The sequence below is a fragment of the Parasteatoda tepidariorum genome, chromosome 10, assembly GCF_982258835.1.
Source record: "Parasteatoda tepidariorum strain Cologne lab strain chromosome 10, Ptep-v5.0, whole genome shotgun sequence".
NCBI lineage: Eukaryota > Metazoa > Arthropoda > Arachnida > Araneae > Theridiidae > Parasteatoda > Parasteatoda tepidariorum.
In genome coordinates, this window is record NC_141764.1 from 8,740,990 (window position 1) to 8,813,078 (window position 72,089).

The 72,089-nt window shown below is 30.5% G+C and overlaps 3 protein-coding genes and 1 pseudogene across 4 annotated transcripts; all 4 read right to left on the bottom strand.

Moving 5' to 3' along the window:
• Positions 1–8,914: 8,914 nt before the first annotated feature.
• LOC147802132 (ATP-citrate synthase-like) lies at positions 8,915–19,106 on the bottom strand. Its single transcript, XM_087153576.1, has 2 exons — positions 18,941–19,106; positions 8,915–9,248 (listed from the first exon to the last, which is right to left on the bottom strand). Exons 1-2 carry the CDS (start codon positions 19,083–19,085, stop codon positions 9,217–9,219), a joined length of 177 nt encoding a protein of 58 aa, XP_087009702.1. The 5' UTR covers positions 19,086–19,106; the 3' UTR covers positions 8,915–9,216.
• Positions 19,107–20,340: 1,234 nt separating this feature from the next.
• Positions 20,341–33,710, bottom strand: LOC147802133 (uncharacterized). Its single transcript, XM_087153796.1, has 6 exons — positions 33,637–33,710; positions 31,693–31,928; positions 31,116–31,318; positions 24,404–24,516; positions 23,298–23,386; positions 20,341–20,411 (listed from the first exon to the last, which is right to left on the bottom strand). Exons 1-4 carry the CDS (start codon positions 33,708–33,710, stop codon positions 24,511–24,513), a joined length of 519 nt encoding a protein of 172 aa, XP_087009922.1. The 3' UTR covers positions 20,341–20,411; positions 23,298–23,386; positions 24,404–24,510.
• On the bottom strand, positions 33,586–41,295 carry LOC147802134 (uncharacterized; annotated as a pseudogene). The gene is made up of 6 exons (XR_015429916.1): positions 41,272–41,295; positions 39,984–40,102; positions 39,353–39,491; positions 37,471–38,459; positions 35,839–37,424; positions 33,586–33,736 (listed from the first exon to the last, which is right to left on the bottom strand). The product of XR_015429916.1 is annotated as an uncharacterized LOC147802134 (transcript).
• LOC147802135 (uncharacterized) lies at positions 39,984–44,356 on the bottom strand. Its single transcript, XM_087153577.1, has 3 exons — positions 44,057–44,356; positions 41,682–41,945; positions 39,984–40,114 (listed from the first exon to the last, which is right to left on the bottom strand). Exons 1-2 carry the CDS (start codon positions 44,142–44,144, stop codon positions 41,686–41,688), a joined length of 348 nt encoding a protein of 115 aa, XP_087009703.1. The 5' UTR covers positions 44,145–44,356; the 3' UTR covers positions 39,984–40,114; positions 41,682–41,685.
• Between the last annotated feature and the right edge of the window lie 27,733 nt (positions 44,357–72,089).

Below are 72,089 nucleotides of genomic sequence, written 5' to 3' on the forward strand. Positions count from 1 at the left end.
GCCCAGGGGCTTAGAGCTTTGGTAAAAAGGGTTTTAAAGCTTTGGTAAGGGGTGAACGTGACCCGAGTTCTTTGCAAATCTGAATGATTCTGGGAAATAGACTTTGTTGGCGTTTATAATCCTAACTTGAAAAAATGTCAGGTCAAGCAGTTATTAACGAAAAGCAAGCAGGCTTTGGTAGATATGCTGAACAAATTTGTCTGCTCACAACGAAAGACGTAAGACTGCCTTCAGAGAAAGCAAAGATAGTATTTGTGAGCTTAAAATAAGCATGAGTTTAGGCAAATGACTTGCTAAAAAGGCTGGCATTTCTTATATCTTACATACAAGTAGATTAGAAGTCTTTTTAAGCAACGTTTCATAAATGTTAAATATAGCCAGAATGTGTGCTGTGTCTAATCAAACTGGGTTTAACTCAAGACACGGGACTGAGTAAGAGTTTTTTTTTTAATATGATGAATTAATAGATACTAATCTCAAATATGCCCCAGTTATAAGCATCTTATTGCTTGCTGAGGACGAGTTATGGAGTGCTTTGTATTTCACCTTGACCCATGAAAAAAAAATACGAAAGTAAATTTTTGATAAGACCATGCAATACAATTGTTTTCCCTTGGAACAAAATACCTCATTAGGGAAATAAAAGATCTAAATACTGTTTACTTGGTCATTCATTTAGATCCAAAATTGCTGCTTTTGTTAGGATTATGTTTCACTTATTTTAAATAACAGATTCCCCCCCCCAAAAAAAAAGAAAAACATACAGACTATCAATGTTGGCTATTTGCTGACCATTATGTTCTCCGCCTCTCGTAAGGTAGAAAAGGGGATCCTGGAGTTACCTATTTGCATTCTCAATCGAGAGGGTAATTTTATCTCGGGGTTTACAGGTCACGTGCTCTTTGTCCCGTGCTTCACTTCAGACGAGAGGAAATCAGGTCTCCCTCTCTTTCAACCGGCTGGCAGGGCATGCTTTGCACCCAGCTTGAGACTACGTGCTTCATCATGAGATCGGCTCTAAATTTGTAATTTGGTTATTATATTAACAGAGGGCGTGTAATAATTTCCTGATAATGTCCAATTTTTTGTACAGATTTCCTTTCAAATTTATATAAACGTGTTAAAATTTTTTTTCTTCCAGAGACAGCACACACTTCTTTACAGAAAATTAAACTTAATCTAAATAAAACAATAATCACTGGGGTTCCTCGGGATTGTGACACCCGTGTTTACTCGCAAGTAAACCCCCTGAGGAATTATTTTGGTCATAATCACTTTCCAAGTATAAGACCGTGAATCCTGTTGGTAAGGTTATATGCCTGAATCAAGTATACAACCAGTAGAAATACCAAATATTTTGCTATTCAAAAAATAACATTACGAATTGTTAAAAATATAAATCCTTCATTTATCCATATCAAACATTTTAATCCCCAGAAAATGGGACAGACAAAAATCAGGATGAAAAAGGAAAATAAAGAAAAACAGCGATATTTTTTTTTGGGGGGGGGGATCAGCTATGTCTGAATAACTACGAACTTCATTATCTCCAAGAACAGCTTTTTGAATTGTAAGTGATAAAATACACCTGCCCAGGTTTGTGACAGGCGCCCGCCACAGGTTTGTGACAGGCACCCGGCACAGGTTTGTGACAGGCATCCGCCCAGGGGCTTAGAGCTTTGGTAAAAAGGGTTTTAAAGCTTTGGTAAGGGGTGAACGTGACCCGAGTTCTTTGCAAATCTGAATGATTCTGGGAAATAGACTTTGTTGGCGTTTATAATCCTAACTTGAAAAAATGTCAGGTCAAGCAGTTATTAACGAAAAGCAAGCAGGCTTTGGTAGATATGCTGAACAAATTTGTCTGCTCACAACGAAAGACGTAAGACTGCCTTCAGAGAAAGCAAAGATAGTATTTGTGAGCTTAAAATAAGCATGAGTTTAGGCAAATGACTTGCTAAAAAGGCTGGCATTTCTTATATCTTACATACAAGTAGATTAGAAGTCTTTTTAAGCAACGTTTCATAAATGTTAAATATAGCCAGAATGTGTGCTGTGTCTAATCAAACTGGGTTTAACTCAAGACACGGGACTGAGTAAGAGTTTTTTTTTTTAATATGATGAATTAATAGATACTAATCTCAAATATGCCCCAGTTATAAGCATCTTATTGCTTGCTGAGGACGAGTTATGGAGTGCTTTGTATTTCACCTTGACCCATGAAAAAAAAAATACGAAAGTAAATTTTTGATAAGACCATGCAATACAATTGTTTTCCCTTGGAACAAAATACCTCATTAGGGAAATAAAAGATCTAAATACTGTTTACTTGGTCATTCATTTAGATCCAAAATTGCTGCTTTTGTTAGGATTATGTTTCACTTATTTTAAATAACAGATTCCCCCCCCCCAAAAAAAAGAAAAACATACAGACTATCAATGTTGGCTATTTGCTGACCATTATGTTCTCCGCCTCTCGTAAGGTAGAAAAGGGGATCCTGGAGTTACCTATTTGCATTCTCAATCGAGAGGGTAATTTTATCTCGGGGTTTACAGGTCACGTGCTCTTTGTCCCGTGCTTCACTTCAGACGAGAGGAAATCAGGTCTCCCTCTCTTTCAACCGGCTGGCAGGGCATGCTTTGCACCCAGCTTGAGACTACGTGCTTCATCATGAGATCGGCTCTAAATTTGTAATTTGGTTATTATATTAACAGAGGGCGTGTAATAATTTCCTGATAATGTCCAATTTTTTGTACAGATTTCCTTTCAAATTTATATAAACGTGTTAAAAAAATTTTTTCTTCCAGAGACAGCACACACTTCTTTACAGAAAATTAAACTTAATCTAAATAAAACAATAATCACTGGGGTTCCTCGGGATTGTGACACCCGTGTTTACTCGCAAGTAAACCCCCTGAGGAATTATTTTGGTCATAATCACTTTCCAAGTATAAGACCGTGAATCCTGTTGGTAAGGTTATATGCCTGAATCAAGTATACAACCAGTAGAAATACCAAATATTTTGCTATTCAAAAAATAACATTACGAATTGTTAAAAATATAAATCCTTCATTTATCCATATCAAACATTTTAATCCCCAGAAAATGGGACAGACAAAAATCAGGATGAAAAAGGAAAATAAAGAAAAACAGCGATATTTTTTTTTTGGGGGGGGGATCAGCTATGTCTGAATAACTACGAACTTCATTATCTCCAAGAACAGCTTTTTGAATTGTAAGTGATAAAATACACCTGCCCAGGTTTGTGACAGGCGCCCGCCACAGGTTTGTGACAGGCACCCGGCACAGGTTTGTGACAGGCATCCGCCCAGGGGCTTAGAGCTTTGGTAAAAAGGGTTTTAAAGCTTTGGTAAGGGGTGAACGTGACCCGAGTTCTTTGCAAATCTGAATGATTCTGGGAAATAGACTTTGTTGGCGTTTATAATCCTAACTTGAAAAAATGTCAGGTCAAGCAGTTATTAACGAAAAGCAAGCAGGCTTTGGTAGATATGCTGAACAAATTGGTCTGCTCACAACGAAAGACGTAAGACTGCCTTCAGAGAAAGCAAAGATAGTATTTGTGAGCTTAAAATAAGCATGAGTTTAGGCAAATGACTTGCTAAAAAGGCTGGCATTTCTTATATCTTACATACAAGTAGATTAGAAGTCTTTTTAAGCAACGTTTCATAAATGTTAAATATAGCCAGAATGTGTGCTGTGTCTAATCAAACTGGGTTTAACTCAAGACACGGGACTGAGTAAGAGTTTTTTTTTTAATATGATGAATTAATAGATACTAATCTCAAATATGCCCCAGTTATAAGCATCTTATTGCTTGCTGAGGACGAGTTATGGAGTGCTTTGTATTTCACCTTGACCCATGAAAAAAAAAATACGAAAGTAAATTTTTGATAAGACCATGCAATACAATTGTTTTCCCTTGGAACAAAATACCTCATTAGGGAAATAAAAGATCTAAATACTGTTTACTTGGTCATTCATTTAGATCCAAAATTGCTGCTTTTGTTAGGATTATGTTTCACTTATTTTAAATAACAGATTCCCCCCCCCAAAAAAAAAGAAAAACATACAGACTATCAATGTTGGCTATTTGCTGACCATTATGTTCTCCGCCTCTCGTAAGGTAGAAAAGGGGATCCTGGAGTTACCTATTTGCATTCTCAATCGAGAGGGTAATTTTATCTCGGGGTTTACAGGTCACGTGCTCTTTGTCCCGTGCTTCACTTCAGACGAGAGGAAATCAGGTCTCCCTCTCTTTCAACCGGCTGGCAGGGCATGCTTTGCACCCAGCTTGAGACTACGTGCTTCATCATGAGATCGGCTCTAAATTTGTAATTTGGTTATTATATTAACACAGGGCGTGTAATAATTTCCTGATAATGTCCAATTTTTTGTACAGATTTCCTTTCAAATTTATATAAACGTGTTAAAAAATTTTTTCTTCCAGAGACAGCACACACTTCTTTACAGAAAATTAAACTTAATCTAAATAAAACAATAATCACTGGGGTTCCTCGGGATTGTGACACCCGTGTTTACTCGCAAGTAAACCCCCTGAGGAATTATTTTGGTCATAATCACTTTCCAAGTATAAGACCGTGAATCCTGTTGGTAAGGTTATATGCCTGAATCAAGTATACAACCAGTAGAAATACCAAATATTTTGCTATTCAAAAAATAACATTACGAATTGTTAAAAATATAAATCCTTCATTTATCCATATCAAACATTTTAATTCCCAGAAAATGGGACAGACAAAAATCAGGACGAAAAAGGAAAATAAAGAAAAACAGCGATATTTTTTTTTGGGGGGGGGAATCAGCTATGTCTGAATAACTACGAACTTCATTATCTCCAAGAACAGATTTTTAAATCCCAGGTAATGCTGACATTTTTTTCATTCGATTTTTTAAAGGAAAGATGACACACACACACATACACACACAAAAAAAAAAGATTGCTAAGTCGTTTTGCAGAATGGAAAATATGTTACGAAGCTTTGTATGACTGCAATAACAAATTAAAATAATATCAATAAAATTTCTCGGAAGGCAATGATTCTTACTGAAACATTATTTTCTTTTTACTTAAAGGTGCATAAAAGTTTTCAATGAGCTTTAAAACACCAAAATTTTAAAACATTTCTAATTTTAACTCACATATGAATTCATGTAAACAAAACCTAAACAATCTTATGGAAAAAAAATTCTCATGGAATCAGTATTATCTTCATAATGAACTTCTAAAGCTATTATTACATACAGGTGAAACTGAATACAATTTTACAGAACAGCGATTGTTCTCGTAATTGTAAATCATTTCAAACTAAATCTTAGTATATTTTTAATGTTTTTATCAACTTGCCCGTCTAATTTAAAAGTGAAAATAGTCATCTAACCCATTAATATCCCTGAACGATGTCCTAATATGGTCAGGACAAGTAAGCAGCTTCATTCGCCTTCAAACCCAGATACGTTTTTATCAAATTTTAATCCTTTTTTAAAAAATCTTTAGCTCTTATAACTAATCACAGATCCTGGAGAAGCACCTTCCATGAAGGGCATTAAATTAATGAGCTTTGACGTTAAGGAAATCGTAACTTTTTCAGAAGAATGCAAATACTAGGTTTTGTTTTGTTAGTTTCCATTCTAATTTTATTAACTGAACAACTCATAATATTTTGAGATCAATGTATGGAACAGTATTAAAAATAGTATCGATTTGTGCCCTCTATTTTATTTAATTTAAATTTGCTTCAAGACTTCTTCCTTAATCAAGTAATTTCAAAGTAGAGTTTCAATAATCTCAAAATGAAAACTGTAATATGCTCATTTTTGTACAAAAGTAATTTTATAGATAATCCTTGAATTCTCCTTTTAAAATATATATATTACTATATTGTTGGTTCAGATCAAACATTTTTATGACTAAAGCTACCGTAAATTAGTGGTTTTCAAGTTTATTTCTTTAAAATTATCAAAATAAATCATGTATTGTTTTAGGATATTTTGACAATTTTTAATCAAATATTAAAGTAGCTATATTTCCCTTGTCAATTTCCTCATTGCCATATTTTACTTTCATGATTTGTGTGACCTATACCAATTAGCACTATTTTGCTTCCAGCACTTTGCTTTCGCCAGTGAAGTAACTTTAGCCTAATAACTTAATATAAATAAAACAATAATCACTGGGGGACCTCGGGATTGTGACACCCGTGTTTACTCACAAGTAAACCCCCTGAGGAAATATTTAGCTAGTTCTGTCTGATAAGTAGTTAAAAAAATTTAAAATGCATTACGGTAAAAATATTATTTTACTTAAAACAATTGTAAAGTAAAAAGTAATACGTTTAAAATACTGGTCACCTAGTGTTCCTGAGAAAAAAACCAGGAAATTTTTTGAAACAGTAAACGCATACCAGACTTTTTTTAAAAGGGCTAACAACAGACTAAGAAAATAATAATTTACTCTACTTATGTATAATTAAAAAACGTTTAGTTGCAGTTTCCAGTATGATTTCATTAATGGAAGTCTAGGAAACAGCTCTTAATAATTTGAAATTAATATATAGAAATTTGTATTTTTCTGTTGCTATAAGAAAATGAGTATCAATTACTTCAGGGAAGGGCAAATTACGCCCCACGGCCAACTGTGGCCCACCAGAAGGTTCTATCCGGCCCGCGGATAGAATTTTAACTTGCCGAGTATAAACAATACATATACATCCATTATATTGTCTACTTTGTTTAAAGAGATTTTTTTTTCTTTTTTTTAAACTAAGTACTGATGACCTTTTACTTTCTTTATGTTTGTTTTACAAAACATAAATTGATGGAAACAGCTAGCACATACAGTTTCTATTGGTACTATGTATGTTGAAAGCAGATAGATTATATACATAAGCAGATAGCAGAAAGCGTAGATTGGCGCCAACGAACTTTTAATTTTGACCAACTGTTGAGCGCGCCTTCTTTGGCTCTTGCGCAAAAGATTTAAGCTAAAACTTAGATTCTTTACAGCGTGATCAGGATTTAGTTATCTCGTAGCTATTGCAGTGTCATCCGCGTAAAAAGAAATAAAATCGTTTCTAATATCATCAATGATGAAAAAGGTGATAGAGCATCGGCCACAAAATGCTTTCCTGTGGGACACGCGCCTTTTTAAAATTTCTAAAATATATTTTTCTTGAAATTAGAGAGTCAGACAAAAAGTTTTTTTTTAAAAAAAAAGAGACACCGGTGTCCCATCTGCGTCATAGCGTTAAAAGTGGCATATTTAAACATTATTAGAACGTATAGTGTAGCTGCCACGAAGAATCATAATTAGAAATACACGTTAACGTAAAAATATAAGTCTGTATATATCTCTGTTAATGTAATGGCCCAGGCGTCCTGGTGATTACCACTCGTTTCTGGGTTGGTCATTACTCTCAAGTTAACAATTGATTGATCCCTCGGCAGCTACCCAAAGGGGTTGCTCGCATACCGAGGCAACGATAAATTGCAGTAGTGTAAAAACTGTGCATGTGAATAAAATAATTAATTTGAAATTAGTTAAAATTTACACTTAAGAAACATATCATTATTTGTTTTGAGAGCTGATATAGCAAGGCTTGTGAGTGAAAAATTTCAATTAATTCTATGCAGTAGTTTTTGGTTGGTGCCCTTTTAAATATGGAGAGAAATAAGCAGCATTTTTGCCATATTTTACTTTCTTACTATAAAAAAGGTAAAAATTCTGTTCATGCCAGAAAGAAATTAACCGATATGTATGGAGAAGATGTGTTGACAGTACGCCAGTGCCAGAACTGGTTTGCAAAATTTCGATCCGGCAATTTTGATGTCGAGATGCACCTTATTCTAGAAGGCCGGTAGGAGCTAATAAGACACGATAAAGGCATTAGTTGATGCAAATCGGCGAATAACAACACATGGGATTGGTGAGAGGTTAAATTTAGCGAATTCAACTGTTTATGACCACTTGAAAGGCTCGATATAGGGATTCTTCATGTTCTCACAGAGAGAAATTTGTGTCGTAGCGTGGACGTCACCAATTCACTTCTCAAACGTCACGAAAATGATCTATTTTTGAAGAGCATCATTACTGGGGACGAAAAATGGCTTGTCCATAACAATGTCAAACACAAGAGATCATTGAGCAAAAAAGATGAATCGGCTCAAAGCATTTCGAAAACCAATATCCATCAAAAAAAGTGATGCTGTCTGTTTGGTGGGGTTTTAAAGGAATAGTTTTTTTTGGAGCTTTTACCGGATAACACAACAATTAATTTGGAAGTCTACTGTAGTCAGCTGGACAAACTGAAAGATGAACTTCAACAGAAAAGGCCAGAATTAGTCAGTAGAAAAAGTATAGTGTTCCACCAGGAAAATGCGAGATCTCATACAAGTTTGGTCACTCGCCAAAAGCTTTTACACCTAGAATGGGATGCACTGCCACACCAACCATATTCTCCAGATCTGACGTCTTCGGATTGTTATTTGTTCCGGTCACTTCAAAATTGTTTGGACTGTAAAACATTTACTTCAAATGAAGAGGTCAAAAATCACCTTCTTCTGATTGCAGTGTGGTCTATTTGATTCCTGTGCAATCCATTCCAGTGAATATCTTTGTGTTTAAAATAACTTCCACCAATAACAAAGTCGTTCATTTCACAAAAGGATACAAAAAGTTAGTTTTCGTTTCTTTCTCCTGTCGCTGCATTTCCTACACAGCATTTGTTTTCTGACAATCTCTTTCTAATTTTTGCATTATGATCTCCCATTAAGATTTTTACATCTTGCTTTGGTAACTTATTTACTACACATTGCAATTGCTCGTAAATTCGTTCTTTTTCTTCATCTTCACAATCCTTTGTCTGAGAACCAACTTGTCAGACTGATGATATGATATATTTGGAATAAAATCTTGCTCTGCTAATTCTATCACTTATTAGTTCCCATTCAATTAAGCTTTTCGCTGTTTCTTCTCTTAGTATGTATCCAATACCTTTTCCATGTCTTTCATCAGTACCAGAATAAAGGACTGCATTGCCGTTTCCTGTCTTGAATTTCTCAAATCCTTTCTATCCAAGATCCAAGAATATCTAGGTTATATCACTCCACTTCTAGGGCTGCCTTATTTCGTCTTTCCATACTGATACAAAGCTTTTACATTCTTGGTCCGACACAATGTTTAGTTCTCGGCATCATCAGTGAGCTCCTCCACTGCAATTTAAAATTGGTTTTAAAAATATTGCTTTCAAAATTCGAAAAAAAAATTCGCAAGATATGATCATTTAAATTAGTTTTATTTGTACTGAGCATGCGTGAAAAAGTTTTAAAATTATGCTTTCATTATTTTGTAGTGAATTGAATTTTGCAACTAATGGAAGAAATCTGATATAAATATTTTAAAAGCAGGATAAAGTTTCAAGCAATTTTCTAAGTAGATTTTGTACTTCCTAAAAGACAGCTCGAAAAATTCAGGACTTTTTACGAACAAATTTCACTGCCTCATAATAAATGGACAGCAATGACGAAATTTAATATAAGAAAAATCCCTTATCGTTTTAAACTTTCTTTAAAAAATTGCAAACACTACTATGAAAATTGCTTCAAACTTTCTACATTTTCGAAGTATTTAAATTAAACTCTATTTTTGTATTTATTTATTCATTCTTCTGGTTGTTCATTTTGACATCAAGTCAAGCAAGATTATATAAAACGAAGATTTTGAGTGAGGTGAATACTTTTTTACAATAGGTAATTGTAAAGTAAAGAAAAAGGGAAATGAATTTACACAAAAAACAGTTAATTGAATGAAAAAACAGTTAATTGAAATAATTTTTAAATAAAATTAATTTTCGAAAAAAAATTGCACTCAATTTTAAAAGAAAAATAAATCATTCAGCACATCAAATTTTAGCACTAAAGTTACGGACATTGAAAAGAACTGAAAGTTTTAACCAAATGATCGAAAAATTCTGCATTTTTTACAACAAATTTAATAGTTGATAATTCTCGAACTTTCTTTTATTGCTTAGCACTCCTTGCACATTTGAGTTTTCTTATTTTAATTTTTTTAGTTAATTTGCAGCAAATTTAAACTTAAAGTTAGATGGAACATCTGAAACAGAGGTGACAGTAGCTGTCACGATATTTCTAATATAAAAGATATTTGTAGTGAACTATTATTTCTGACACTTTATGTCATTAAACAGCACACTAGATAGCAAATGTAATAATTTTTCAGTTGTCACAGTTTTTAAAAATCGGGTATAGTTTTTAAAAACAGCTGAACATACTTAAATAATGCTATAATAATTTAAATAGTTTAGTATAGCTGAGATATCAAGGTTAAATATCCCATAGATTACGCTTTCAGTGGTCACCATTTTTTAAAAAACAAAAATAAGAAACAAAAATCCTTGAGGATGAAGAATAGTTCATTGTGTATTTCACGCGCGTGCTAAACGACATAGTTGACAGCAGTATTTATGGAAATTTCCAAATGTGAGTATGATAATTATCGAAAGTTGGTACTTTTGTTTATAAGAGATAAGTGTGAAGTTCAGTGTTATTTTCTATATATTTAGTGTTATATTTTTGCATTTGATATTTACTGCATTTTATTGATTGCAAAAAATAAATTTTCAACCATTTAAGTTTAAATATAATATTTGGGTATTGTGAGTTGATTGGTTTCATAAGAATTAAATTAACATGATAAATAGTTCATTGATTTTAAACAAATTAATATGTTGTATTCAATTATAATTTTACATTTTTAAAATTTATTTCATATTCAATGTGCCTCATTATCAATTTTATATAGATAACTGTTTTGTTATGAAGGCATTTTCATTCGGCAAAACCTAATTATTTGTCTGTATTTTTTATTGTATTTCATTTTAATGCGCACTGGAGCCCAAGCAATGGCTGACGGTAAAAATTTTAACCTATACATTCAAGCCTTTTCTGGAGATGAATCTATTGCTTGGTTTCTGGAGCAGATTTGCCAGATGAAAACATTGTTCGGCTGGTCGGAGGAGGTTGCTTTACTTTTTTTGAAAGGAAAACTACAGGGTGTTGCTCAAGATTTTGTGGCCAATAATCCTAAATTCATAAATGCTAATTTTGAGTTAACGTGTAAATTGCTCAAAGAATTTTTCCAAAACGATGCGAACCCTACTAGTAATCTGATAACACTTAATAGTATGTTTTTGCTGCCAGGTGAATCGATTCGAAGTTTCGCACATAGAATCGAGTCCCTGGTTGCAAAAACATTTACTTCAGTAAATGATAATAAGGTATTAAGCCAGATCAAAGCCCTCCAGCTGATCAATGGCCTACCCAATGAAATGAAAGAGTCATTGGCTTTAGAGGATTCCAGTGATTTTGAGTCTCTGGTAACCAAAGCCAATAAGCTAGCTATGGCAAAAGCCACCGTTCAAGTACTAAATTCACATACTACTACAAATAAATTAGATAATGATACTTTAAAGAGGCTAGAAAGCCAAATACAAACCTTAACATTAAAAGTACAGGAAATTTCCTGCCAATATTGCTCAAAGCCACATGCGTTGGCCAATTGTGAAGAGTTTAAATTATCACTAACCCGACCAAAAAAGGCTTCACATATGCCTAGACAGGAAAGTTTAAACTATTTAGATAACACCCATCAAAAATCACAGCAACCAATAATTTGTCATTATTGTAACAAAAGAAGTCACATTATGGCCCATTGTAGATTATATTTGGCAACTGTTCGTCCCACTAATTATCCACAATATGTGACCCCTCGTTTCCCTCATTACAATTATCCCAATAGATGTGATAGATTTCAAAATTCTAATTCACAAAGGTATAATGCAAGGCAATTTAACAATCAAGCGAGATATAATTCTGAACAAACTATGCCCAAATCTACCTACAAGAGTCATTTAAACTTAAGACGAGGCCATTAAAGGGTGGCATAATGTCCTCACTCACACGTACAAGTTCATCCAAGCAAATACTTAATCAATACTTAAATTCTAAGATGAATTCTGAACAATTTGATACGGTTAGAGATTATTTTAATAGTTTTAATGCAGAATCTAAATTAATTTATATCAATAATGTTTATACCAGTAAGAATTTACCCATAATAGATATTAAGTTCGGCAATCAATATTTTAAATATTTATTGGATTCAGGTTCAAGCATTTCACTCATGGCAAAAGATGTATACTCAGCAATAAAGAACTATAACAAAACTAAACTTCTTTCGAGCAATGTTCAAATTAGAACTGTAAATTCAGAGTTAAAATTTTTGTATTGCTCTGAGATTTCTTTTAAAATTGATAAGCAACATTTTAAAAACCCTTTTTATATTTCTGAATTTGCACATGGCAATTTTGATGCTATATTGGGCTATGACTTTATTTCCAAACATGATATTAAAATTTTACCCCATAAAAATGTTGCTGTTTTTCAAAATTTTAAAGTTAAATTAACTGAAAAATGTGATACACTTTGTAATTCAATTGTTGACTCTAAGGCAATTGTAAATAGGAAATTAGTAATTGAACCAAAACAATCAGCTCAAATAGCTTTAAAAATTAAAAATTTTAATGATAAAGACAAAACCTTCTTATTTGAACCCACTTTTAAAAATGCAAATATTGAAATATTTCCCTCTTTACATAATTGTGACAAATCTAAATTTATTACTGTTGTTAAAAATATTGGCGAACAAACTATCCATATAAACAAAGACACTAACTTAGGCAATATTTTCTTTAATCCTGAATTTGAAGAGAATTCTTCTCAGGAAATTATTCATAATTTAGAAGAAGATATGGAATTTTGTAATTTGATATCTGCTACACAAGAGATTTTGGATTTGAGGAAAATTGAATTAAATAAAGAGGATTTTGACCTTGCCCATTTACCATCTGATAGGCAAGAAAAATTATTGCAATTGTGTACTTCAAGATATGCTGCTTTTTCAAAATCCCTTAAAACTTTAGGGCGCTCAGATATTATTAAACCTCAAATTAAGTTTAAATCAAAAAATCCTATGAAGTGCCAACCATTTACAATTCCCTATGCCATACAAGATCAAGTAAGAACAGACTTAATGGAATTAGTTGAAGCAGGCATAATAGAACGAAATATTTTTTCTTGGTCTTGCCCTTTAATTGTAGTTAAGAAAAGATCTAATCCTAAAGACCCTAATGCACCTACTAAATTTAGTCTAGCCCTTGACCTGCGTTTAATAAATACTATAATAGATTCGGCAACTTATCCCTTACCCCGCATTTCTACTATAATTAATGAAGTATCACAATTCCAATTTTTTTCTACCATGGACATGCCCCATGCATATCAACAATTAAATATTTTAGAGAATCTTAAAGATATTCTCACATTTACCACACCTTTCGGAACTTTTGGTAGCAAAAGACTGGTTTATGGCTTAAAAACAGCTGCCAGTATATTTCAAGCTATGATAGACACTATCATAGATGAATTAAAGAATTTAGGAATCACTGGCATATTTTCATATCAGGATGATATAATTATAGGAGCTAATTCATTTGAAGATATGTCGAAAAAAATTCAAGCAGTGTTAGATATTTTTATTAAGTACAACTTAACTTTATCCCCTAGTAAATCTGAATTCTTTAAAAACTAATACTAATTATTTAGGATTTAATATTTCCCATAAAATTGTTAAACCTATTTCCACTAACATTGCAAAAATAATGAAATTTGAACCACCTAAAAATCATGACCAAGTTAAATCGTTTTTAGGAGTCTGTGGCTTCTACCGCCTCCTAATTCCCAAATATGCAGAGATAACTGATATTTTATGTAAACTCAGTGCTAGTAAATCAAAATTTGTATGGACGAAAGAACATCAAGATGCCTTTGAATCTCTTCAGCAAATATTTTTTTCCGAACCTTTTGTCAATTTCCCTCAATGGGATAAACCTTTCCTCTTGAACACTGATGCCAGTCAACAGGCAATTTCAGGTGTTCTTTTACAGGAATTTGATGGTGTCCTTCATCCCATCTCATATTATAGTAGAGCACTTTCTAAGGCGGAACAAAATTATCCGGCAATTAAATTAGAACTCTATGCCATTCATAAATCTGTAACATCTTTTAAGGAGTATCTTTACAACCGAAAATTTACAATTTTAACAGACTCCAAGCCCTTACTCCATTATAAGAAAATTACTTCAGCTGGAAATTTAATTACTCGTTGGCTACTAGAACTGTCCGAATATTCCTTTGAAATGAAATATATTCCTGGAAAAATTAATTTTCTTTCTGATTACTTTTCTTGAAGAGAAAATTCAAGTAATTGTGCTCCTGCCTTACAGTCCCAAAATAATGAGCTAATACTTCCTTTTGTTGATCAAGATATAGAATTGGAAGCTGTAAATATTATTCAAAAACAGGACCCTCAAAATGAAATATCTAACAACACCTTTTATGAAGAGCAAAGAAAAGATCCAAATATAAATGAAATTGTTGATCTGCTTGAGTCACCGTCTTTAATTAATGCACATAAAGTTAAAAATTTTATTATTGATCCTGATACTAAACTATTAATGTTTATTGCAAACAAAAAAAGATTAGTTAAGTTAATTGTTGTTCCAAAATCATTACAGAGTAAGGTATTAAAAATTAGTCATATCTCACATTTTGGCTTAAAGAAAACATATGAAATTGTTCAAAAAAATTTCTTTTGGAAAAATATGTATAATGATACAAGAAACTTTGTTTTATCTTGTGACTCATGCATACGCAGCAAATCCTACAACATTCCCAAAGCACCTTTACAGAATGTTCCCATCCCTAAAGTCACAGGAGAATTTATTTCAATTGATATAGTGGGCCCCATTAAAAATTGTGGTTATGCATTAACCGTTTTGGATAATTTTTCCAAATTTCTGACTTTATACCCTTTAAGAAATTTAACTACCGAGACTGTATCACAACATCTAATTGAATATATCTCGATACATGGTAGACCAGCCATGATTTTGACAGATTTAGGCACACAGTTTAATTCAGAGGTATTTCATTGCATCAATAAAACTTTAGGTATATTTTTGACCTATACTTCTTCTAAACACCCACAAGCTAATGGTGCCACCGAATCTTTGAATCGTGCCATTAAATCATTCATTTTGACTTTGCACGAAGCAGGTGTATCGTTTAAGAATTCATTACTTATTCATCAAAATTTGTACAATAATGCTGTTCATCCCAGCACTAGTTTTGAACTCGTATATTTACATTTTGGTGGATGCCCTCCCACTATGTTCGATACTTTTGATCCAAATGTAGAACCTCAACAACTTGACAAGGCTTCCTTTAGTCAAAATTTCATATCAGATTTAAGGATAACTTATGATATAGCATTTAATAAACTGAAAGAGCAGCAGATCTTACAAAAACAAATGCAAAAGGCTAAACTTCGAAACTTTAATGTAAACGATATTGTGTACATGAGATCGAATGATACTTTTAAACCGAAATTTTTGGGCCCTTATGTTATAGTAAAGAAGCAAAGTGATGTAAATTTTAAGATTAGACCTTTAGACACACCTTCTCATAAAGGTTTTTAATACATAATGATAGATTAAGACTTGCACCCCGCCAACTTTCTCATTTAGATCTTAATTATTCCAGGAGCCCACCAATTAATAATCCACTTCATGGATATAACCTTCGGTTATGATAAGATAAATATAATTTTAATAGATAATGCTGTCATATGAAATTCCATGTTTTGGTTAATTAGCTAAGTTAGTAAATAAATAAGTAATTAAGGGTTATTTTCGTGTGAAATATTGTTAGTTTCTATTGCTGGCAATAGTGAACAGGTGCGCAACTGTTCTTTACATAACTATATTTTAATTTGAAAATGATGTGTTTTTATATATATATATATATATATATATATATATATATATATATATATATATATTATGGGTGACAGCAATACTTTCTTGGGCGTGGCTGTGTGGACATTATCAAACTCTGTACAATATCAAACTCAATTAACGTTATATAACTATTTCATTTAACAGTATTGAATAGTAAGGAATTAAAATTAAATTTAACTTTTATTTTCAAAAAAAATAAATAAATAAAATTTATGGTAATAATTTCTTGTTTAAAATACGTACAATTACTAAGTACTGATGTATTCCACTGAGTCGATTTTTCTCAATTTAACAATTGGATATTTTTTAACAGGGTTTTCAAATGGCAAAGATATCAAAATTTTTCAATGTTGATATAATTGCATATTTATTTTTACTGTATATGATATGTTAAGGATATGTATACCATGATTTATTGAATTTATTTAATATGATTTGTTGATCATTTGTTGAAATGATCATACTTGTTTTTATAAGGAATGAAAATGTTTTACATGTACATAATTTACAGGGTCATTCTCATTTTTACGAGTGATATTTCTCTTAGAATTGGTAATTTTTACATACATGAAGAAAAATGTTTGTATTTTACAAACAAATTAAAATTTTAGGGTCTTAAGAGAAAATTGAATATCACAATTGAATTTTGATTATCACACTGAATACTCACACTTATTCACCTTTTTGGTTATATTTATTTATCCAAGTTTTTTTTCTCATTTATTTTAGCTACATAATTACAAACATTTAATAATGGTAGTCATAATTACTAATGCATAAGCATTTTATAGTTGACTTTCTTGTCATGAGTCTTAGGATTTCTTTATCGAAATTAACATTCGTCAAAAGAAAAAAGAAGAAAAAATTTTCTTTTGTGGAATTAACATTTTTCCCAGGTTTTTAGAGTTATTCCATAAAGTGACAAAAATGGTATTTGAATGACTATATGAATGACTATATGACTATATGACTATTGAATGACTATCTTTTGGAGATAGACCAGCATTCCCCGTGGATATATGACGTGTGTAGCCAGTGGCGTACGCGGAATTTTTTCAAGGGGGGTGTTCATAATTTTCTGAAACTACTAAAAGAAATTCGAGTATGTAATAAAGCACTATAATTTCCCTAATTTAGACAGCTAACAATTTTGACTTCTTATTCAGACAGCATTGTTTAGTTAAATTTTGATTTGATTTTTTAAGTTTAAGAACTAAGGTGTAATATTTTCTCGCATTTAATATCTTCTGAAAAAAGTCCAATGTCATATGGGTGGGAAGTAACACTTTGAGGGCAACTTTCACATTCATCAGATCGTTTTCTTCAACGGAAGTATCACATTTCTGTTCAATAGAAAAACTTACATTGGTACCAGATGCTGCCACCTCACTAATTTCAGGTCGTGATTTTTTCTCAAAATGATTAAAAATTGTTAAATTCTTGTGTTTTGGTATCCTAGCAACAGCAAATAGAAGAACAGCAAATATATACATATATTTATTTGCATAGATATATCCGCTATGCTACGATCTCAAAGTTTCCAGCTGGAATGAATAACTTCAACGAGCACAGTATCTCCAATGGTATTGTTACTGATTTCTTCACTAGTCGAAATAGTGGCGGCGACGGGTTCGGCGAGTGAATTAACTTTTTGTTAAGACAAAACGAAACAGATTTAGCGACGAGCTCCGAAAGACAAGCGGCAGAGATAACTCTTAGTCTGACAACTAACTCCACTGTACTCCGTCCCCCCTTTTATATAATTTTTCACCGCATCTCCAAAATTCTCGAATTGTCTCAAAGACGACAGAACGTCTAGGATTCCAGAATCATCGCGTAAAGACCTCGCGAATGCCTGCCAATCTCGAAAACTATCGTAAATGGAAGGACAGAAAGGAACCAGCCCGTAACAGTATCACGCGAATTTGGTTTCAAAAGTACAGCTCTCTTATAGTAAATGTTTGTTCAGTATTTTGAGAAATACCGTGAGAAAAAAAAAAGTAGGCATAAGGCAAATAAAAATATATAGTCTTAAAAAATAATGGCCCGCATAATTTCTACTGAAATTTTTATTTTTGCCATTTTGTCTGAGCTCAAGGGGGGTGTTTAAACCCCTAAACCCCTCCCTTTCGCACGCCCCTGTGTGTAGCAGCTTCCTTTTTGAGCTGCGTTTTTTTCCCCCTGTGTGCTCCACGCCGTTATAATTCATCTTAAGTTTATTCCTTTCTTAACTCCATAAATTTAACATATAGCAAGTCATCTATTTCGAGAATTTTACTATTTTCTAAAATATGATATTAAAATAAATTTATACTCCCTGGAGCACACAGGAAGGACATAGTCCACGTGTTGAACTTGATAACGCCTCGTCCTATAATCCATGAACTTCACTTAAAAATATATGATGTACTTCACTTGAAAATGTGACGATTAAATAAAAGTATCTATGGTGTAGTTGATGTCTAGAAGTCTTAGCTATGCCACCCTGAAATATCTCCCATAAGAAGTAAGTTAATCGCTGTTCATGATCGACGCAAAAGACGAGGAACCACCTGCCCTGGCGAGCAACATCTACTCTCCAATATGCTCAACAACATGAAATATATATATATATATATATATATATATATATATATATATATATATATATGGGAGGGGGGAAAGAAACTTACCGAATGAAAGAGTAAATATACACATTTTATAGAGTAATATAAATTTGAATTAAATATTTCAATTAAAGAAATTTCATAATGTTTAAACAAAAACCAAATTTAAAAAAAAATATTTTTATTGTGTTCCTGTGGGCTGCATGTGGCCCGCTGAAACCAGGTTGTGCACCCTTACTGTAAAATGATATTTTGAAAGACATAATAAAATTATATTTCTTATTTTCCTTTTAACCTGAAATTTATTTCAATCACTTTGAAAAACACATTTTTCTAAGTTAAAAGATAAAGTAAAACACACCAGGTATGAGTGTTTCTCTATGCCCCCAATAAAACTTTTGCTTGTGATCTCCGGTAAAGGGATAAACCATGGCTGCCACTGAACACTCCTTTCTGGAACACATATAATCAAAGTCAAGCATTCCTTGAAAGGCTCGAGTCTGCATACTCCCACGTAATAGCTCTTGTACCCTTTAAAAAAAAAGAGAATCTATAGAAAACACTAAAATAAATTGAAAAAGTGAGTTAGTAAAAGTTGCCAACGCATTATCCTTAAAAAAAAACTTCTTAACGGTTGATGTAATGGAGCATAAAAAAACCTAAGAAAATGTGGCTAAAAATGCTTCAAAAAATTAGCAAAACTATAGATTTTGCTGACTGACTTGTGAGTATGGTTGATTTTGAGATATCATGACTTAATTAACAATTAGCCCTAAATAATTTGCATATTTCAGGTTAACCCTAGGAACCATTAAGATTGACACTTAGTACGTGAAAATTCGATCATTTGAACGAAAGTTATTCAGGGTGATAGCTTTTTTTTTTTGGCCGACTGTGCATTTAAGCAGGAATTCAAAAAAATCTCAGTCCCTAATACAGGGTACATAGCCAGATTTTTCAACACAAAATAAGCATCTTTTAAGTACTTTTTTAACACTCAAGAAATATTTTTAATCACTTTCCAAAAAAAAAATCATAATTAGGATCTTACACTAATCAAAATTATTATTTTCTATCATTTAAAGTTCTTAATTTATAAGCAAAATGTCAATAAACTTCAAAAATATTTTCAAAAATTTTACAGAATCATGATAAAATAACTAGTTTCTGACAAATATTGCATAGAAAATTGTGAAAATCATGCATTTTTTGTAATTTAAAATGACAATCGACACGGCAAAGAAAAAATATATTTTTAAAAGATAGAAAATTAAGCACTTTTTACAAACCCTGAACAAACAAAGCAACCTCAAAGGCTTTTGAAAACTTAGATAAAAAATAAGCAAGCACTTTTTAAAAACATGGAGTCAAGACAAGTTGTGTCGTTCAAGGCAGAACTAAAACCAAACACGCTAATAAAATTATGCATTAAATAGAATTAAACAGTAAGACAGAAGTTGTCCTGAATCATCAGTAGGTGATCTTTCAACATTTCTTTTGACCTAAAATTGCATATGATTAAAAATTCTAAATTGTCTGGGATTTTTTTTAAAATTGCAACACTTTGTTAAAGTAAATTGACTAACATTTTAAAATAATTGATTCCAGCAATGATCGAATCTTTAACTTATTTATTTAAAGAGACTAATTATTATTTAGGGTTATTTCATACACACTAACTGTAATAACACGCATTCTTAAAGGAAAAAAGTATTCTCAAGTAAAGAAAAAAAAACATTTAAAAAATACACACCTCCAGAGTGTTCCTTTAATGTACTAACACATCTCCAATGTTCCCATTACTTCCAGCTGCTGTAGAGTCAAGACCATATCTATTGCATTCAAAAAGTGGTTTACTTCATTAAAAATTTAATAAATGAAAGAGTTTACAAAATTACAAGTAATTATCTGTAAGGAATAAACTAGTTTAAACTAAAACGAATGTAAACTAAAAGTACCTGAAAATTAAATTGAATCAATAAAATGAATAGACATTCTTTTAAAAGAAGTTACTTATTATCTCAAAATATAAATGTGCTCTTTATGCAAAAAAAAAAAAAACTGTCTATAAATACCGTAAACGCAACCCACAGGAAATTGTGCACTTAAAAGGTTGTAATTTTTACTATCCCTCTAAATGGCAACGCATAAAAAATCTTTATGTAGCTTCTTAAAAACCAACCAGCACATAGTAAAAGCAGGGGTCAGGTCTTCAGAGAGGTACCTATTTTGTGAAAATTTAGACATAATTTGCGAAAAATTAAAACTTATATTAAAAAATCAGCACAAAAATAGGGATTTATCGTTCCTTACGGGATATGGAAATAAAATTTTAAGAAAAAGTATTTCGTGAAACAACCGTTTTTCCTAAAATTTGTGAAGGTATCGCTAAACGGTAGTAAGTTTGGGCTGTACGAACCCCTGAAAAGTCTCAGAATTTTTTGCGCCAAAACAACCACCCACCAAGAATTAGATAAGAGGAAAATGACTCTTTATACCACATTTTTCTGATAAGAGGGCAAGAGGAATCAGACTAAGCCACAGTTGTATATAAAAAAAAAGGCTACTTTGGCCTATCAACTATTTTCGTCAAACCAGATATTATCGCTAATAGGTAGCTTCTGCTCCAATAACCTCAAGTTTTATAATATTTACTCTGTAATCCTTGACTAAGTTAGCTTTCTTAAACGTATTGAAATATACTGCGTTTTTTACTTCGCTTCAAAATGATTCGAATTTGGGGTAACACTGAAGAGCAGTTGTTTGCGCTTTTGTAGCTATCAGGAATTTTTGCGGCCGAAATGATTTATAATAATGTATATAGTTGGATTCAAGAATAAGTCAGTGCTTAATTATTAAAAAAATAGAGGTTTTCACTTTGTTTTGATTCTTTTTATGACACTTTATTACGCATTTTTACGCTTACAATTCTTTTGCTGCTATTATTCGGTAAATTTGATGGATCTAGAATGTTTATTTTAGAAATTGCTTTTCATTATGACGTCATCAAAACATTTGCGCAGTTTCGAGAGCATTGACAAATCGAAAGGGTAATCCAAAAGTACTAAAAATTTAATGCAACTTTTACAATACTATTAAATTTTAAATTCAATTTCTAGTTTAACTAAGGCATTAAATTTTTATCAGTCTCCGACAATTTATATAAGTGTTAATAATAAAACAGTAAATAGTTTGTTTACATAAGCCTTTCTACATTTAAGATATTTTAAAATTTATTTTTCAAAAAAGAAAGAAATATTAAATAGTGAAATTTCGTATGTACTATAACTTTTCAAGCTATAAATAAAAATTTACAAAATTTTTCAGAATTCAAGATAATGTATTATCACTTCACAATCTCACAATTAGGCAAGTGGCAGTAATTTAACAATTGTCAGTTATAAATGAATTACATTCCTTAGCTTTCTATTATTGTATCTATTATTATAGCTATCTTATCTATGGAATCACGACGAATTGAATATGTAAAAAAATGATAATGTAAATTTGAAATTTGCACATAAGAACAATACATTAAAAATATAATTCGAAAAGCCTTGTGAAATGGGAATAAAATGGTAAACGAAGAAAAATCGGGATAGAATTGTCACAAATTGAACGTGTCATAAAGTTCTGAGAGAAATTCGTGATTTGCATGCCATAATAACACCGCATTAAAAATATTGGAATTTTAGGAATTGGATTTTATTCCCGAGTAATAACTGTCAGCCAACAATGAGAAATTGTTACAGAATCGTCATAAACACATTTAATACTTCAAACATATTTAATAGTGAAAACTCAAACTCAAATTTCGAACGTTGTCATAATATTAATTATAATATTATATATAATATTATATATAATAGTATATAGTAATAATAGCATATAGTAATAGTGTAATATTAAAAATCAGAATTTGAAAAAAAAACTACGAGAAAAAGGATCGCAAAATAATAATTTCTGGAATCATCACGAATCAATCACTTCAAAAAGTGATAGCACAAATTTGAAACTCATCTTTCATTCACAAACATTCAAAGACAAACAAATTCATTCAAAGACAAACAAAGTGGCCGTCCCTGTAAAAGCCTCACCTAGAATGAACCCTGGGTGTGATATTTAAAATTATTAATTCAAATACAAACTTTTTATAGTCTCACTTAATGAAGTATGTCTATTTTCAAATTGAGAATAGTTGATTACTTCCAAACTAGAAGAAGCCTATTTTTAGTGTTGGTATTTTAGATGTTAAAAAAAAAGCTTGCAAACATCACAATAACCTAAGCAAAACATCAAGGGAGTGGTAGAAGTTTTGAAATCGATTAGAGCACAATCTTTTAAATTTCAGAGTACCAATTGCGCACTTTGAAAAAAGATATTTTTAGAACTGTTTCAAGCAAATAACTTCGTTTAACCAGCACATATAATTAAAAGACAAGTTTTATATTTCATTCAGATAAATGTATTGATGTTGCACATAAGTTTATCAATGAGCCCAACTCATAAAATTACTGCTCTCCAAATAGTTTTATCTATTTTTTTAACAATTTGAAGCAAAATTATTCAGAAAAAAAGCACAACAATTCATAGCAAAACTGTCAGTAGTTTGGATACTATTAAAGCAACAATTACACCACTGACCAACATGGCACAAGAAAACTTCAGTAAGTTTAGTTAAAAAACAGAAATTTAATAAAAATAAAATATCAACTTACCTTCGGATTTGCTATATCATTAGAACCTTTTCCTTGCCACAAGAAGCTAAATATTTTCCACTACCAGACCACCAGACAATTTACGCAAGCTTAAATTAAAGAATAATTAAAAAACTTTAAATTCAACAAAAATGTTTCAGTATAAAAGTGTGAATGTAAATTTAATATTTCTATTTTAAGCAGAAAACAAAATTAAAAAAGCACATAGTTTTAGGCAAAAGTGCTAACAGCATTTTTAACAGTCACCAGTTTTTCAAAAATTGAAAATTGTAAGCCAATAAAAGATTGTAATTAATTCAATTGTACCATTGGAACCTTATCCATTATATCATTAGAATCAATAATATCATTAGAATTAATAATATCATTCGAATTAATAATATCATTAGAATTAATAATATCATTAGAACCTTGGCATCGCCACAAGCTAAATATCTTCCACTACCAGACCACCAGACACAATTTACACAAGTTTAAATAAAATGGTTTAATTAAAAAAAACGTTATATTCAACAAAAACATTTTAGTATAAAAGTGTGCATATAAATTTACTATTTATTTTAAGCAACAAAAAAAATTAAAAAACATAGATTATTTTAAGCAAAGTTATATTTTTAACAGTCACTACTTTTTCAAAAACTGAAAATTGTAAACAATTAAAAGAAGAGTATAATTAATTCAGAGTATTTCTAAAATGAAGAAAAATCTCCCTAACTTTTTCAAGTAGGTTTATGTAAAATTTGAGTGCTGTATATATCGTTTTAAACTAATAAAATTTGTTGTTTAAGTTTTCAAATCAATAATACAACAAAAACTTTATAATTCTTAACAAACATAAAGTTTATTTCTTAATCTGAAATAGTTGATAAAACCTTTAATAAATTCAGTTCCTATGAAATTTTGCCTGAACATGCCTAGGATGATTACAGTTTCCCTGAACACGAGTATATGAAAAAACGTGTTTTGTAGCACATGAGATACATTTTCAGCAAAAAGAAACAATCAATTAAAAGATTTATTGTCCATTTTTTATAGTTAGTCACTCTGTGGCATATGGAGACTTAATTTTGACCTATACTATACTGGTATATATAAATCGTAATTACCTAAATGATTATATCCATTTGACACAAAACCTTTGAAACGCTTCCATGTTTTTCATCTACTTCTTCAACTACAGGAGACATGTTCCATATAACAATTCGACCAGTGTTCATACCTACAATTTTTAAGAACAGTTTAGAAATTATAATGGAAACATATTTTCTTATTTCTGTGGAAATTTTAACATGAATAACAAATAAAATGTGAAAAAATAATAATGAATGCAATAGAAACTTTTGTATCAATCAGCAACACAATTGAAAAATTCTAATTTTCATCTTCAGAGCTCAAAGTAACATATCTCATGAATTTAAATGTTGCACTGAGTAAGTTTGCAAGTTTAAGAAGAGCCAATGTGTTTAATATTACCAAGGGTCTGTCCAGTTATTTTGGGAAAGGTCCTGTTTTTGTAAAATTGTGAAAAAAAACTAATCATAATTTCTGAATAAAAAACAAGCGTTAAGTCACATTCTGTCAACCAGGTTTTGTGAATTTATGCAAATATGTTCCTGTTATTGCAAAAATTGCTAAAGACCTTTTCAAGAATTTTTTAAGTTTTAAATAGATACAAGATTCTGCTCAACAATTGCTGGTACTAAATTAGAGATGTAACATACAACAAGATTCTGCTCAACACAAAATATTCATTTCGGACAAATAATAAAAAAAAAACAAATTCACTCACATTTTTAATAATTTTAATTGACATAATTTAAATATTGCAACTTAGTTACCTATCACTTTCAATGTGTTACACATTAAGTAAATTTAAACAATTCAGATTCATAATATTTTATTTAAAAAATTGCCAGAAATGAATTTTTGTTTACATAATACTCTATTAATTTTTTGAATAAATATAAATTGATCAATTATTCATTTACAAAAAAAAAATTATCATTTAATATCAATAAGAATGCGCACACGCTGTTTATAAATTTAGAAATATTTTCTTAGAATACTACATTTGGAACTTAAACTTAGGAAAACTTGAAAAACTTAGTTCGTTTCGAACCGTCTTTTTGTCCCCCTCCCCCGGAAGGGTTTATTCGATTAGCAAAACAGTAATGAAGATAAACAACTCAGTGAAGGGTCCGATTAAAAGATAAATTATTTTGTGAAGGGTCCGTTTTTATGAAAAGATATTTTGTGAAAGGTCCGTTAACGGACCCAAATTGCTTCTAAACAGACCTCTTATTACAAAACTAAAAGAAAGTAATAATTATGTAATATTAAACATGGTAAACAGTTTCTTCGAAATAGAATTTTAAAAAAAAGTAAAAATAATTTTTTTCCAGAGAGCATTTTAGTTGTCTATACTCAAGCTTAACATCCAAATAAATTTGTGAATATGAAGTTCCAACAAAATTATTCCAAAATTATTCAAAAAAATTATTTCACACTTACATATAAGATTTTTTTTACAGGGTATCTGCTACATTCATTATTTTGAAATTCATGACTTTCCATGGCTCAATCCAACATTTTTCATGACTCAACAAAGTTACTATTTTCTCTGACAAAAATAATAACTTTAAAAAAAGCATTATAATTACATTAATTGAAATGATAGGTATAACCAAAACTGTTATAGTCTGCATCTTCACATTTAAAGATTTTAAATTTAAAAAACAGTGTAAAGAAAGAGTTGAAGCAATAAAATAGCTGGAAAAGAATACAAAAGCAAAAAAAAAAAAAATTTTCTGCAGAATTATATTCTAAAGATACTTTTCACGTTCATGTGAAAGTCTCCTGATTTTTCTGTTCTCATTTCGGAATAAAAAAATTTGCCAATGACTGGCTTGCTTCAGTTAGAATTTTGAATTGATGAAATAAAAAAAAAATAACAAATAGTCTGAAATAACAGAAGTTTAAAAGATAGTTCGCTCTAGAAATGATGTTTTTTTCTTCATTTTTTGAAAGAACACCATAATTCTTAAAGAACATGATAAAAACATTTTATATTTTAATAAAATATGACTGTAAGTGGGGATTTTATTATTAATTCAGATATTCAGAACACCACGAAATTTGAGGGGGGGGGTAAATTCCATTTCAAAAATTATATTTTATGGCAACCTAAATCTATGACTTTCCATGATTTTCTTTTTAAAAAATAGTTAAAATCATGACATTTTATGACAAATTTCGTTCAATACCGAAATCTATGACCTTCCAGGTGCACAGATATCCTGTTTTTTTAAAAAAGGAGTGATAAATATTGATTCTTTTTTAATAAAAATCATACAAAGCCTTGTCACCAATCTATAATTTCCAAGTGATGAAAGGATTTATAACCATTCATGATCAGCTGAGGTGTGGACAGCTGTCTATGAATGTTGTGTAATGGAATTAGAAACAGCATTTTATGCAGAGAAAATTTAAAAGTTGATAAAATAGTGCATACATGCTAATTGAAAAATCTGGCTGTACGCTAAATGCCAAGTAAGCATTGAACATTGAACCAGGCCACTTGGATAAATTTTGAACATTTTCTAACCATCCTGATATTGTTTAAGCTTTTCAAGAGAGTCTTGTTCCTTTAGAGAAATTGTAAAACATAAGTTATTGCTAGAGTTCTAAGAATTGGAAAAATGTTGTTAGCAGCCAAAACTTTGTGTTTGCTAATAAAAATATTAGCACTTCCTCTAATCCTAGTTTTTTTTCATTCAATTCATTGAAATTTTGTTAAATAAATCCATGCATAAAATCAAATACATACATCAGGGTTCTCACTAAATTTTTTAACAAAATTCAATGACTTTTTTATGACTTTTAAGGACCAAAAATCGAATTTTTCAAAGACCTATTCGATATTACAGTTTATTACAGTTATATGCTTAAATACATGTCATAAATTTTAAAAATACGCAGAAGCAGAAATTTTATATTTTTAAAGCACAATTCTTATTTGACACCAAAAAAATTATTTATTAAATTTATCAGTTAATAATACAAATGGTTGTTAATATATACATTGTTGCTTCAAATCACTTAAAAACTCATATTGTCAACAAAAAAAAAAACCTAATTGACATACGAACGATACTAGCCAACATTTAAAAACTAGTTTCAGTGAAACTCTTCATAAAAAGATTAATGAAGTGAATAAGAATTAATGAAACTGAATTAATGAATAATGCACACGGTGCGCCTTAAGCAAAGTTAAATAAAATGCTCTTACACCTAGAAAATTAGAAGAGATTCTGAATTTACAATGTTAACAGATAATAAAAATCAAAAAATCAAAATAATCTGTGGAGAGATTTTTAAAAAAATCCACTTTGAACATTTTTGCGCACTAAGTATGATATTTTGGAAAATCTGACGTCGTTTTATATCAATAGAAAGGAAAAAAATTATGTAATAATGATTTTTCAGTTGTAATTCTATTAAACTTTTATTATTTAAACATTTTACTGCTGATAAAATATGAAAATGTAACATAATTTAATTATAATTACATCAATTTAAACATGTGAAGCATTATATCTACAAACAGCTCTCGAAAGGTGTTTAGAATAATCCGGGTGATTTGCAGCAACCTTATTAATTTCCCAGGAAGACTTTAAGAAATCAAAATGTACGGACTCCATCGCCTGCTCCCCAAAAAATGCTAAACCTTCACCGTTTTTGTCACAGAACTGTTCAATGTGAAAAAAAACTGCATGAACCTTTGATGTAACGCTGACACCTAAGTCCATGTAGCTCTTTTTGAAAGCTTCTATACATGCTTTGAAATTTTGGTCAAGATTATCTCCGAAGCATGCAGAAACCACTTTTTTGAAGTCGTCAAATACTTTAACGCACTTCAGTATTTCTAGATTTTCAAACTGGTGCAGAAGTTCTTCTTTATCCAAAAGTGTTTTGCATGCATTTCCTTTAAACCCAGAACGTCCTCGTCTGATTTCACGCTGAACATGACAAGCTTTTGTCCATGTCAGCGTTTCATTTTCACACTCTTTCAACATAAGCGTGAAAACAGTGTTAACAACACCAAGCATAAGGTGTAATTCTTGCGGTGGAATAATGTCTAGGAATGTTTTGCCTCCAACAGTTGCAATTAGCGGTGGATGAATGCAATTGAAATAATCTTTCGCTTTGTTTTTTGAACCTTTTCCTTCAGTCAGCCAACTTGTATAATACGATGACACATTTTTGGGGGATCTCAATTCGCCACAACTGCTTAGCTCATCTTTCTTGGTATAGCAATAAGTGCATGGGTATGCGCTGCTGTGCGACATTATACCTGCTAAGATATTCGCTAACTTCAAATCGGTTGCAATTGTGCCGTGGAAAGGACTTATATTCAACGTTGAAATGAGTTGATCTACATTCTTATAATTTTCTTGTGCACTCGGAACGGCTGCTAGAATGAATAGTCGTTTAACTCCAGAATCCTTAAATTTCCTTGCAGCTATCCCCTCATCATACTTAGCACGCTTACAGCTGCACTCGAAGTCCAACTCATTTGATTGTACAGAAAGACATATTTTTAAAAATCCACCTCCTCCATTAATATCTATTTTTAAGTGAACATCCAGTACATCTCGTTTATTTTTCACATACTGAACAAAAGCAGGAACATCTTTGCAGTTAACTCCAAGCGCAGGAGCATTCGAGACTTCATCGCTTTTTATACAAACGAAAGGCAATTCCTTAAAATCAAAATAATCGTTGAAAGAATGAGCTGTGGTATTAAGTTTTGTTTTTTATCCTGGTTCAATTGCTTTTCTACTTCGTGTACACACACGAATGGAAGCTGACATTTTTAAGGTCACAGTGCTCGTGCTAATTTCACAGTGCTTGTGTCGCTAAAGTCGATTTAAGTTTTTATTATTCTTGTCTTTTAAATAGTGGTTCATCGACTATAATTAACAATTAAAAAACTTCTAATAATTATAAAATTTATTATAAACGGTTATTATGAATATTCAGTACAAATATGTTATTTTTTTTTCTATTTATAAGTATAAAATGATGCTAACATTTCTGAAATATCGTACTTCGTGAGCAAAAATGTTCAAAGTAGATTTTTTTAAAAATCTCTCCACAGATTATTTTAATTTTTAGATTTTTATTATCTAAGAACATTGTAAATTCAGAATCTCTCCTAATTTTCTAGGTGTAAGAGCATTTTATTTAATTTTAGTTAAGGCGCACCGTGTGCATACTACATCAAACAAGTACAGTAAATAATTAATAAAGTTAGTATGATTGTACGGTTATTAAAATATAAATACTATTTTTTAATATGTTAGATCAAATTTTAGGTTACAGGAAATGGATATAATTAGATAAAATATCAAAATACATCCATTTAACATATCTGTTTCAATTTTAATAACGAATTATCGATTTTGTTACATCAGAATATCAGTAATGTATTTCAAACATAATAAAATCTATTGTAGAACAATATTCTACAGATAACTAAGATTTACCAGGCTGCTTTATTTTCTTTAAAATATATCCATAAAATGCGAAGCGTGGTTTTTAAAACTTTGTGAATATGCGTAATTTTCACTAAGCATAACTACTAAATTGCATTTACATAAATCTAATTTACATATATACTATATGCAAATCAAAATTATAAGAAAAGTGAAGTAAGTCTCGAAGACTGTAAATTACGTATCACAATGTGTGATTTGTAAATTGAAATTGAAATGCGGTGTATGTTTTTTAAATCAGAACAATATGAATAGCAAATGATACGAAACGCACGAACTACTAGTGTTCAACTCCATAGTCTTGTCATTTTGAACCCAATCCGGAAGACGAGGAAACTCCTGGATCAAGTATTGGGAGAAATTTGTTCCTTGGGGGACTTTATGAAACTAACTAGCATGGAGGAAAAAACCACGAAAACCTCCTGGCTACAAGGGAACTCTTAACCCATGATCCATCTACCTCTGAGGATATTTCGCGTCAGCTCTGTGGTTATTACTGGGATTTGAACTTTTGAACCCGGGTTCACCTCATTACAAGGCAACGTTCTATCCCCTAAAACATCAAGGCTCAACTTAAACAATTAACACTCAACACACTGCAGTGCTAGCAAAAGCACCATCTGTTGAGGAATAAGAGAAGTATTTTTGTCATCAGTGGATATTTCATCACCAATTTTTTTTTTTTAAATTTCAACAAATACTGAGAATTTTGAGAATATACAGATAAACAGGAGATAGTCATAAAATACAGGAGTCTTCGTTAAAAAACAGGAGACTAGGAAGGTATGCAATCACACCACTGACCAACATGGCACAAGAAAACTTCAATAACTTTAATTCAGAAACAGAAATATAATAAAATTTAAGATTTCTATATACTTACCTTCATATTCAAGTATGAATATGAATTTACTCTAAATATTTCGCAAGGATACAAGTTCTTTAATTTCTCTTGCATTTATTTATAATGAAAATTGTTTGACTAAATTATGATAAATAATAAATAAGTCACCTGTATGAATCCCTACAAAGATCAAATTATAAATACTGATTGAAAAGAACCTCATGAATTTAATTTGCAACTGCAACAATTTCTGTTAAAACTGGACAATATTTTTTTCTTATTAGAATAGATTATCTGACAATGATATTAAATGTCTAACAAATTTCAACAAAAACAAAACAATTTACAAACTTTCACATAAATAAATAAAAACAGTTTTTTAATAGATACATGGATGCAAGCATTAAATTTTATTACCTCTATTATGCTCTCATTGCCATCTAGTATTTCGCATGTAACTCTGTTTTCAAACAGTAATTCGTCTTCATCACTTATCTCATCTGAATTTGGATCGTCATTTACAGCAGATTCTTCACTTTGTTTAGTTTGATTTTTGACTGGTGATTCAGGAGATTTAATTTCAGGTTGAGAACTAATCGGGGTCCCAGATTGCTCTGCTCCTGTCGTTAGAAACCAAAATGATATTCAGTTAAGTTTAAATAGATACTAAAATTTGGAACAATAAAAAATAATAGCACTGCAATAAGTTCCTAATATTGAAATCTAGAAAATAGTCTCAACCAAGGCTTGCAAATCAATTTGACAAAAATTGCTAAGATGCTGAATGGAGTGGATAAATGATACCAAAGGGGGAGAAAAAAAAGAGGCTATATTCAATATGATGAAAATGTTATGCATATTGAAGAGCATGCATTAACCAATAATATTTAATTAGGTAATAAATGAAATTAATTAAAAAAATATATATAACTTAATACATAAAAAAAACATAAAATTTATAAGATAAACTTAACAAAATTTCTAACAAGCTTACCAAATCCAAACTTCACGCCTGTTCCAAAAACAGGTTTAGAATTAGTGCCACCAAAAGACGTCTGACCAAAAAAGCTATTATCAGGCTTTTCTTTAAATGAAAAAGAGAAAGGCGAATTATTTGAGGTTTCTTTAGCTTCTTCCTGTGCTAAATCTCCAAAACGAGCTGAAAGAGATCCTGGAGTGAAATTGGAGTCTACTTTTTTTTGGAGTCGTTTCAACTTTGAATGAGAAACTCTTTAATGCATCAGATGAACTATTAGGCTTCTGGTCTTCAATTAAAGAAGGAGCATTGTCAATAGATTGTTTAAATTCCTGAGCTAGCTCTGCAGTTTTGAATCTAATGGCAAACAGTTCTGGTGCAGCTTCATTTTCAGAAAAGTCTGTCGCTGCCCATGTAAGAGATTTATCACCACGTCAATCAAATTTAATATCTTTTGTCAAGGAATGATTTAAGCAAAGTTTCACAACCTAAAAATAAACAATATTTAATTATTTTTTTAAATCTTTAATACTCAATAAATTACATTTTGTAATGATTGCATTATATTTTTAAGTTACTGAAAAAGTATAACTTTGAAATTTTTAGCAAATTTTCCCAAAAGTATATACCTCAATCTTCTAAATCAGGAACTATTTTTAGATAGAGGAATGCTGTTGACTTTTCCTACTTAGAACTCTGTTCCATTTTATTAATAAAAATGTATACCAAAAATACCCACAAATATATGTATATTTTAATACACTAATATTTATGGCAGGGGTTCGCTCAAGTTTTGTGGCACCTTTAATCCTATTATTAAAGTTTCAGGTAAAGTCATTATGGATACTATTTTTAAAAAAATTATAAAATATTTTTTTCATAGTTACACTGATCCAAATATAGTAATATGGTGGTTAATAAGAAATAGTGGGAGGCAAAAACTGATTGCTATATGGATGAATAATTGTTAATTTCCAAATCAGTCAGCACTTTAAAAATTAACCACACAAACATATCCTGAATCTGTGAAGAAATGGAGCGTGAAAATGTCATTATTCTTTTCAACTAACAATTAATCCTGTTTAATAATTTCCGTTTCCCAGTCATCGAATTAATCTCTAAATTAGGCGAGGGGAGCAAAGAATACATTCGTGAAAATTAGATTGTATTATATATAACTAAAATGTAATTATATATAACTAAAATGTAATTATATATAACTCTATTATAATAATGGATTGCTGTTGAATTAATTGCAAAAATGTTGAATGGAACAATGTTATAATTACACTTTTTGTGTAATTACTAGTGAAAACTGATATAGTAAAGAAAAAAAAATTATTTTGGAAAAGGGAAACACTTTTTTAAAAACAACTACCGAAAAAAGTACTATTGAGGGCTTTTAAAAAATAAAAATCAAGACGCGCCTTTAAGCACTCTCCTTCCACCCTGTTTTAGCAATAAGAGTTACGAATAAATACATAATAAAAGGACTATAGCTTGTCATATAACAATTTAAGAAGATTTCTGAATAATGATTTTTTTAAGGAGAATCAATAAAAAATTTTGGTTTTAATTCTTTGTGTAATTATTGCTAAATCAATTATTAATCACATTTTTTTCTTAATCATAAAATATGCACTTGTGTACTATTATCTTTAAATGGGAGGTTTATGTTATTTTAAATAGAGACTCTTAGTAAGAAAGGACCCATACAATCGGAATTCCCATGTCCTAAGGACCCCTAATTTCTTAAATCTAGCAAAATCACTGTACAAATACATAAAGTCCTTTTTTGTGAAACAATATGAAGAATAAAACAGATACTTCACAATAAGTTACCATTGATGAATATTATAATCATATAATACTTTTTGTTTTATTTTAAATTTTATAAAATATTACCTGCTCATCAATAAACGTGTTTTTTTCTTTGGTCTTATCATCCAACAATATTTTTACATCACCAAGACCTCGTTCTTTCCATTCTCCATCACAAAATCGATAGAGCTTTGCTCTTTGAGTGAATAAGGCATTTTCACTTTCTTCTCCTGTCTTCAACCTATGAAAAATATTCAAAAATAAAATTAACGGATTAGTTAGGTGTAAGGTCATCCTCCTAAAAGATTGCTATTAATTTGAAAAACTAATCAATTGGAATTGCTATTTCAGTAATTCAATTATTCAAATTATTTAAAAAACAGAAACATTGAAGAAGCTATAATTAATACACTATAACCACGCATCGCAAGTTTTGCAGCAATAGAGCTACAGCTTATTTTTACTGACATTAGGAGGTCACTTCCAAATTCCACTTTCTGTTCACCAGTACTGCAGTCAGTTTTCCTTTTGCTCTTTTGAGGACACAAAAGCATAGAAAGAGACGAGGTGGGTCAGGGAATAGAGCGCTAAAGAGGTGCCCAGAGTTTGAATTCCAACTATGACTGAAACCTATTCTGCATCTAGCTCGCACCACCCACAGTGCTGATGCAAAATTTACTCAGTGTTAGACAGATCATGGGTTAGAGTCCCCTTGCCGTCAGGATAACCGTGGCAGATTTTTGTAGCTTTCCTATCCATGTAACGCAAATGTGGATTAATTCCATTAAAAAGTCCTCCCCAAATGCAAATTTCTCTTAATACTTGATTCAGAAGTTCCCTTGTAAATAATCCATAGATTAATGATTTCATTACTTTTAAATATTCCATGGATTAACAATTTCTAAATAACCAATATGGTTTCACATATTTCTTAGTTTTAAAATTTATTTACAAATAAATTTTCGTGATTGGCAAGTTGCACTTATAGTACTTTTCGTATTAGTTTAGGAGACAACCAGTTTAATAAAGAAAGCTAAATTTAAAAAAAAAAAAAACTAGTTTCACACAAAACTTTATGCATTATAGATCTAGCACACACGAACAAATAAATTTTAAACTATTTGGAAAAACAATTACATTTTGTAAGACTTCCTTGCAATTATTTTTTTTCACTATCTTTAAGCTAATGAGCCTTCATTATTATACACGAGAGTATCAATTACAAAGCTGGAAGCCCAAAATATAAAAATTAAGGTCTGAATTGCCTCTAAATTTAAGGAAACTGATTCTTTAATGGGAGCAATTTCTAAAATACCAACATGACTTTGAAAGATATACAATTACTAATTGTTTCAGTATATCCTGCACTTAAAGAAACATTTTTAACAGAACTCAGATTTTTAAAAATATATATATATGCAAAAATGCCTTGTTATATAATAAAAGTAGGAGAAAATAGTATAAATAAGGTAAATCGTCAAGTAGTAGCAAAATACGAGGAATGATCTCTTGAGAAAATCAGCAGAGTAGGATATAGTGATGGAGGGAGAAAAGAGCTTTTATATATTTCTCCCACATGGAATGTTCTATAGTACCATCAACTCAAGCGTAATTTTCACTAACAATGGAAGTAAACCAATACCATATTTAACATGCTATAAAGACTTAGACGTTCATTTTGTTATATACCTTGTTTCATGACACATAAAATTTCTGAATTTGAAAATTCTTCAATTCCTTTCCTGATAAATAATATTTATTCTTACTGTTAGCTTCAACAAAAATTTGGAAAATACAAATATTTCAGGACATTTACTGAAATTTTTAATAATTAAGGACACTTAAGAAAAAAAAAGGAAATTAAGGACAACTTTGAGCTTTGCATTTACTACACTAAATAATAACAATAAAAACAGTCATGGTATAACACATTATTGGATTGCTAAAAAAATTAAATGACATTTACTAGAGACCTTATTCAGTTCTTCAAACTAAATGAAATAATTTTCTTATCTACCTTCAAATCAAAGAAAAAAATTTAATAAATATATGCACAGTCTAAACACATCCGGTCTACGAGTCTCTGGGAAGACTAAAACTTGAATAGCACACTCAGACATACAATGAATAAACAAAAGTTTACACTTGGTTTAATGACATTTTAAGGGCTAGGGGTCCACAGTGTTTTTTTAATCATTATCTATTAAATCTTGATTATTCAAAAATTAGCTCAGGTCAGCTAAACATGAATATTAATTTTTTCTGATATTTTTTAAGCTTTTATTTCATTGAGTTTTCAAGATTTTAAGGAGATCTGTTGCATTTATAAGCTTTTTGACTTACTTTAGGAGGTAGTGGGATCACAGGCGAGAAGTAAATGTTATCAGCATCAGAGGCTACAACTTCATCATCCTCATCAACATCAGATGGAGCAGCAGGCGAGCGCGGAGATTTGGGTGTCTTGGTAGGACTGCGAGGCCTCACACCACTAAAGTTGAACTCGTACTTTTGAGGACTGCCGAAACGAAATTCTACAGATTCTGGATCATATGGTTCAGGTTTCTGGGATTCAAGAGAACCAAAAGAAAAGTTTGTTGTTGCAGATTATCCAAACACATATGTTGGAGCTGTAGAAACAGGTGGTATGGAGATATTTGCAGATGGTTTTTGAGTTGTTCCTCCAAACACAGCCGGAGAAGATGCTACCGGAAGAGTAGGCTTAAAGCCAGTAACCTGATCAGTTTCAGTAAGTGCAGATTGTCCAAAAGTAAATGCAGATGGCTGAATAGCAGGTTTGCTACCAAATAAAAAACCATTTCCTGAAGCTGGTAAGCCAAATGAAAAATCAGAACTTGGAGAACTAAATTGAAATTTTGATTGCGAATTAGGCATTTTTTCAGAAGAATCAACAGATCCAGGCTTAGGTGTCTCACAAGATTGACATAAACTTTTATCAGATGTATTCCTTATCATACATGTTTGACAAACCCATGATCCTGGAGGTGTTTTAAACAATTCTGATAAAGGTTTATTCTTTTTTTCTCATTCATCAGTTCCGATTTTTGTGCACCATATGCCAGGCTTAGCAGATTCACATGACTTGCACATTAAGTCAGTAGATTGATTTCTTACGTAACATTGAGAGCATTCCCAAGAGTCAGCAGCTGGTTTAAAGAGTTCAGATAAAGATTTTTGGTTATCAGGCTTTTGGGTTTCAGCAACTGAAATAGCATTTTTATATGAAGTTTTACAATAGACACAAGATGACTGATTTGAGTAATTTTTGTGGCACTTAGTACTGCCATGAATCTGATTATGACTCAAAAAGTTTATCAAAAGCATCTCTGTATCCTATGCATAAATCTTTGGATTCATTTTGGCAATTCTCAAACACATTGAAAAATTGCTTTGCAATGTCAACAGATTGCAGCTAATTTTTCCTGGCTCAAATCACCCTCCGAATAATCTTGAGCAAACCAAACCCATGCTTTGTCATTTTTAGGCAGAGGTTCAAGTTTCATTTCTGGAAGAATATAGTGATTAGCACAAATTTTTAAAACTTGATCACTACGCATTAAAATTCTATACTTTTGACTGTCTTTTATACACAAAATTTTTAATTCGCCAGTTCCTCGTTCTTTCCATTGCCTTGTTTGCAAGTCATACATAAACAGTTTTGCTCTTTCACAAAATTTTACTTCGTCTCCTTTTTTGCCAGTTTTAAGTTCAACAAGAACAGGCAAAGGCACAACAGGTTTAAATTCAGCTGTGGGCACACACTCTTCTGGTGCACCATCATTGCCTTTTGTAGAAGTGCTTAAATTTGAAACTATAGGAGAGATAGACAGAGCTCCCTTTATCAGTAGGGTGTGTAAAAGGTGAGGCTGAACTACTGACCGGGGCATCATTAGGATTAAACACAAATGTTGGAGTTACATTTTGCACCATTGATTGAAGCTTAGAAAGACTCTAAACAGAATCCGAAGGCTTTTGCGATTGCGCATTCACTGTTGGTGTCCAAGAGGCTTGTAATTTAAATGAAAAGTCAGGCTGTTGATTTGTAAATGGTGTATTAGATGCATTGGTATTTATATCAGTCATTTTGAATGAGAGGTTGGAAACTTGATCAATTTTTGTGATTGCTGGCTGAGTATTAGAAAAAGGGAAACCAAAACCCTTAAAAGGTGCATTTGAAGCAGGTTTAGTTTCAACTTCAGACAATTTCTCACTATGACTATCCGAAGGTTTTAAAACTACAGGAGGGGACGAAGTAAACGAGAAACCAGAAAAGGGACTGTATTTAGCATTACTCACTTTCGTAACTTGAGGTCCATCTTTAGATTTCGTTGAAGCAACTAATATTTCTCTTTCCTTAGGATCTGGATCATTTACTTCATGAATAGTTGAAGAGGAAAAAGTGAAACCACCAAATACACTTTTTGGAGGATTTTCAGTTTCTGCAGTCATATTTACAGACGCTGACGAGCCAAATTTAAATTAGGTAGAGCTGGAACTTTTTACGGATGTAACTGGTATACTAGAAGAAGGAAGAGACACAACTGGTGAAGTGATTACATTAGGGAAATTAGGTTTTTTGTCTCGCAAACTTCACAGTACTGCATGTCAGCACAATTACTAATATAACAGGTTGGACATGACCATGATCCAGATTTGTGTGAAAATTTAGAAGCAAATGGTTTAGATCCAGGAGAACTGCCAGTTGAAGGATTATTTGGACTAGTTATAATCTTAGCACTACTACTTTTTACTAATCTAATTGCTTTCTTAAAAGCTTCTTTATATGCTAAGGCGAGCTCTGATGTTTTAAATTGGATAGAAAATTGTTCCGGTTTAAGTTCATCAGCAAAATCTTGAGCAACCCATGTCCAAGCACGATCAGATGTTTTCAAAGGTTTAATTTCCATGTCAGGAAGAATATAATGGTTAGCACGAACTTTTAATACCTAAAAATAATTAATGAAATAAAATAAGCATAATTATATGAAATGAATATGATATAAACTGCATTATATGCATTATTACTGCATAAGTCAATGGTTAGTCTATTGAATATCTCAGTAACAAAATAAAATTATGGTAAACATTCAACTATTTGATCTAATGTGACTATAGGATAGGTCATATTCGGCTTAGATAAGATAGAATTCAGAGTATGAAAAAGTTGTCTAAGATCTAATCATGAATGTCTCAGAGAAAGGAAAAAAAATTAAACTTGAAATTTTAATCAAAATTCCAAATAAATTTTTTTTCAATAATTTTTACAAAAATTTAAAAATACATAGTAGAATCAATTGATAGCTTGGTCATAAAAGTGTAGTAAAAAAGATAGCTTGAGAAACAAAGAACTGAACTATAACTAGAATGATGAAACTTCAGATAATACATGAAGTAACAAAATTAAAAAATGCTAGAAACTATTTCTAATGCAACAACACAAAATCAATGAAAAAAAGAGAAGATAACACTGATTGTCTAGTGGATGACACTTTAGGAATTACAAACCGTACTATATTAGACATGATGCTCCTCGAGCTTTGTGACCTTGATCAAATTACTGTTGATAATTTACATTTCAGATACTATGGAAAACATTCTGATTAGAATTATATATTGCTTTTAATCTAATTATTCTGAAACATTTCAACAAATAATGATAAAGTAAGATTTTATTTATGTTAACTTTCATAAAACTTTCAGAATTTAAAATTCCAACAATTGAAAACACCTGAAAATTACCTTTTAGGCCAGCATGTAGTGTGGGGAAATGATTCTACTTTCAGAACAAATTGTAAATCTGAATTGGCTGCATAAGGAAGTTCAGTAGCAGAAACCGAACTGTGATCGATGCTTTATCTGACAAAAAGTCTATTTCCAGTAAAGCTTCATCAGGGTTCTTCTCCTCTGCAGTTTCAAATATGTAAAGAACACTATCTTCAAAGCGCATATATCTTCGATCCCAGCCATGTTTGTTAATTCTAAGAAAAAGACAAATATTTGTATTAATTGAATGTAAGTAATTAAAGAATAAATTATGATCAATTTTGGTTTAAATTCGAATGTTTATTCAGGTGCTCTTAGGTATTGTTCAAGAACTATTCAGAAGTTCTATTTATTACTTTTTACTATGAAAAACTAAAATAACAGTTAAAGAAATAAATTTTTAAACTAACAGAAATATGATAGATACAAACTTGAAATATGCAATGTTTAACTTATTACAACCTTGTATACTAATCCATAACATTTGATGAAAATTTAAACGAAAATTTAAAGAAAATAACTTCAAGAATTCATTTGGCAGTTGGTCTGGCAGAAATAAAGTAGATTTGTCTTGTAATTTAATACAGTAGTTCACTTTAGTATAATAGTCCAAGTTTTAACTATTCAGTAATTCACAATTGTTTGTTTGGAGCTACTGTATTGTGATAAAACCAAATGTAAATAGTAGATACTAAGTTTACACTTACTTTGGCACTTTTATCCATCCTTCTGATATGTTTGGAATTTCTTCAACCTTATCGACTGACAGAGAATTTCGGTAATCCACAGGTTTTTGGCAATGATGAGGCACATTTTGGATAACATTCTAACCGACATTCTACAAAAAATAAAAATAATAAATTAGGATAAAATTAAAATCTTATAATGAATAAGACTTGAAAATTATATTATCTAATCCATAAATTACAATTCAGGTAAAAAAAAAAGAAAAAAAGAAATTGATCAGGCATGTATTTTTTATCTTACATGCATCACCAGATATTTAACTCCTTAATTAGAAATAACATTTAAGTGTCCCTTCTAATTTTAACAATAATGAACAGATAACTGGCACCAAACTAGAAAGAAAAAAAATTGACCTAATAAGATAGACTTAAATGTTACTGAATTATGTAATTAAATATTTAATAGGCAAAGTAAGCTTAATCTTTTTTACTGAAATGTGAAAGTCAGAAATTTGAAATGTGAAAGAGCTTTGTTGTTTTTATAGCTATTACTTAATATTTTCAAATACGTAGTGAACATTCAAAAAAGAATGTTTTAAGACTAACATGCCCAGCATGGCATGTAAAAATTTTAAGATTTTTCAAGCTCTTTGCATATAGCTGTTATTTACCAAAAAGTATAACCACGAATATAAGATATAGAACAATTTCAGCCAGGAAAAAAATTAAAACCTTATGTTTTTCATTATGAAATGAAAAGTGTGATGCATGTCTGGAAATAAAGCTCTATGACGTTCTCTTTTGCAAGAAATAGTGACAAAACATATACATAAGCTTTTCTTATCCATAGCTTTTTCCATTTAAACAATTTGGATTGATTTACTGATAATGGTTGTGGAACTAGCTGACTGTACCAAACAATCTAATTTGTTTTAATGGTAGGAACACAAAGCATAATGAAATTCATTGTCCATTTACTGAGATTTATGTTGAAAGTGTTAAGTCAAATTATTGCATGTTCAGAAGGTGTGATAAAAAACATTTGACGAAAAACTAAAGAAGCAAGGAGTGGCCTTCAGTTGTCAGTGATGATTTAATAAGTTACATTGATATGAGAGAATGGAGTTAGAGAGAAAAGGTATTTTACACCGTCAACTTTTTCTGATGAATAAGCTGGAATTGCATAAACAGTTTTGCATGAAATTGCTTCCAGGTACTTAAATTACCATAAGTTGTGTACCAATTGTGGGCCAAAAGTACCTACAGATGTCCACAAAATTAAAAGACTTAGGGTTTTGATATTTTTTACCTGATAGAGATAAGGGAGAGACATAGTTCAGAAATTTGTCTAACCGACACATTCTTTGAGGAAGATATAAGCACGTTTTGTGCAATGATGAAGCACAACGTAGAAAAAAGTTCAAGATATGTCTTTTTATATAAGAATAAAGATTGACTGAAAAAAGAAAAAAATCTTAAAACATAAGATCAGATTTTTTTCATAAAAAATTTTTTTGGATGAAATAAACAAATTTTTTTCAGAAGTTTTTGATGGGTCAAGCAAGCTAATGAGCTAGGCTTGAGTCTTATCTCTATCCTTGAAGTGATGAATTTTTTCTTTAACAGCACTAACAGCAAATTAAGTAAACTAAAGCTCAGCAGCAAAGTAACGAGACAAACAAGTCACTCAGAAAGCGCAAGAATAAAACAAAAAATTACCTTGTCATTTAACAATTGATCTTCCCTGTTTACAAAGCAAATGCAAGTCCAAGCAAATGCAACATTTAGAATTTCTCATGCACATAACCTCACAGAAACGATGTGGTATTTTATACTTCATTTCTTGAGGGTGGACAATTCTTTCACTATTTTCATTAGAATCACAGTTAGAGTTAGACTTGGAACTCGGCGAGTAAGTGATTGCAGTGTGTATAGCTCGTGCATTTGGAGTAGCAGGGGCATCAACTTTTGTAGCCGTTGATTCTGGAAAAGAATTTGGAAGCAAAACATTTTAACACAAAATTTCACAATGAAGGAAATTATATAATATCTAGAAGAATGTCGTAAACTTAAAATCATGTTTTATGCTAGTCATCACTCATAATTTAATCTGTGTAATCATATAATCTCATTAATCCAACTTGCAATATAGGACCTCCATTATGGTCTTCCATCTCAACCATTACAGATTATCCAAAATATTAAAGTGTGCCTTTAGAATTTAGATTTTTATAATGCATTTTAAAAGTAAATGTCTAAATTAAAAAAGACCTTAAAGTATTTAAAATTTTACCAAAAATCTTAAAATTATCACTTAAAATTAAGAAATTTTGCACGTAAAATTTAAAATGCACTGTGGAAAAAAAAGATAACTTCTTTTTTTTATGGTTTTTACTTTACTTGGGTGCTCCAAATTAATGATTCAAACATCTTTACATACGCTATAAGCTATGTTTAACATAAAAACAAAATTAAGAAATGTGAGCAATAAACAACTAATGTCTAATAACAGGGAAATATACTAATAACTCAGTAAAGAAGATATACTGATTAATAACTAAGTTGACTAATGCCTAATAACTAAGAAATAAACTAAGTTAATTAATAACCATAGAAAGTGTTTAGCTAAAATCCAATTTTAATGAGAAAGATTTCAGGGTACTTTCGATTTAATTTTTAAAAAAGAATATTGCAAAATTTATAATATTTAGAAAAGATATTTTTTCAGTTAAAACATATTTTTATAAAGACAAATACAATTGAGAGTATTTCTACAAACATATGGCAGTAATAATAATTTAAAAAAAGACATCTCTCACTAAGTTAACTAACTAGATTATTTTTTATAAACAAGCTGATTTTTCAAATTTTACAATATAGGGTTGAACGGGTTATCACATGATTGTATCTTCACCATTGTATCATTGTGGCAATTTTAATCATCCTAAAAAGTTAAATTAAAAAAATTTATTAATTTAATATACGTTCTTTACTTAAATAAGTAAAAATTTCATCCTAACGAGAAAAAAAACATATGTTGGGTAACCTCTGTCATGAATTTTACATTCACCATCACTTGCTCAAAACATAAATTATTCTGCAAAAAACTTTGTACTGTGATGTAAGGAGCAATTTTGAGCACACTTTGTGCTTTGTGGATATGTTTGAACACTCTATATATAATCTCGTGCATTATTATGCTTGCAATTCATAAGACACAAGATAATAGATATGCTAACAAATTTACAAAAGATTGTGGCATTTCCAAAACAATTTCTAACTGCAAATTCTTTTCCACAAAAACATGTAGTTAAAGAAAGGAAACTTTATAAAAAATTTTACAGGTTAAAATACAAAAAAGGAATAAATATTTTAACAACAAAAAAATTAGGGAACTTTTTACATTTGCAAATCTTGTGATAAATATAAGGAATTTTCAGAGCATATTTTTTCACTATAAGCATTTCATTAGTGAAATTATACAAAGAATTTCATTCTTTCAATACATTTCCCATTCTAATAAGAAATGTTTGTCATAGTATCATTTTTAAAATAAAATTTATCACTTTTTGGTCAGCTGGGCACAAGGAAATTCGACATTTTTTTGTAATTCTTCATTTTACTTTTTTTATTTTATTTAATTTCTATCTGTTTAAAAAATTAAATAAAATAAAATAAAAAGTTGACAGAGGTATATTTTTTTGGTGACTTTTTACTTGCACCTGGGCAACTGAAAAGTATCCAAACTTTAAAACAAAAATTGTGAATTAAAATTAAAGCAATGTTATCAATACATAATTAATTTTAAAAAATTATTATTTAAATACATTTTAAATGGTGAAAAATTTACTTGCAGTTAACTTATTTTCTGCAAAATATTTTTTTTTCTTTCTAAAAGAATTTTGTTAAATATGAAGAAAAAAAATTCTTTTAGAAAAATTTCGTACATTTAAAAAAATAGGGAGATATCTAATTTTTTTAAGTAATAACATTAAATATAAGAAGTCATTTTAAGGAATAATGAGAGTTACAAACTATGTAATAATGGCAAAATAGATACAGATCAAATAAAATATACTCAATTCTTCACATACTCTGTCTCTGCAATAACATTTTTTCTGCTCTAGCTTGACTCAATTGATCTTGCAGCCTTCGACAACGACTTCTTTCAGTTTCGAACATTTTTTCCAAATCTCTGCTTTGTGGAAGTTGCTGAGGTGCAGCTTTCTTCCCAATCAATCGAGCAATAGGCTAAAATTAAGTAATTTTTCATCAATATTTTATTTTTTGGTTCTATGGATACTTCATCAATTTGAATACTGGGTGTATTTTTAAAAATGTTTTTCTTTTAAAATGCTCCCAGGATACAAATGTTTTTTTTTCTATAGATCACATAAACAACTTCCGGTATACTCTTAAGAAATGTAAAATTTTTACTCAATACAGTCCACATAATTAAAGTACAACACAGTATTTTTAAAAAAGTCTTGACTTACCCTTTTTTTTCTTTTCCATATTCTCAGTTTTCTCTTGGAGAAAATCAGTAAGTTTTACCAACTGGGAAATAGTTTCTTGCATTTTTATCTTTTCATAATCATATTTAGCCTACATTTAAAAAAATGTGAAATTATTATATAATTATAAAATATTAAATACCAAGTACATACTAAAACAACTGTTAAACACTATAATTATAAAAATAATCATGTGTTGTAATAAAAGAATTTGACTATACAACAAAATTAAAAGAAAACCTACTTTTTCACTATCTTTTTCATTGTAAAGTTCTTTGATTGATTTGATTGATTTTGAAACAGTCGTGAAAATATTTGGTGGCAGCAGAAGAGCAGCTGGCAGCCAAAAGCAATCTAAAAACAAATTTTCTCAAATTAAGTTTTCAACATAATTTTTTAAGTTTTTAAACATAGTATGATAAAATTGCAAAATCTGGCAAAGGATGTGAAATAAATAAGAACTTGATAAAGAATTAAGACTATTTTGTGTGTAGCGAATTTTAAAAAGTTCTTCCACCAAGGAAAATAAGAATAGCTTTAGACTAAGTGGACACAATTAGTCTATGTGTGCACAGTGTATGAAATATATAGTATATTTATAAATTGAAATGAAAATATATTTACAAAATTACAACCCTTTATTTCTTGACAAAATAATAGTTATGCTATTATTAAATCAAAAGATATTTTTTTATTTTTAAAAAGTCGAAATAAAAAATAAATGGTCTAAATATTAGGTTTAAAATTTTACTAACAAAAAGGATTTCAGGCAGCTTGATATTTGCTGTTGGCTGGTAGAAAGTTTAAAAAAAATAATAAAAATAAAAAACTTTTACTGTAGAAGATCTATAAAACAAAATTCTATAAACCCTAAAGACTCCATTTTCAAGTTTTGTGCTATAAAGTGCTACTATATAGTATGTAGGTAATTACAGTTAAGATATTAATCACTTAATAAGATTAGAATTCTAATTAAAACCAGGAAATATCAAATGCAATGTTAAGAAATATTTATGCGAATGATTTTATACCTAATACTTACACGAATCAACAATTTATGTTATGTTCATTATAAATGAATCTAAAGTTATTGCTTTTCAACTGAAGAAGATAATTTTTAAAGTTCTAGGTATCCAATTCAAACTTTTTTTATTAATAACCTTTTCAATATTTTTTACCTCAGTCTTGTTTTCGAAAACTTTAAAGAATTTTCACAGGTTTAGTTTCAAAATTTTTAATAACAAGCTTTTTATATCAAGATCTCAATTTAGAAATCTCTCATTTTTTTTTAACTAGGCACTGAAGGACAAGTTTGCAACCCCTAATGTGTTTCATAAACTAAAGTGTTACAAAAGAGATACAATTTTATTTACCTGAATGCCATTTCTCAGGATGGTCACCGTCGGACTGGCCAAAGACCTGAAAATGTAATCACCACCTTCCTTGAGGGTTGAGCCCTTGAGCTCCATGCCTTTTTGAACTAAAAAAAAAAACATTTGAAAAAATTAATATAGTTTTAAAACATCTTTCGTCCTTATTTGCTTCATTCTTGACATTATGAATAAAATATTTACAATTTTATTTAAATGAATGAGTCTGTAGCTACGTAAGTGCGTCGTAATTTAGTTAACTATAGGGAGCGAGATTTTTCACCGAATGCATTTGCATAATATTCTGAGTTAAATTTTTTAGTGTACAAACCGGGGCTCCTGCCGCAAAGTTTTGGGACGAAGGGTCCCCTTAATCCGTTTTTTCTCCAGAAATAAAGAAAAAAAGAAAGAAAATATACTTTTGCGTAAAATAATATTTCATTTTTCCAATGATGAACTATGAGAAACGAAAAAACGTAAATACAATTCCAGCTTTATGTGCATAGAATTAGGAGTTAAAAGACTTGATTGTACCCTAACAAAAGATTTAAAATTAAAATTCCCCCTAAAAAGAAAAGGAAAAATATTTCTACCCAAAATGATAATTCAACTTTGAAATGAGAAATTACGAGACAACATACTTATTTTAATTCGGCATAATATGCATTTAATTCTGAATCAACAAGCTTTTGGCTGTACAAAAGCATACAATGGGTCCCGCCTACAAAATGTTTGAAATCAAGGGGACCTTGAAAATCAGCTCTCCACAAAAAAAAAAGTTGAAGGAAAAATAAATGCATGTAAAATGAAACTTCAACTTTGCAATGATGAATTATGAAACCAGAACATACTTTATTACGACATAATATGCGTTAAATTCTGGGTTAACAAAATTTTGAAGGGAAAAAAAACGCGGTCTCACCTGTAAAACGCGTAAGAAAAGGAGGCCGCCTTAAAAAATTAATCTTTTTCAATCCTTTAAACATGAAATGAAAAAAATAGAATTTTTTTTCGAAAATTATACTTCAACTTCAAAATACTGAATTATGAAACATAAGCACTTACTATTGCTGCTATAATATTGATCTCTGTTTTATATTTTAATGTTAATCAAAAATAAAATAATATTATATAAAGTCTACTCAGCTTATGCAAATTAAAAATGCCAACGCAAATTAAAAAAAATTTTATAAGTTTAAATTACTTTAGAAAAGTAGCATCATTGACTGCTAATTTTGCGTAATTCACTACAAAATTCATGCTAATACGGTAGATCAATGGCTTTGTAGTGTTATACTTTTTTTAAGAAAGAAGCTTTTAGCATATCAGTTCATAAACGCTAAAATGAAACTCGCGGAGAAAAATTTATGACAACCATTTTTGTGCTGGAGAATTTAAGTACTGATATAGTAAAAACAAGTCAGAAAATTTTTTGGATTGCAATAGTTTAAGTGATGTTTGAAACTGTTTCGGATGTTTAAGGTAAATAACAAATTAAATATGTCTTTGGCCAACATAAAAAACTAGAAATTTGACAGGTATTTTATTGGTAAAAACTAATATATTCGTAAGTTAACAATATGTCAACTGAAAAGTGCTTTAATTTGAATATTATACAGTTAGCTTAAAGAATGTTTAAAATTTCATAAAAAAAATTTTACGAATCAAATCACAAACAAAATTAAGCACACTTTATTAATATTTCCCCAAAAAATTGAAGGCATTTTACTCTTACAAATTACCCCTCCTTTAAGAGCCTGTCTCTCTGGACTCCAAACTCTCACCCCGAGGGTGAGAGAACATCATTTAAAGCCAGTAAATTGGCTCCCCCAGTATCAGGCATCCACCACTGCCTACTTAATTAAAATTAATAAAAATTAAAGAGGTAGTTTTTTAAACAACAGTTCAACAACATTTTAGTTATAAAAGTTTTATAAAAAAAAAGTACCTCATACTTTCTTCATACAATTTGACTTTCTTCATCACAGAAACATTCTACCAATCATCAAAGTCTACAAGTGAGAGACTAACTTTGAAACCTTCCCGGGAAAATTTTTTTCTCATACTCAGCAAGTAACAAAGCACCTGCAATATAAGTGCAATCATAAGACCGGCGAAAAAAAGAAAGATTGAAGAATATATCGCTCATGAACTGCAATAGTGGCACAACTCAAAAAAAATCAAGTTTTGAGATAAGTGGGTTTAAAGTTTTCATTGCTAAGTAAAATGCATAACAAATGCTTTAGTTTGCTTAACCGAAGATTATCTTCAAGTTTAATTATGAGTCGTGCTAGTATCGTAGCTGAAAGAATTATCATATTTACTCCTATTCTCAGTCCAAAACTAGTGTTTTTTTCAGCTGTGCCACTATTGCAGCCCATAAGCGATATATTACATGATATGCAAATTTTGTTCAGATTAGAGGAATGCAAAAATCAGTCACAGTAAGAACATAAAATGTGAAGGAAACAGCATTTTGTTTCACTTTGTGTCAGCAAAAATGCAGCACTCTCAGCGGAGATTTCAAGTTAGTCAATTTTGCACGCAACTCGGTAGCAGAAACCCTCCTGTATGGCAGAGGGCGATGCAGATTTTTCTCATTTGAATCAAGTTTTTACTTTTAAAAAGCAAACAAATAGACCGAAATTGCTACGGCTCCTTTTTAAAAAGGTTTCTAAACTTGTTTCTTATTAAAAAGATGGACTTAGCGAGCACTGCGAAAAACAAAAAATACAGAATATTTTCTTCGGTTACTTAATTATGGACTTATCTGTATAAAGACTTATATAATGATATTTTAAAAAAATAGAATAAAACTCAAATTAAATTTAAATAACATTAATTTAAGATAGCCCATAGAGCAATACCTAGTTTTACTCTATTGCAAAGCAACCAAGTTCAGGCAAGAAAAAAAAATAATATCCTGTGATTGCTCAGATAGGTAGTTAAAAAACATTTTGATGAATTAGCTGCTGATCACCAATTTCCAAACCGAGAAAAAATATTTAAAATTGAGATTTTAATAATATTTAAAATTGAGATTATTAGGCACAGTAATATCTCAATTGGATACACATTTTATTGTTATGAGTGCAGTCTGTCATATATTCGATTTTCTAACACCAACATTTTTATTACATGATGAAGCAACTTTATTACAAAAGTGTGACGAATTCCAAAGAAAATATTCAGATATAATAGGCCTTAGTTTTTCACTTCAATTTATTAATATTTACCACCTAGTTTTACCTCAACTAACTCAAGCATGGACTGTTCACCAATTATGTAAGGAAATAATGAGCAAATATGGAGTGCTAGAATGCGACCTAACGGAAGTATTTACAGCATTGTTATTATTCTTTACAATTCCTGTCACTTCTGCAGCAGCTGAAAGGTCATTTAGCAAATTAAAAATAATAAAAAATTATTGAAGAAATAATATGGGCCAAACTCGACTCCGACATTTATCGCTAATAGCAATTGAAAACAAAACCGCATCAAGCCTGGATTTAAACGAAGTCATTGATACTTTTGCGAAAACTAAAGCTGGGAAAAAATTGTAAATACAATTGTTATTTAGTCAGTTGGTAGGCCCGATCTTTATATAATAAACCCTTGAATCTTCTCTATTTTGTTTTATTAGCCAACCCTACACCAAGTATTAATTGTAATTTATGTTGTTACTGTTTAATATTTTTATTACCTGCCCTGCAGTGCACAAAAAAGAGCTTAAGTAGCTCAGCATTTTTAAAGTATTTGTATATTTCATATTTTTATTTGATAAAACCTAATCAAATTACATAGCAGTGGGGCCCCATTTTTTAATTTGCCCCAGGGCCCTTGGTTACGCCACTGTTTGCATGGTGATATTCTCAGTTAGATTTATTTTAAAAAAGTTAATAAAATGAATTTAAGTGAAAAATCACAGGTAATGTTCACACTTATGATAGAATATGCTACTTTGAGAAGGGCCGAAATGTTACATCAAATAGCCTACCATCACTTTATAATTGATTACAGATTACTGATAATTTATTGTGGCCCGAGTTGAATCTTAGTCATCTCAGACAAACAAATCACTTATTTTTGACCCATAAAGTAATTTATCCAAATATGAAGGGTTGTGGGCATATACTGATAACCTATAAGAACAACACCAATAAGTTACACCTATAAAAGCAACACTTTTTAAAATTAATATTTTTGAACTAAACTGTTTTGTAGTGCTATTTGTAGGTAAGCAATTAAAAATTTTTACTTGAATTTTTACCATTTAACAATAAAGTATACAGAATGTAGTTGTTGCACTAAAATTTGTTTTTCACTAAAAATAATCTCCTGGATAATTGAAAGAATGCTTATTATTTTATTACTAAATCCTTCTCTTATATATTAATACTTTCAGTAACTAGTTAAAAATATGGTAAAAAGATTTAAAGTTTAAATTACATTACTCTATTTTCTTGTAAATTTTCCTAGATCATGTATTTTTGAAAAAGATGGCAAAAGCCATAACATTTTATCTATTTTTTGGAAAAACAGATGACAATTTTATCAAAGAATAAAGAAATAGATTAAAGGTCTGATTTAATATAAAAACAAAAACTAGATATGAAATAAAAACTGAAGGTGTAGTAGAGAAAAGAATATCTTTGCTCAAAAGTCAAACATTTCAGCAATCTATCTTTTGCAAACAATAAGATTTTTTTTCATTATTGTGATATACTCAAAATTTATTTTTTATAAAAAAGGAAAATGTTAAAATTTTACTGAGTATCATTTAGTTTAATGCTTCATCATGTTGTCAAAGATACTGCCGACCTTGTAAGGCTGGAAAAAAAATATTTAAAAAAACATTTAATGCATTTATTTACCTTCAGAAAGACTATGGCCAGATCCAAAACCTCTGAACATCATCTCAATTTTTAAGCTCCTTTATGATCCATTATGCTGAATCCCTGTATCATAATCCGTATTCCTATTCCTGTTAATAATTCCTGTATCATAATCCGTGACCTATTCCTGTATCATAATCCGTACCCAAGTCCTTCCTATTCCACATTCCATCTTACATACCCTTGTAAGAAAAGTTAGGGTCTCTTTTCCTCAGCCGTGGTTTTGTCTCTTCCATCCTTTTTTTGCTTATTTTAACACCAATGTACTTGGTAAATTTCCTCAAGCGTTCAGCTTCGGTACGCCGTCTGCCTTTTACTTGAGGCTTGACGGAGCTTGCGTACGAAGCAGAAGAAGCGCTTGAGGAACTGCGACCTATAAAGAAACAAGAAACGTGAAATTAAACAAACGAGATGAAAAACAACAAGTTTATACAGGGGAGTTTTCATATGAGAATTTTTATTAAAAAATTATTTAAAAAAATAAAGTTCTTTTTTTAACCGTAAGATTTTTTTTAATTGTGATATATTCTTTTAAAACTGCTTGATTTACATTGTATATGTTAAAGTGACTTCCTGATTTGATTTAGTATCATAAAGGAAATGAACCATTTGTTTTTATAACTATTCAACACATTTTGAAAGGAATAACAAAGCAAATTTATAAGAATAGTTTTTATTTAATTGTAAAATAGAAATGTAAAGTTACAGAACAGAATGGACGTAGAATTCTTTGAATGAACACCTACCAAAACAGTAAAAATACGATGAACTCCTCTAAATAAAATTATAGATCAAATTATTCTTTAATTTTCTTTCATTTGAAATTTGCACTAGCTCGCAATAATACACTGCAGATTTAGTTTTGAATTTTCTAGTGGAAAACATTTCAATAAGGGAATTCCATAAGATATTCTATGAAAGCAGTCATGATAAATTTGGGCAATAAGTAATTCATTAATTTTTCATCTGATTAAATACCCATGATATGTAACGATGTGAAAAAGTTGTAGAAAATTATGTGTTGATATTGTCTTAACAAGTAAATCCTATAGTTCGTAAAATTAACCTTATTAAACACTAGTGAGCTTTGCTGGCTTTAGGTTAATTATGTCTCATAAAATATTTTTTTTTAAGTTTTAAAAACAAAGAGGAAATTAAAAATAATACTGACCAACGTGGCCAAGAAGAAACAATTCTCTCCGATAGAAATATTGATGAGAATAATTTAATTTTGACAGATGAAAAAGGCATCAGAGGAAGATGTGGAAAATAGTAAATTACAAATAACGGATTTAATTGACGCAAATTCGACAAAGAGCACAGTTAACAAATTTTTGAAGTTTAAAAAAATGTAAGCCTTAAATGATTCCATTCAATATAAAGTTTTGGAAGAAAAAAATAATTAGTTCAACTAGTACCAATGTTTGCTAAAAAAATTGTTGCTTAATTAGGAAATATATATGTATAATAATATAAATACGTTAATTTACTGGCATTACAAATAATTTATACTTTCAATTAGCCTTGTAATTTATGAACTGTTCAGAAAATACATTATCTGAATCTACATTACTAGTGGGCTGCGCCCCCTGCTCGCTAACGCTCGCCAACGCCCGAAAATTGCTCCGCTATCTTATATGGTTTGCTTGCTTCGCTCGCTACTAACTTAGGTACATTGCAAATGCACAAAATTTTAAGAATTGAAAACAATCATTCAAATCCATATAAAAACTTTTTTTAAAAAAATTACATTTTTTTAGTAAATACTAAGTCATTAAAATAAATTTGAATTCAAATAAATGACATGTAATTCGTTAAACCTATTAGAAATGTGCTATAGTATAATTCGTAATATAAATCAAAAATCGTCAAATAAATTCGTAATACATAAATTCGTGAAAAAAAGCGCTTTCGACAAAATACTAAAATAGAGATCTATCGACAAAGACTACTCACTTCTCCCTAGCTTAATAGTATGAGATTACCGCAGCTGATGCTCTCTGATTATTTCAGTTTCTGTTTTTAAAAGCGTTATATGTTGAGCCACCTCAGCTAGATTTCGCATGTGACATTTTTAGCGGCAATCATTGGTCGATTCGCCATGTAAGAGAAATAGTAACGTAAACAAAACAAAGCAAAGCAAACGTTGCCACCGGCAGAAGACAAATACAGTCAAAATTTGGGAGCCACGTAAGTTGTTGTTGTAGTTAATTTATGTCGCACTAGAGCTGATCGATGGGCTATTGGCGACGGTCTGGGAAACCTACCTGAGGATGATCCGAAGACATGCCATCACAATTTTGATCCTCTGCAGAGGGGATGGCACCCCCGCTTCGGTAGCCCGACGACCTGCAAGCGAAGTCGAGCACTTTACGGTAGAACCGTTTAACGAGGACTAATACCGCACACCCTCGGTCCGCACGCAGACTGGTCCAAGTGGTCACCTACCCGCATACTGACCGCAGCCAGTGATGCTTGACTTCGGTGATCTGCTGGGAACCGTGTCTTAACGATCAGTCCACTGCGGGACGGGAGCCACGTGAGAGAAATATATATATTGGATTAAATAATTAAACATGATTCGTGTGGCTATATAGCATGCGAATTGAAATATAAATATATAATACGTACTGTAAGTTTAAATTATAAGTTGTTTATTGATTAGCATACTAAGTTATAAAGTATTTAATGGAAATTATTAAACTTTGCTCAAAATATTCCGAAATTTTGTCCAACATGTTATGTGCTAGTGATAATAACTACGAATGAAAAATGAGTGATTGATGTCGGAAATATTTATTCCATTTTTAATTTTTTTTTAAAAGTAATTTCGTTATTAACGGTAGTCAACGTTTGTCTTAAATTTCGCTGCTACGAGGAAAATGTGCAATTCCGAGTGTTTTCTCAAAATGCATTTTATGACACCAAGAAAATTTGTTTTTCTATTATCTCCAAATATAGGAATAATTAGCCAACATTCCTCCTTTTCAATTACGTGCTGAGTGACTAAATCAGACCGGTTTCATGGTGAGTATGATTTTACCGTTTGCGAGATCTTTTATTTGTCTTATGGTAGTAACGTATATGCAGGACCGCTTCTTATCCAAACGTTCATAAGCACAAAGGAATAGTTCATAATGGATGATGTTTTCAAATATAAAGAGCTCTTGACCTGCTCGACTTCCATTTTGAAAATATACAGTTGCTTACTGCGGATTATTCTGCTGGACGATATTTTTAATGAGATAGTTTAGTTTTTAATAAAACAATAACAGAGATAATTTTTTAGCTCAAATCCTGTAATATTTCATAAGAGTATTGTTAGGTAATTCTAGTGTGTTGGAAGTACAAATTTGTTATAAAATAGATATTTCGTCACTAAACTTCCTATTCAATGATTTACTGCTTATTAATTTAGCCACTGGATGGCGCTGTTTAATTATGTAATGTAAAACTTTTAATAAGTTTCCCTTCACTAATCATCGATCCTCCATCTTGTTAAAAGCACTAGCTCACTTACTTATATTTGCTAGTTATGTTTATTTAATAATAAACTCTTATTTTAAAATTTATTTTATGGGAGCATTTTGAAATAAATTCTTATTTTAAAAGGCTATCTGAACTTTTTATTTAATAATGGTTCAATTCATTAAGTCACTTTAGGTATTCCTGCACTACTGAAGAATATAAAGAGGAGACAATACAAGTAACATTGCACAAAACAAATCAATATTTATCTCTGCTACCTTTCATTCACATAAATGCTTGATTGCAAACAAAATTTGTTTTAGTCATTTATGGATGTATTAAAAAAAGTTTACATGGTTTCTCTCTTTTTGTCTATAGCGATTCGAACTCGTGTTACTTGTTTATTACTGTTTTTTTTTCTTGTTGCAAGTCGTCTACCATCGTGTTAGCATACTGTCTGAACAGCGAGATTAAATTAATTTTAAAAACTATCATTCAGGATTTAATTTCGAAGTTATTACATTGTTGACAAAGTAATAAGTGTCTTATAACGATTTTTTTCTTCTTTAAATGACGATTCTTACGTCTTAAAACGACAGGTCTTCGAATGACAATTCTCAATACCATTATTTTTTTTAAAAAATACCACTAATAAATCAGATTACAAATACAAAAAATACTACCCTTGAGGATCTGAAAACGCAATGATAACGATTTGAGCTAAATGGCTTCAAAGTATACAGCGACAGTAACACGGAAGTTTAATAAGGAAAAAGCTAGCTGTGCCTCCCTGTGTAAAAAACACCATCCATAGAAAAAGCTTTATCAATCTTTTTAAAAAAAGATTGATACTGATACTACTAGTCTGTAGTAGTGCAAATATATGTGTAATAACAAATGTAAATATCGTACTGTGGCACATATATTTATATGTCATGACTAATAAAAAGTTTTGAATGAATAATTGGTATTTTATTTCTTTTATTAATATTTCATTTATTTTATTTATTATTTTTTTTGAAAACTAGCTGGAAATGGTTTTATTAGCAATGGTTTATTATGAAAATTATTTTTCATTTTTCTAGAGTACAAACAGTCTAGAAAATTTTTCAAGCGCTTTTTCTTTTATTTTTTGCTTATAACACAATGGTGACGCTTGGTGGTGCATTCCACAACATTCGTTTTGTGAATACCATGTTGACAATATTGATCAGAAATCAACAACGTTTATAAAAGCTGAGAGATATTGATCGACATTTAAAATTGTTTTTTTTTTCCTTTTAATTTCGAACAATGTCTTTTTGGGACATCGCACGAAAAAGTTTAGTCGGGGGATATTTCCGTATTGTGATATGCTGCGCCTACTACAATCGCCAAGGTGCCAAATAGATTTCAAACTAGCAATTAAAAAAAAAACTTGTAGATGTTTGCCCGAGGATGGCTAAGAGTTATACCTTTCGAGTTGGCCCCTTTCTGGGATGTTTTTTTTCTTTTAGTTTCTTGCGGGCCTCTGCACCGAAGTTTCCAAGACTTTGCGATTATTCTGCCACAGATCACGATACGGAAATCTCCCCTTTAGTTGCATCGATAAAAAATTAAGCATATATGAAATAGTATCACTTACCGGATATGGAAGCAGCTTGAGGAGGAGACCCTGAACTTGGCGGCTGTGGAGAGCCTGACGGGCTGGACTGCTGTGGAGAGCCTGACGGGCTGGGCTGCTGTGGAGAGCCTGACGGGCTGGGCTGCTGTGGAGAGCCTGACGGGCTGGGCTGCTGTGGAGAGCCTGACGGGCTGGGCTGCTGTGGAGAGCCTGACGGGCTGGGCTGCTGTGGAGAGCCTGACGGGCTGGGCTGCTGTGGAGAGCCTGACGGGCTGGGCTGCTGTGGAGAGCCTGACGGGCTGGGCTGCTGTGGAGAGCCTGACGGGCTGGGCTGCTGTGGAGAGCCTGACGGGCTGGGCTGCTGTGGAGAGCCTGACGGGCTGGGCTGCTGTGGAGAGCCTGACGGGCTGGGCTGCTGTGGAGAGCCTGACGGGCTGGGCTGCTGTGGAGAGCCTGACGGGCTGGGCTGCTGTGGAGAGCCTGACGGGCTGGGCTGCTGTGGAGAGCCTGACGGGCTGGGCTGCTGTGGAGAGCCTGACGGGCTGGGCTGCTGTAGAGAGCCTGACGGGCTGGGCTGCTGTGGAGAGCCTGACGGGCTGGGCTGCTGTGGAGAGCCTGACGGGCTGGGCTGCTGCGGAGAGCCTGACGGGCTGGGCTGCTGTAGAGAGCCAGGGCTTGGCAGGTTCTGTAGAACAAATATGAATTACCATCCCTATTATCTACAGTTGAAGATAAATCTTGAATACTGTTATTTATAGTTGGGGGAAACTTTAAACCTGGAGATGTCACGTGTAGGTCAATTAATCAGGTTCGACACACCCATGATGTCGCCTTCAGATATCTAATCAAATTTGATGCAGAAATTGATTCACCGCAATAATAAATTTCACCATAAAGGCTGTGACTTTAACAAGCCAAGCACAACCAAGTGATTAGACACAGCCATGTATTTTCATGCGTTTGTATTTTCAAATTTAAAATCAGCAATATTACTATATATTCTCTTGTCATTTAACCATAAAAGTTTGTATTTTGTTATATGAAATTAGGTAGTAATTTTATGTGATATGTGGCGATTATGTGATAAGGAAATTTCCAATATATTACACCCCAAATTTATAAATGCTAGGTTTATAACGACATATGAATTTGATAAATGATTAAAGGAAAAAACGCAAAGGATAAAATAGTTCTCAAAACTTCCCTTTCTTCTCCACGGTACGATAACGACTACTGATAAAGCATATATTTTTTTCAAACATAGCACTTCGAATTTTCAAAAATGAGATTTAAACATTTTTTGTATCATGTTAGCATTCTTAACAATATTCAATTTAATTTACTTTAAGCTAAGACTACACAATTTTGCATATGATATAAATTTAAAATTAGGTATATAATTCTGCTGATATTTAAAGCAACAAATCAGATTTATAATTAAAAATAATAAATGTTTATAAAAAATATCTTTGAAATGAAAAAAGTATAATGAGTGAGCATAAATATAAAGATTTGTGATTGTCTATGCCTTTAGTAATATGCTAGAAAACAAAGATATCGTTTTTAAAAAATCTGGCTTTTTTTAGTTATTCTATGCAAAAGTTAATCATGTTTATTCTTTTCTAAATAAAAGGGAGAAAAAAATTTGATTTCTTCGAAGATTAAAAAATCTGCCTCCAAAAAAGGAAAATTTATTTTTAGTGAATATTTATTACCTTAACTTTCATTCATAACAAAGCTTTAGTTTTTTATCAAAGATTAATTTTCCTTCATCATAAGAAATTAGTTTAAAATATGGGTACAATTAAAGCAATCATTGAGTAAAAAGTTTCAGTGCCGCGATCATAATCTATGATAATTAATAAAGTAAGGGGAATCCGTAAAAAATATATTTATATAAAAAATATATTATATATCAAGTTAAGAAAAATGTCTCCAGTCAAGGCTGAAATTCAGCTTCGCATCCAGTAATATGAATAAAGGTTTAGAATATTCCGATTTTTTTATCGCCATTTACACTTGGTTGCCGATAAGAAAACTCGCAGTTAGCGCATTTCCCGATTGGAGCAATTAGTGAAACTAGTATTTGAGGTTATAAAACAAAACATTTTTAGATAGTGAACGAAGAGTGCTGTGGTAAAAAAGAAAAAGTGCGCAATTATGGTCATAATTTTGAAATATTTCGTTGATGGTTATTTGAGATTAAAAAAATTTAGATAACAAAAAAACATACTTAATGTTCACATTGTTTCTCTGTGTATGAATTTCATGCGACGCGTCAGCATGGGCAAAAAAGGATGAGAAATCATCGTATACGTATTTATCAGTGTCTACAAATGTTTTAATCAAATAGAATAATGTTAAGGATAGAGGCGAACCTACATCAATATCATTTGCTGGAGGAGATCCATCCTCTTCCGGCAGAGTGTCCATCATAATCCTATTTTCGAGGGACAATCTCTCGATTTCCCTCTCCGCTCTTTCGAGCCTTTCCTGCAGACTCCTCTGTATGGAAATAAATTATTTGATAAGACTCACACTCAATAAAGCCTTTAAAATGAGTATAGAACAGCTTTTAAAACTTCATTAACAAGATTTTGTTATTAGTATATCATATTAGACTGCAAACAAAATTATTATTTAGTAGCAAGGTTGAGAAATAGTTTGTTTAATGTCGACCCTGCAATAATGTAAACATGAAATTTTATATCAATCCGATGCAACTTATTTAAGCTGCTTACCATATTGTAAGTCCTTAAATGACTGACAAATGATATACGTTCGGTATTATCAAATACACACATGTGCTTACTATAAATGCGCTATAAGTCCGAGGGACAGATGTGACTGTCGGTGTAAGCAAATACACATATGTGCCTAAACATATAACCAAAAAAGTCTAAAATGTAATTGCATGACGTCACTGAGAATAAACATTTTGATTATGATGGGTTACCAAGAAGGAAAATAATGGTAGGTAATCAACGAAAGTCTTTTGGAATGAGTAACGGAATAATAAAGAAAAATAATTTTTTTCATTTTGTAAACAAACAAAAAAAGATAATTTCTTCTTATAAACAGAAGAGGTTCGGATAGTGAGAAGGCGAAAAAATATTTTCTTTTTCTCGATGAGTACCGGAGTTGTTGTTGTTGTAGTTCATTTACGTCGCACTAGATCTGCACAATGGGTTATTGGCGACGGTATGGGAAACATCTCTGAGGATGACTCGAAGACATGCCATCACAATTTTGATCCTCTGCAGAGGGGATGGCGCCCCCGCTTCGGTAGCCCGACGTCCTGCACGTGAAGTCGAGCACTTTACGATAGAACAGTTTAACGAGGACCCATACCGCACATTTTCGGTCCCTACGCAGACTGGTCCAAGTGGTCACCAACCCGCACACTGACCGCAGCCAGTGATGCTTGACTTCGGTGATCTGCTGGGAACCGTGTCTTAACGATCAGTCAGTCCACTGCGGGACTACCGGAGTTAAATTAAGATTTGTTCTGCAAAAAATAGACTTTTTCAAAATTGCCCTGTTTTGTATAATATTGTTATTTGAAATAGCAAAAACATCTATTTTCCTCAAATAAATGCTACAATAGCAGAAAACTAACAATTTAATTTTTTTTGTTTGTCTCATTGCAAATTTACAAATTCACGCATCATTAATATCAGCCTTTTGACTGTGCGGTTGGAAAATTTTGTCGTAGTTACGGAAATCTCAAAAAATTCCGTACTCGCTGCACCAAGTTTATAATGTTAATAAATTATAGATAGCTTTAAACAGAAATTGTTTTGTATCAAATCCTGAACCTAAATTCTATTACATGCCACGCACAAAATGTGTAATGAAGTTTAAAATTATTAATTCGGCAAAAACCTAGTAATACAGACTTTCGTATAATATTAAAATAGAATTTCTCATTTGAATTGTTGAAAAAAAGAATTCCGACAAATTGATAAGTTTTATTTATGAGGAAACAGTGATTGAGATTTTTGTTCCATTCTTCTTTTGTTTGAATTGGATTAAAATTTGAGGATGAGAGGAATTAGGGAACTGTAGTTAATCAAACATTTCAAAATTCATACACTGTAAGTAAATAATTTTAGTTTTCGAAGAGACAATATTCAAAACTATCCAAGCAATTTCGTTTAAATTCCGGATCTTTGTTTTCTAAAATAATATAGTTTGAAATGAAGTAGTAAATTTCATATCTTTCATTCCTTACATTAAAAATAAAATAACAATTGTTTATGGTTTTTTTAATTCTTTTTGCTTATAAATACCTTTTTTTTAATTTTTTATAATCAAGTGCGGGAAGTATTTGATTTGCTTTTAATAGTTTAAATATGACATAACATGTAAAGATTAAAAGGTTGAAATTTTTAGCTGTTTTATTTAACTAAAATTATATTTTCAAAATACTGGCCATGTTTTGCGAAACGAAAATCCACCGAAAAAAAAGTGTGACTTAATTTTAACAAAACTTCTAGTTTTAATGAAATATAATAAAATAATTCTTACGTTTTCAGCTTCCATGAAGGAAAGCGAATTACGTAGCTCTGAATTTTCAGAAGAAAGTATCTAAAAGAGAAATCGAAAAATCTTTACTTGCATGAGAATTCAGATACAAATTCTGCGTGCATAAACAAAGAAAAAACTATTTTTGCACTTGGAACAAATAAATTGACATTTATTATAAAATCTTAAATTTTGTTATAAAACATGAAAATCAATATGTAATATGAGCATATGAAAGAGTTACGATGTCTGCCCAAGAAAACCATTAAATAACAAGTTTAGTTTTTGCTAGACAAGCATGTCCAAAACAGAAGAATTACAAAACCTACCCACCACATGCAGAAGAATTTGATGAGAACAGCAAAAGAAGAGATGAACACATAAAATTTAAGGTCCGTGAACATTTATTTCAAGACAACTCACAATGTATTTAGTGGAAAATATCATTGATAAAACAATTACCATTGGGAATGCCATTTAAAAGAAGTGGATGACAAGAGAATAAAGAAATAAGAGGTGTCGTGCATAAGATTAAAAAAAATAATAAAACGAGAAATTTAACTATAGAAAGAGATCTTCATATCGAGAAAGCTTAAATTCAAGAGGGTCTTTAATATAAAAAAAAAAATTAAAGGTAAAAATGAAGCTATTAAAATTACAGAAATTAATTTCACAGATTTAATTTAAAATATAGGCTGGCTGAGAAATAAAACATAAATCTCGGAGAGAAAAAACTGCCCGAAGGCTCGAGAAAAGAGAATTCCTTAACTGGTGTGTGGGATCAGGAAAGTTACAGCCAATTAAATTTAAAGAAGAGTTTGAAAATTAAAGGAAAGAGATTGGTAAGTTAGCCCCCCTAAAAAATAAAAGGGGGGTTGATTCTCCCCCACAGGAAGACCGCGTTGACCATTAGGGAGGTCAAAAAGAAAGTTAAAATAAAATTGCTATATTGAAAAAAGGAATTAAGTTTTAAAAAAAATTAAACGCTTAGGTAAAATTAAAGATTAAATTGTCACTTTACATTAAGTGCGACAGTTATCATTTTGTTTGAATGATAACTCACGATTACCTTTATTTCACTCATTTTAGTTTTTAAATGGAAATTGTAAACTAGCATTATTTTTCATGAAAAAATAAACAAAAATGAAAAATATAGGTATTACTTTAATATGAAACAAAATAACAAAAAGCAAGAAATGGTTCAGCTTACAACATATCATAAAAACGGAATTTGATTTTAAGAAAAAATGGCTAAAACATGATAAAAGCAACAGTTAAAACTGCACAGAATGATTTTTTTTTCATTTTTAGTATTTCGCAAACGCATTATATAAGAGTATTTAAAACCAAGCATTTTCTTTCTTCCTTTTTTTTTTTTTTTGAAAAATTTCTTTTGTGTTTATTTAGTGCAAATGCGTGTCTTGAAGATATTCATGCAAGAAAACGTGTTGTTCAAAATGCATTCCCCTACGGAGTATATTATAAATATTAAAATGCTTTTAAAAAATTTATTGCACTAAAATATAAAAACTTCAGATTTTGAATGAACTCAATAAAATAAGAAAAAGGCAACGGCACATCGTGAATAACGTTTGATCTAATGATACACACTGCATCACAATCAGAGGTTAGAGTGCAGGTAAAATTTTAAGTTTTAAAACAAATACGCACTTTTTCTTAATTAATATTTTTTTTCTGACCAACTCTGAAACACAGGCCACAATCTGTTAATCCCAATAGTTTGTTTAGGATTAACAGATTGTGGCCTGTGTTTTAGAGTTGCTCAGAAACGAATCAATCAGACGAATCAATCAACGAATCAGTTCGCGATTATCACGAGAACTTGTTAGGTTCGCACGCAATTAGTTTATCCGAAGTAATTTCTTCCTAGAAAAAAAAATTCTTATCATTTGATAATGAATTACAAGGAATAAAAATTTTTGCATTTATTTATTTATTACATTTATTTTCAAGAATGTAATTCTTTTCGGCAAAATTTTACCGAAATAGGGCGAATAATTCTCAAAAAATCGAATTTTAAACATATTACTTTTCTTTAAATGTGATTTCATTTTATTTTATAACCATCGTTGAACAGCCGACTCAATTTTGAGTTAATGACTACCGATGATCAACTGTATGACTTTGAAATTTTGAACCCAATCCAAAAGACAAAGGAACTCCTAGATGAAGTAATACTTCATCTAGGAGTTGCTTTGTCTCCTTCCATTTCCATTAAGGCGAAAATTTTGCCTTCAAGCGCTCCATCTTCTGAGCCAGCAAGGCTCTAAAATATAGTATCATGAAGATTCAGTCGTGAAAATCTAATCAATAAATCAGAAGTAATCAAAAGTGGTTTTTTTTATTTATTTTTTAACACGTACTGAATATAAGGCATACTTTGCCGCATATCAGCGATATTTTTTTTTAAAATTTGAATAGAAAATATCTTCAAATTTGTATGTTATTGTAATGCATTTAGCTATGTTATTACAAATTTAGGAAGAAGAAAAAAAGAGAGAATATTCTTTGCTTACTGAATTTTCTTCCTCAATTCGGCTGCAATTGTGTCTGTCAAAACACACCTCCCTAAAATAGAAACAGAGGATTTTAAAAAAGGAAGTTTTTTTTTTCAATAATAAACGAATCATTATATACATTATTATGCAATCGGAAGTTGGAAGCAACATTTACAAATATATAAATAATAATTTGTTAGCTTCTGAATTAAGGACAACCATCTTTTCAGTCAAGTTCGAATTCATAAACAAAAAAAGGTTTCTTTTTCAAACAGGACGTGAAATTGGCAGTTTTCAGAGTTTCGTAGCTTTGGTTCTACTGGAACAATACCAGTAAAACTAAGCTTTTTTAGATCATGTGGTTAAGTTTGCTACTGAAAAAAATTAATTTAAAATTTTTTCTGACATTGTAATAAAGTATAAAGAAAAATACAAATGTCAAAAATATCAAAAACTAGAGCAAAATATTTGGAAAATCTATATGATCACCAGGTCTGAACCCTTTAGACTTTTAGTAGCGGGATTCCTCAACAATCAAACAATGATGCGTGCTGTGCTTCAAAGCACATTATTGACCGACTAAAAAAAAGAAAAAAATATCCTGTTATTCTGCTACTTTTACGCAGTTATCTTTCTATTTATTTAGCGCAGTTAGCTAGCAAACTGTGCTAAACCTTATCCCCGTGAGCATACATCATCGCGTGATTTTCCCTTTTACTGAAGGAAACAATCTCTTTCTGGATTGAGTGGTAGACATCGATGTGATTTTACTTCATTATATCTAGGACTGTCGAAATGGTTTTATTTCTGACTTTTTTAACAGGTGATAAAATAGTTAATTTCAGCAATTCATGGCCCATATTTAGGTTATTTTTTTTTCTTCTTCAAAACACAGGTAGTTAAAGTACAAAGGATAAGCTAAGAACATCACTGTACAATTTAATTCCGTCATAGTCTTTAAATTTTACTCGGGTGCATAAATTAAAGAATGTAATAAAGCTGTAAAATAAAAGGATTTGAAATATTTTAAATTTAAATAACATAATAAAAAAATTCCGATGTAAAGTATTATAAAATTAATTTTACTAGGCTATTTTAAGACATGGGAATAATCAAGGAAAAATAAACTGAGAAAAGAAAAACAAGAGATTAGAACGGTATGTTCAAATTGTTCACAATAACTATTTTTGGAATTTATTTGCATTGAAAATTAACTTTCAAACTTTGTTTTTTTGAGTTTCTTGAGTTACTAACTATAAGCTAAAAATGGCTGTTTTCTTAACTTCTGAGCTAATATGTCATTTACCTGTCATTCAGAATTCGGTGAATTTCAATTTTTGTTTTCTTGAGCAAAATATCAATAAACACTGTTGTTTGTAAAGTATTAATGAATGTAACTAAATAAATATACAAAAAAAAATTGCGAATTGTCATGTTTTCAAAGAATCATCCATAAATCAGTCATTGGAAGCAAAATATTGTCAAAAAGGAAGCAAACAAATGACAGGGAAAATAAACTTACTGCGGCACTTCTACGTTCCGCTCGCACACTTCGTCAGGGTAACGCTTCACGATGACAGAAGCTCTGCGATCCTCTGGTCTCTACAAAATACAAAAAGAATGAGATTGCTAGCAGAGCCAAACTACGTGTTGGTTTACTCAATGGCAGTTATCTAAGATTCACAAAATTTAATGAAGACTAAACCAAAGAAATATTTCCCTTTCAAAACTTTCCTAAAGGAGCGACAATGAAGCAGAGATGCTCCGGCAAAATATTTTAAAAACCGTAGGGAACTAAAAGCTAAAATTTGCAGACTTTTGGTTCATTTCACCTAATTTCTAAAACGCTCAACATGACTAAACTGTAACAAATTGGCGTAGCCTTTGAATCATTTAGAAGTAATAAAAAACCGATAAATCAAATGACCTAGAATCACACATTAAAGGAGTGCCACTCGGAAAATATTTAACCGGATCTGTCGGGATCAAGTTGGGAACACTGTAGCAGTACCATTAAAATTAAGGAGTTAATATGAATTTTGAGATATTCAAGCAGAATCGACACTCATTTTTCCTCTCTATAACAGAGCTGAATCCTCCCTGTAGCGTTTATTCTCTTTGTAACAATCATCTCTATAACAGGACATCTCAAAAGATGCTCTTTATAGCAGAATTCTATTAGAAAATAAGAATAAATTGCTGTTATGTGTACTTCCGAGGAATAGAGATAGTTTAGAGTAAGAGTTAATTATTATTTTAACAAAGCAGTCATGAAACATGTATGTAACTAGTGCATATTTATTAAAAACACTTAAATAAAAAAATTTTTACAAATAAATTTTTTTCATAATAATTTGCAACTTTATTTTTAATGTTTTCATAAATTAATAGCTGATTCCTCCCTTGTTTAGAACTTTTAGAAAATAAAAAATTTTATATTTTTTTATTTATTTATATTACAATATTATATTTTTTATCTTATTTACGTCCTTTATATGATATTATTTATATTATAATATTAATATTTTTATTTATAATTTATATTTTTTCATTTATTTATATTACAATATTATATTTTTTATTTTATTTTCGTCCTTTATATGATATTATTGATATTATAATATTTATATTTTTATTTATAATTTATATTTGAGTATCAATTTTATATATATTTATTGGGGAGTTTTTTTGTGCTTAAATAAAATTGCATAATATATATAATAGTATGGAACAAAATATGGCCAAAAAAGTGTTATAATTTTTATTTATTTATTTTATTCTTTCTTCCACATTCTTGCCTTCCACATTTTAAATACAAAATAAAATTAAGCTTACAACAGGACTTTCCCTCCTCTTCTTTCTGCTGGACGAGAAGATGTTATCGAGATCAAAGTCCGCCAGATCATGTGAAGTGCTCTGCCTGCAAAGAAAAACAATGTAATTAGCATAACATATATTGAATAATAATTTTACATAAATTGAAATCAAATCTAATGATTATACACATCATTAAGCGAATTCAAATGAAACAAATGATTATCGAATTTTTGTGTTCTGGAAAATTTTTAAAATTTGGTCATATTTACAAATAAATAGCCTACGTAGTGAAGTTTAGAATATCTCTACTAATTATTTTCATTTTTTTATTTTTAGAAAAAGAATTTTAATTTTATTTAAAAAAAAAGTAAAGTACTGCATTTTAATATTTATTCATTATATTATTCAATATTATTAAAAATTTTAATGTTAAATCCTTAATGCATGAAGTTTTATAATTAAAATGTTAACAGACAAAAGAATTCTTATTTCAAATCTCACAATTGGAACAAGAGAATAAACATTCTATTTCGCTAATTATAGAAAATTTGCTTATAAAGGGCAACTGTCATTAAAAACTCTTCCTAAAATCTTAAATATTCCAGGCAAAGTTGACTCTCGGGAACTCATTTAGGTGTTATCTGTAACAAAAAGCATCGGAAAAAATTCAAAAACGTATTTCTCCAAAAAGCACTTTTTGAAAATCTGATCGTACCAATGTCCTTAGTTACGAAACAGAGTCTTGTTTACCTGATTTCTGTTTAAACAAAGAGATATTTCAAAAATTATCAAATAGAAAAAATTATTTCAAGTTTAAACCTGTTTTTTCCCCCATTTTTTTAATTCCCTTTATTGAGCAAGTAGAAAAGATTCCAGGAGGTGGGGCTTCTGATTCTAACCTTCTAATCATCTTCTCTGATTCTAATTTCTAACCTTCTTTTTTTTTTTTTTTATTCTTTTTTTTTCGTGTGCTACTGACCGACTCTTTATTAAATTTATCAATAAATATACAAGTTGTTTAGTAATCATCGTCCTATGTTCATTGTATTTTTAGAATCTCCGTCCAAAATACAGAGTTATTCATAATTCCCTTCGGGATTTCGAAGCGTTCTAGTAAAAAACCGAAGACGAAGACAGCAAAAAAGAACATATGAAATTATTCCGAAAGTATATTATCCCGAAAGTTTTAATTTAAATAGTTGCTGGTAGATGGCAGTAACATGTACCACTGAAGCCAGTTGTAGTAAACATGAGGTTGTATTAAACAGAGGGAATTGTGAATAACTCTGTATAATAGAAAGACATGTTGCTGTTGTTATGCAGAGGGGTGCAACTTGTTTTCCAGTGGCGTCATCTATGGCCAAGAATTCTACCACACCCATACGTCACACCCATTCATTCATCGTCATTTTGACCTGAATCAGAGAACGATCAATTTCCAATTCAGTACCCCCAGAGGTGTTGATTTGTTATAGGAACATGGAGGACTTTGCGACTCGACAGTTTAACGGGCATCACTCACCCTTTTACTACAAGGAGAGTCTTCGGCCTGCGGGATTCGAACTCTCGGATATGGGTCCTACCGACCAGGCTATCCCGGCCCATAGACATGTTGTCACAAACTCATGTGAGGAAAAAGTGAAAAATGTTGCGAAAATGATAAACATTACTAATTTGAAAAGTTGGATGTAAAACAATTGACTTTGTTTATCGGATGAACCTTAAAAGTGATATTAATAGTCCCTTCTTACTTCTTACTCCGGCAATCAAACAGATTTTCATGCTTTTCATGAAAACCTGTTAGATTGTCAGAGAAGTGGTAGAGAGCTGGAAAAAATGGTCCAAATAGTTTATATAAAAGAGCAATCTAAAATTTTGAGAGCTGTTAATTTTACTTTTTGCATATTTCTTTATAACGAGAGCTATTTCAACGAATTAAAATACTTTTGCGCATTAAATACATATATTCAAACACAATTCCAGATAAAATATGATTTTTAATAATTATTTTTTTATTACTTTATGAAATAAAATTTGACAGTAAGGTATAAACAAATTTTTACATCATTTTGAAGTATGTAAATTTAAATAACTAAATATAGAATTTGGAAAAAGTAGGTCGCTTATGTTGAAAAATTTTATTTCTATTTTATCGATTTCGTTCAAATTTCATTTTGTTTCTTAAATTTAAGCATTTGTATTTTAAAATGTGAAATTCTGTATGTCGCACAATTCAAAATTTTGTCTATTATAAAATAAAGTTACAAAAATGATATATGCTAAATAAAATTACTTTTTCTTGAAATTATCTTTGCATAAACGAATTTAATAATTTTGAGATAAAATTGTTCAATTCGCTTAGTTTTCAAGACATAATTAAGTAAGCAAAAAGTTAAATTATTTCTAAGGTGTCTGCCTATACTATTGGTACACTATTTTACACTACAGATTGTGTGGCTATCCCTCCCTTTATATTTAAAGAGTCAAAAATCCTAACCTCTCAAAATAAAAGGTATGTTTACTCAGAGAACCTTTTTTTCTGTGTTTGTAACTTAGAATATCATCATCTCTAAATAATTAGTATGATTGAGGGAAAGCTCTCGAACCTTTAAGATTGAGTTACAGTGCTTGAAAATTCAATAATAAAGATTAAATGTCTTTAAAACTGTTCTTTTTTTTATTTTGTGCTGTACATTTACTCAAAGTATAGTAACTTACCTGTTGAGTGCATCATTGGATGTAGCAGCAACTGCTTCCTCTGATGAGTCAGACAGGTAAAGATCTTCCTATAAAATACAAGGCACAAATGAAGAAAGATGCGACCTTGGGCAGAACACTAATTAAGGGGCCCCGATATTTATCTTATCACACTTTAATAGGTTGCGCAGGCAACATGTATAGTAAATTTTGTACTATATTTCTCACAAGTCATCAGATGCTGCACAAATCAAATGTTAAATTTGTACAGTGAGTATCTAATTGCGCAGTTTAATCGAAAAATAAATTTCATTTCATGCGCACTTTTCATAATTATTTTGATTGAATAATTTTTAATTTTTATGTAACATTCTGTGTAAACGATCAAAAATCATTGCTTTGTATCATGGAGTTTATTGAGCGAAGCAAGAAGTAGATAATTTTAAAAGAAATACAAACAATGAAAAAATATCGCAAAATCTGCTTTGCTGAATACTCTTAAGAGTTGAAGAGTAGGAAATTAAGTAATTATGCCAATTACTGCAGAATGAATGTTATATATATAATGTCGGGTTATAAAAATCATACGTAGAATGTCTTAAAATACCTTACACATCTTACATGTCCTAAAATATCGTCTACACTAAATATTCGCATATTTTTTTATAAAATCATCAATCCGTTTTGATTGCAATTCATTGCATCAATAGTTAGTGAGATTGGTTAGTTTGAGAAGAGGTTAGTAATTGTATGAAGAAAAAAATAAGAAATATATCAAAAAGAAGAGAGTAGAAAAAACAAATTTCACTCTTACCCAGAGGATGGCCTCATTCAAATCTTGAGACTCTTCTTCTGCAGGAGACTCTGACGAGTGCATTGAGCGCCAAATTCCGTGACTCAGGTCTCGAGCTCGAGCCCGAGTTTCTTGCCTAAAGGAAATGCATAATAAACTTAGCCATCATCTTTGGAATAAACAATTAAAATGATTTCATGAATGTCACCGCATGCGTCATTTGCTCAATTTAACATGAAACCAAGCTCAAATTAAAGACGTAACATTCATTGCGTGATGACGTCACCGCTCAAAACTAAATGTGCTGAGCAAATGAAGTAGTAATTTATCAGATATTAATTACTAAATAAAAAATATCAATTGAAGGAGCAATCAATTGATAATAATTTATTGATAGTTAATTAAACTATCAATTAATCAAATATTAATATCTGTCAATTAAAATATGATTATTCATTATTCAATCATTAATCATTTAAAAACTAGTTCAAAATAAAATTATTCAATTAAAAATTATTTAAAACAAATAAAAAATTAAATTATTCAATTAAAAAATATTAGATTAATCAATTATTAAATTAAAAAAATTAAAAATAAAAACTGAAACTCTCCTGTTTGTCAATTTTTTTTCTAAAAGAGACGGATTCTCTGCTTTGCCGCTACGAGGAATCGTAGAGGGGGTTCTTTGTTATAAGAAGTTCATTTGGTTTTGACCTTCTCAAGGAAAAAAAAAGAGGACTTTATTTTTAGATCTATTATTGTCATTCGTATATTGTAAATCTAAATTTTTTCTCCTTTAAAATTATCTTTTTTTTTCGCATTCGATGGTGCAATAACAAAATCAAGGTTTTATAAACAGCAATATAAAACAAAGTATTTCATGAAGCACAACAAAACAAATTTGTTCAGAGATTTGAGGTATATATAACATAATTAATTCATAAATTAAGTTGTGAAAATCGAAATGTTTCTAAACTATAGCTTACTAATTAATAAGGCATAAGCGATTCAAACAAATCTACATGTTAGGCTACAAATGCAAAGAAATGTTAAGCTCATCTCAGTTTTTTTAGAGTCAAATAATCAATACATACAATTTGTTTTAAAATTGAAATCAAAAACTAATTATTAATTCAAAAATAAATTCCAAAAACAACAAATTTGGCGACCATGAAACACCGCTCGATAGGAAAATCGCTTCCGGTGTAAAAGAATATATGCGTGATCGGAAATTTTACATGTTTCGGACATTCTAAAAATATAGCATTCGAGCTCTGATACAAATTTCCATTTTGATTGATATTACCGAGGCATAGATATATGTTTGAAGAGCTGAGAGTGACATGCAATTGTGTCCTACTGAATCTAGGTTATACTTAGCTATTTGTTACTATTCGCAAACATATTTGACTGTAAATAACTTTAATTTATTAGAAAAAGAGCAGCAAGATTTTCATATTTAATAACGTTAGGTAATAACTAATAAAAATTAACACCAAAGAAAAAAGTATTTAGATTCAAATTATTAACATTTGTAAATAGTAGGTTTAATATAATAATTAAATTAAAGCAAAGTAATAACCAAAGAGAATGAAATAGTTAGTGAAAATCAACTAAGATAAAACAAAATAAATAAAATCTACTCAGCGAAAAACTTGTAAGTAACCCTCTTTAAGTAAGTGGTCACAAATTGCACAAGCTAGCTAGTCAGAAACTGAATTTTAACTGATTCTCAAAAATTAAAAAAGAACTGGATCCAAAATATTAATAAATTAAGAAAAAATAATTTAGTTACGAGAAATAATTACAAAATTAGACAACTGGCAGAATAGTTAGAGAAAAATCACATAACGCTTATCGATATTCAGATAACTGTTTAGTTAGTATGATAAAGTGGAATAATTATTAAGGTTATCAGAAACAAATCAAATGAGCATATTAATGGGAAATTATTCTTATGAAAATTTATAAAATAAGGATTATATTATAAGGATTTATAAAATGAGGATTCATATTCTATGAATTCAATATATTGGATCTATTTTTAAAAGCACCACATTTAATATTATTAGAAAAAATATGAAAAATTTGTTCATGCACTAATAAGTGTTTCTGCAAGAATTTATTTAAAAATTAATAATAATGAAATTTACTAACCTTTCAAGGCGTCTATCATTTCTGCTGAAAAACGGGATTTTAAAGCGGAGTCGGCTTCCCGAATTTCTTCCACATTTCATTTTCATAACTTTATCCATCATAGATATGAATCTAAAAATAACAAAAGATAATTATCAATTAAAATTGTTCTAAAAAAAAATCTCAAAATAACACTGATTATATCGATACTAATTACTATCATTATAACAGTTTCGAAAATAATTTTATAAATGGAGCACCGAACAGCTCATAATAGCTTTAAAGAAACCTTTCATCTAAAATATTTTCCTCATTCTTATAAAATATGAACATACTAAAACTGTTTAAATTTCTTTTTAAAGTCTGAGGGAGCAAAATTTATTATTTAAGAAATTATTTTGTTGGTTAAATAAATAATCCCAATAAACTGAAGCGATAAAATTTTTTACATTTAAAGAACTTTTAAAAAATTTAAAGATAAAAGTCTTCAGAACTGTTTTACTTTCATAACTTAAAATTTTAAGTTTAGAAAATTTGAGTTGAGACAAATTATGTTGCTGAAAAACAATTATCTCACAATTATTCGATGAGAACTTCACTATTGCGTAACACAACTCTGAATTTTTCTTACCCAAAGATAACTTCATGCGCAAAAAAAATATTTAATAAATACTTTATAATTTTATTTAACAATAGCCGGAAAAAATTTGCGTCATTTACAAAATTGCATCATTTTGAAGAATGCAATTTTATATAGCAAAATGAAAACTTTGAGCGAAATCGGTTAA

What these genes read in the sequence shown, in the direction of transcription:
- LOC147802135 (XM_087153577.1), bottom strand. Translation starts at nt 44,144, where the DNA reads ATGTTCGAAACTGAAAGAAGTCGTTGTCGAAGGCTGCAAGATCAATTG. An exon ending in AATGTTATTGCAGAGACAGA is followed by an intron (nt 41,946 to 44,056) that starts GTATGTGAAGAA and finishes ATTCTTTTCCAG; the next exon opens with AATCAACGGCTACAAAAGTT.
- LOC147802133 (XM_087153796.1), bottom strand. Translation starts at nt 33,710, where the DNA reads ATGCCTTATTCACTCAAAGAGCAAAGCTCTATCGATTTTGTGATGGAG. An exon ending in AAGAACGAGGTCTTGGTGAT is followed by an intron (nt 31,929 to 33,636) that starts GTAAAAATATTG and finishes GATGCATTAAAG; the next exon opens with AGTTTCTCATTCAAAGTTGA. An exon ending in AGGCGTGAAGTTTGGATTTG is followed by an intron (nt 31,319 to 31,692) that starts GTAAGCTTGTTA and finishes TTCTAACGACAG; the next exon opens with GAGCAGAGCAATCTGGGACC.
- LOC147802132 (XM_087153576.1), bottom strand. Translation starts at nt 19,085, where the DNA reads ATGCAGACTCGAGCCTTTCAAGGAATGCTTGACTTTGATTATATGTGT. An exon ending in TAGAGAAACACTCATACCTG is followed by an intron (nt 9,249 to 18,940) that starts GTGTGTTTTACT and finishes TTTAAATTGCAG; the next exon opens with TGGAGGAGCTCACTGATGAT.